This window comes from Apteryx rowi, unplaced genomic scaffold (assembly GCF_003343035.1).
Source record: "Apteryx rowi isolate R43461 unplaced genomic scaffold, aptRow1 scaffold_366, whole genome shotgun sequence".
Classification (NCBI taxonomy): Eukaryota; Metazoa; Chordata; class Aves; order Apterygiformes; family Apterygidae; genus Apteryx; species Apteryx rowi.
The window spans coordinates 371,451-443,539 of NW_020450152.1; the positions used below are offsets into that span (position 1 = coordinate 371,451).

The 72,089-nt window shown below is 44.2% G+C and overlaps 2 protein-coding genes across 9 annotated transcripts in view; one reads left to right on the plus strand and one right to left on the minus strand.

Annotated features, from left to right (window-relative positions):
• The first annotated feature begins 5,500 nt into the window (after positions 1-5,500).
• On the plus strand, positions 5,501-56,699 carry GMPR (guanosine monophosphate reductase). 2 transcript variants are annotated; one of them, XM_026073310.1, is made up of 10 exons: positions 5,501-5,696; positions 10,504-10,623; positions 11,317-11,400; positions 13,006-13,179; positions 19,239-19,320; positions 21,700-21,806; positions 28,784-28,826; positions 35,204-35,363; positions 44,809-44,977; positions 56,111-56,699. In XM_026073310.1, exons 1-10 carry the CDS (start codon positions 5,610-5,612, stop codon positions 56,132-56,134), a joined length of 1,050 nt encoding a protein of 349 aa, XP_025929095.1. In that variant the 5' UTR covers positions 5,501-5,609; the 3' UTR covers positions 56,135-56,699. The 2 variants fall into 2 exon arrangements, with proteins under 2 accessions (XP_025929095.1, XP_025929094.1); XM_026073309.1 differs by lacking the exon at positions 56,111-56,699 and adding an exon at positions 45,606-50,940.
• Positions 56,700-57,735: 1,036 nt separating this feature from the next.
• The window catches only part of ATXN1 (ataxin 1), a 224,024-nt gene continuing 209,670 nt past the window's right edge, over positions 57,736-72,089 (minus strand). For all 7 annotated transcript variants that reach the window (XM_026073303.1, XM_026073302.1, XM_026073306.1 and 4 more), the window contains 2 exons: positions 68,129-70,166; positions 57,736-58,946 (listed from right to left, as the gene is read on the minus strand). In XM_026073303.1, the coding sequence (XP_025929088.1) occupies positions 58,416-58,946; positions 68,129-70,006 (2,409 nt within the window). In that variant the 5' untranslated portion in view covers positions 70,007-70,166 and the 3' untranslated portion in view covers positions 57,736-58,415. The remainder of the gene's footprint in view (positions 58,947-68,128; positions 70,167-72,089) is intronic.

Sequence of the window (72,089 nt, forward strand, 5' to 3'; positions counted from 1 at the left end):
TCTACAGACCTTTTTTTACTGTTTTTCGTAACGGTAAAGCCCTATAGTAAACAAAGCTAGACCAGTGCACAGCCATAAGCTCTGCCATGCAACTGTCCATACTATTTAATTGGTATCACCCTCCCTTGGACAACCAGGCCAACTAGCACTCTGCCAAGTAAAGTGTAAGTACAGTTCAGGGAATGGCACCAGACTGTTTCCAACATGGAGTACAAATGAAACCCCTTGAAGCTCACACATGAAATCTAACCAGATGCCATGTGTAAGCTACACTGTGGCCCATATCTTTCAGGGACAGAAAATGGGCTTGGTCTATTTTATTTATCGGGATAGACAAAGCCTGTGTGTGTTTCATAAGCCAGGGATGGTCAGCATCTCATTAATTATTAATCACTATGATTATTTATAATTAGTGTTCTAAACCTACTGAGATCAAATGGGGTCAGATACTGTCACCTTATTTATAAAGAAGTTGTGCCTTGCACAAAGGGCTGTCCTGCTGAATTCAGTTTGGACCTGGGACTCAGCTCATGATTAGCAGTCTACCTTAAGACCTTTGAATTTAATGAAAATACCTAGGGCACATGAGTCTCTCCACTTTATAAGGAGTGATCTTCATGCATATGACTGAGATCTGCTTGGCACAGCTATGTCAGTCAGGGATGTCAGTCCCTTTCCTCCCTTTTCTGGTGACTATCAGGGCCAGCAAAAGCCCCAGTGTAGATGCTATAATATCAGTGATAGCTCAGAGAACCCCCTTTATTTCCACAAACAAAAGAAATCTTCTGCTTGCATTTGTGAGGCTGGCTAAGTTAGCTCTCTTGATCCATCTATTGGCAAATGCTTTTCATTGTAGACAAAGCCCAAATTCAAACAGAAGAAGAAAAGTGACTTAAACTTCTCATAAGAAAAACAAGATTATTTTCCCAAACGTATTGCCTCTCTTTAACAGTGAAAGAACTTCATCTTGCAAGTCCTCCAGCATGTGGTTCTTTCCAGATCGGAGATTCCGCTGGGAAGTTGTGACACACACAGTTTGTGGTAGCACTTGCCAGCTGAGCAGTGCTTTCACTACCGCTCACCACACTCCTTAAACACACACAACAATTCTGTTAGAAGCTGTCTGTACGGAACTATGTTAGACCACGCTATTTTACTGGGAACCACAGAATCAGTGTGTGCTTCAGTTGTGTCAGCTGTGCATCTGTTGTGACCATCAGGCTATGGGTTTCTGTTCATAAATAATGACATCCTCATTAAGCATTCCCCCAGAGGTGCTTCCAGTGCTCAGAACTGCTCATTCTTTAGGATTATCACTGTATGCCTTTTGCAGTTCCAAGGAGCTGGTGAAGAAGCTGTTCTTATTTAAATCAGAAGAAAACTGATCATGGATAAAGAAGGCATTTAATGCCATATATAATAAACCTTTGGATCCACCTGCCAAAGCATGTTATTGAGACAAAAGACTCAAAAGCTTGTAAGCTTAAAAAACAAATGGATATAAGTGAAAATGCCATCCAAAGTTGCCTATATAAATGAAGAACAGCCAGAGCTAGAATTGTTTGGATCAGAATATTGTAGCTAGTCAAAATGGGCCAGGTCAAAATGCAGATCCACAATCCTGAGCTACCGCATGAGTTCACAGTTCCGCCTGAAATCACAGAACTGTTGTGGTTGGAAGGGGCCTCTGAAGTACAACACCCTTGCTTAAAGCAGGGTCAGCTGGTGCAGGTTACGCAGGACCTCATTCAGTTGGGTTTTAAGCAACTCCAGGGACGGAAACTCTACAACTTCTCTGGGCAACCTGTTCCAGTGTTTGACTACCCTTACAGTGAAAATGTTTCAGTGGATTTTCCTATATTCCAGTTTGTGCCCATTGCCTCTTGTTCTGTCACTGGGCACCACTGAGAAGGATCTTCTCTACCTCCTCCCATTAGGTATTTSTACACATGGATAAGATTCCCCCGATCCTTTTCTTCTCCAGCCTGAACAGTCCCAGCTCTCTGAGCCTCTTCTGTTATGTCAGATGGTTCAAGCTCTTCATCATCTTCATGACCTTTTGGTGGACTTTGCTCCAGTAAGTCCATGTCTTTCTTGTACTGGAGAGCCCACCACTCCAGATGTGGTCTCACCAGTACTGAGTAAAGGGGAAGGATCATCTCCCTCAATCTGTTGGCAACACCCTTCCTTACACAGCTGTGGATGCTTTCGGCCTCCTTTGCTGCAAGGGCACACTGCTGGCTCATGGTCAACTTGTCTACCTGGACACCCTTGGCCTCTACTGCAAGCTGCTTTCCAGACAGTCCTTCCCCAGTCTGTGCAAGGGATTATTCCTCCTTAGGTGCAGGACTTTGCATTTCCCTTTGCTGAACTTCATGAGGTTCTACTCTGTCCCTTTGTCCAGTCTGTCAAGGTCCCTGTGAATGGCAGCACAGCCACCTGTTTATCAGCCACCCCTCYCTGTTTTGTATTGTCTGCAAATTGCTCTGTCTCATCATCCAGGTCATTAATATACATGTTAAACAGTGCTGGTCCAGTATTGACCCCTGAGGTGCACCACTAGTGACTAACCTCCCTCTGGACTTTGTGCCACTGATCACAACCCTTTTAGCCCAGCAGTTCAGCCAGTTTTCAATGCACCTCATTGTCCATCTGTCTAGTCTGTACTTCATCAGTTTGTCTATGAAGATATCACAGGAGACAGTGTTGAAAGCCTTGCTAAAGTCAAGATAAACAACATCTGTTGCTATCCCCTCATCCACTGAGATAGTGACTTCATTGTAAAAAGCTATCAGGTTGGTTGTGCCTGTCTTCCCCTTTGTAAATTCATGCTGATTATTTCCAATCACCTTCTTGTTCTTAATATATTTGGAAATGGTTTTCAGGATTATTTGCTCCATCACCTTCCCAGGGATTGAAGTGAGGCAAGTTTCCTACACCAAGTGTAGGAAACTTTCAGAAGACCTACCAGCTACAGTGGCTGATGCGTTCTCTTCCGGGTGCATTGTTCCAGCTGCTTTTAAGTGTATATATAAAACAACAAAATGGGGAAAAAAACCAGCTCTGAAGGAAAGTAACTGGAATAGTTTACAATATGCTAATCTCTGAAATCAGTGGTAGCTCATTTGCAGTTACAGTATGAATACCAGAACTGCACACAGCCTGGCTGAACAGCTTTTCCTTCCACAGCACAAAGAGCTAGTATGGGATCACTGCGTGTATACAGAAGAATAGCAAAAATGCATAAGGAAGTGATATGTATTTCTGCTTATGATACTAATGTGATTACTGATCATGTCACTTCTGGTGTCCATACTTTGGAAAGGACACTGAAAAAGACAGAGAGGGTTCAGCAAAAAGCAGGAGTGCTGAGCTCCCCATACAGAAAATATGTCTTCCAGTAAGAAACCAAAGGAATTCAAACTTTGTAAATTTTCAGAGAGAAGATTAAAAGCTGATCTGAGAACTGACTAGTTTGTTGGTATGTGTACATGGGGAAAATATTCGATACTAGCAAATACAATCTACAGAAAAAAAGCATGTATTCTACAGAAAAATGCAATGGCAAGTGGAAACTAAAATTAAAATATCTGAAAACAGAAACAGTATGAGGCATGGATTTTCTGGGGTTTACAAGTACCCCTGCTAGCCTTTGCCTCCTACTTGCCACAACAGCATTGACCTTCTGCATTCACAGGGCAGTGTGRTGGCTTCTTTCTCTCCTCTCAGCATCACGTGCCTGCCTTAAGGACACATAGTGCCAGGCAGAGACAGCTTTTTTTTTTTCCCCAATCTCAACCCTTTGCTATAGGAATGCTGTTTTCATAGGAGCCATTTGCATCAGAACTGTCTACTCCTGAACAAAATGGTAATTTGTTACTGAACAGTACATGACAGGAGATGTAGATCTCTCCAAAGGATGAATTTTAGTAGTTGAATTGTATTGTTGAAGCCAGTGGAGAAATCACCAGGTGAGATTTTATGGCCTTTGTTGTGTAGATGAGACAGATTATCAAGGATTCTGTCCTGCCTGAGTATTTCTGTCAGAAATACGCACAGTGCCCACAGCTCTCACTGAACAGCACACGCAGTTCTGGAGCCTCAGTGGCTCTGGAAAATCAAATTCAAGGCTTCTCAACCTGGACATTCAAAAATGCAAGCACTCAAATGTCTGCCTACTTTTTCAAACCTGGGCCCCATGCTCAGTCATGCTGAATTATTTGGGATGGTCAGGCCAAAAGGTGCAAAAGAGCTTTGCTGGAGGCAGGGGGTTGACTAGATGTGTGTAACTTGTAGATAAGGAAAAAAACAGTACCTCATGCTGCCACGTGTCTGTTTTTTTGTTGAGGAAGAGAAGCCAGTGATGATCTTTCCGTGCCACAATTTCCCGTCGCCAACAACGCTTAGCTCATCTGTCTTCCAAAGAAGTCCAAACCTAACTTCTCACTGACCTTGTAATTAGACTTTAAGGTTCAAAGATACCGTGCTAGTCATGTCAAATGCTATCTTGTATCTTTATATTGATCCCTGTGCCAGTGGAAGTATAATGTACCCAGCACGTGTAATTCTGGGGGGTTTTGCAACTGCATGTTTAACTGGGGCTAACCATTGAAAAATGGATCATACGAAGCCACAAATCAGGTTTCTCAACGTTACGGAGGGTGAAAAAGCTCCCTATTACTTCTCTACAGGCACAAAAATAGGAAATTGTTGTGCAGAGGAAGCTCCGGGTGGCTGCTGGTGTGACTGTTCTCCCGTGACCAACCAGGTGCCCGTTTCTCATGTTTCTACCACAGAACAGACACCAGCCCCGGCCGTTTGCTCAGCAGTCAGCTTCAGAGGCAGCTCAGCGTCCCCGGGGCCAGGCAACACTGCCGTTTGTCAAAAGATGACTGACGGGGACTAGGCCAACTTCGGGCTCAGTGCAGAGTGCTTAGGGGACAGCCCGGGGAAGCCTTAATTTCACCAAAACCCCAGGCAGACCAAAAGCTGGCCCCTTTATATGGTCGGAGACGCAAAGTTTTGGGGTGCACCGCAGCGGCCCGAAAACCGGTGGGCAGCGCCGCCAGCCTCCCCCCAGCCTCCCCCCGGCAGCACCGCCTCAGGGTGGGCGGCGCGCGGAGGCAGTCGCCGCAACGGTCGCCGCCGTGGGGCGCGGCCCCGCGGTGGGGCGCTGCGCGCAGCGGCGCGCTCCGGCACCCGGCGGGAACGGGCGCGGGCGCCTCGGTCACACGGCGGCGCTATTTCCTCTGCCCTTCCTTTGCCCTTAAGGCCGCTGTGTGGCGGCGCTGCCCGCCCCGCGCCCCGCACAGGGGCAGCGACGGTGCCGCGGGCTGTCTCCGCGCCCCCCCCCGGGCACACAGCGCCCAGGCGGGCGGCRAGACGCGGGCGGCGAGGGCGGCCAGCTGCTCGGCTAAAAGCGGCCCGCTCCTAATAAAGCGATGGGGCGCCGCGCTCCCCGCGCCCTATAAATACGCTCCGTGGGCGGTCGGCGGGCTTTGGCCGCCGCGGCTCTGCAGGCGGCGCCCGGCGCGGCGGAGGCAGCGCAGCGTAGCGGGGCCGCCGCCAGCACCGCCCGGGCCCCCCCCGCGCCCTGCTGCCCCGGCAAGATGCCCCGGGTAGACGCAGACCTCAAGCTGGACTTTAAAGATGTCCTGCTCAGACCCAAAAGAAGCAGCCTCAAAAGCAGATCAGAGGTGGGGGCTTTCGGCACAAGCATGCTTTTTCTTTGGTCTTAGCGCGTAACTTCCTTAACCTTCCCCTTTTTCTCCTTCTCTCCCTCCCTTTCTTTTTACTTCCCAGTCTAACCGAGCGATGTGTCCCCCCCTTTCCCCTCCCGGACGCGGTTAAAACGCCCTGCAGGTGGCGGGGGGGGGCGCCGGCCCCGGCGGCGGGCGCTGCCCTCCCCCGCTCCGCAGCCAAAAAGGGAAAGGGGGGGAGGGGTGGCTCCTAGCAGGTGCCTCTGCGTGTTCCTGCGGCGCCCCGGCGAGGGGCCGAAGGTGACCTCGGGCTCCATGCCGGGGCTGCCGGGCGGGGCGGCAGCGCTGAGCGAGCAGCGCTGCTCTTCTCTGCGGGGGAAGGGGGTTTCCCGGTACCTGCTGCCGGGCAGGCGGGCGGCTTTGCCCTCGGCCGCCTGCGTGGTGGGCAGTGCTGTTAGGGAGGAACCGCAATGCTCTTAAAAAAARAAAAAAAAAAACAACCCCCCCCCCCAAAAAAAAAAAAAAACAGCGAAGATGCTCAGGAACACCTACCATGACTGAGCTTGCCCTGACCCCACTCAGCTGGGGACCTGGGATGGCGCGTTTCTCCCTCAGTTGCGCTAGCCCCCTGCAGCCTGCCTCGTCCCCGGGCGGCCCAGGCCCCACGAGTCTCGCCTCCCCTCTGGCTGTTAGCAGGGATGTTCCTCTAGTTATTTCTGACCTGGGACCGGSAAAGGCCCCACAAAATCCTATGGGAGCTCCCCCTATGAAAAAGATGGCTGCCTCAGGAGTGATGGCGCCTTACCCATTTACTTCACCTAACCGCAAGGTTAGGGAAGGATTTATGTTGGTTAATGAAGGAATTGTGTTGCGGAATGGAAAAAGGATTAAGCTTTTTTCTGGGGGAAGTGGAGTAATACGAGAGAGAGACTGGGGTGAATCAGATGTGGTAGAAAAACAGGACTGGAAAGGGAGCGGAGGTGTGCATGTTTGTTAGGGGCATGCGGCCAGGGGGTTTGAGGCCAGCAGTCAATTAAAGCAAAACCCTTATGCTACTACAAAGATGTGCAATTGGTGAGGCCTTCTTGGTGGAATGGTTATCTCAGGTTAGTCCCTTTTTATTCGCAAAGAACGGTGTCTGGGCTGAATAGCTGGTCATCGTGGTCAATTACTGTCTCGTAAAGCCTGTAGGCACTTTCCAGACATTTACTTAGGGACCATGTAGGTCCCTCTTCAAAATTCACTGTGCTGGCCTGACAAACAGGTGGAGCTGTGCTCCACCAAGTAACACACACGGCTCCTTTTTTAAGTGCAGTGTTTTGTATATTTAGCTGTGGGCAGATTGTGGAAAGAAGGGCTGCTGGGAAGGGAAAATGATAGGAGGAACATGAGCTGATATGGCAGAGTTGTCACGGGTGCCTATGATGAACTATTAAAAGCTTTTCACATGAGAAAAAGTGCATGTCATGAGGGGGGTCAGTGAAAACTGATGAAGGTTAAGAAATTGGACACCATCACTGAGGCTATAGCAACAGGAATAAACAGTGTCTGTGAGAACCAGATCTGAAATGGACAGCCCCAGTCTGCTTCAAAACAAGAATATAAATAAATGGTTCTGGCAGAGGAACAGAGGCAGCTTACTACAGTGCCTGTTACCCAGCAGGCTGCTGCTTTGAAGTTTATATCAGCAAGTGTCTGTTTCTTTGGTGTGAAAGTCTCATTTTGCATGAAGATAGCTTTTTGTGCGGTAGCTTGAATTAAGTCAGCTTCTTAGAGAGGCAATTTGGGCTGTGTGCAACTCTTGTAGGTCTGCTATGTTGATACTTGGGTTTGATTCTTGGCACTGTGTTTACTTCCCATGATGACTTTCTCCTTTTGAGAAGATACCAGAAAATCAGACGTTTGAATTCAAGTATCAAAAATGGTTAAAGCATTGATTGGAGTGGAAGACTGTGGGGATACAGCATTGCCCACGTGTGGAGCCTTGGTACTTGCATAAGCTGCTATTCTTGCCTTTGCTGGACTTACCTCTGTAGGTCGTCCATTTTAAGTTCACCTGCCAAGTGTCCTGTTGGAAGTCGAGCCATTAACTTAAACTAGTAAATGTAAATAAGCCCAGGGAGCTTCAGGTTAGGTAATCAGTATGCTGCAGAACAGCCAATGTTCTAGTACTTTCACTTATGAAAGATCCAGGTAGGAGTTATAAAATATGTTTAATGATTTTTTTTTTTTTCTAGAAAAAACCTTTTACCATTGTTGAATAAAGCTGAACAATCCTAGAGTCTGAAGTTTCTACAAGTATAGAACAACAAGCTATGAATTAGCCTTTACCACTCAGAAAGAGATTTTGGAGTTGTGGATCTCTGAAAGCATCAGCTCTGCAGCATTCAAAAAGTCAAAGGGATAGTCAGAAGTGTTACTGAAGATACTAAGGGAGACTGGATAGCATCATAGTGCTGCACTGTATGTTCATCCTTAGTACATGGTTCTGATTATCCCATCACAAGAATAGCGTAAGAGATCAGAAGAGGTTCAGAGAAGGGCAGCAAAGGTAATCAGCCATATTGACTAGCTTTCACATGAGGACAAAACTAAGCAAATTAGGACTATTGAATATGGAAAAGAAGCAACTGTGGAGGATATGCTAGAAGTCTATGAAATGAGGGGCAGAATGAAAAAGATGAAACTGGGAAATTGCTGCTCATTGTCTCTCACAAGAAAGAGTAGGAAGCACTGACTCTAATTATCAGGCAAAGGTTATACTTTTTTATGCAACATGTAATTGAGCTTTGGAATTCATTGCTGTAAGATATTGAGGAGGCTGAAAGTATAAATGGGRTTCAAAAGGTACCGGACAAATTCTTTATGTCTGTGAGTGGCTATTTAGCACAATGGATTGGAGAATACTTCTGTCTTAGATACTTAAATGTCAGGTTCTTGGGACCTGGGAAGGCAGACTGGGGAAAAAAGAGTCTTCAAAACTTGCCCCTTTCTTACATTCCCTTCCCAAACATCTGGTGCTGGCTGTTCAGAGAACTAGGGCAGTGGATGAACATCTCTAGCTCAGTGTGGCATTTTGCCTATTCTTAGACAACAGAAGCCTTATTAGTGGAAGCCCTGCAGTTATCCCACACAAAATGCCTGCTGTTACAGTATTATCAGTTGTAAGGATAACTGTGTGAGATCCACCTATCTGGCTGGCTACAGGAAGTTGTATATGAGAAGTTTCAGTGAGTGGAAGTGAGGATCACTGAAAGAGTAAAGGCCTTGTGTTTCATGTGTAGCTTCTCATCTTGTTGCTGTCTTTTCTTAAACAAGCTCATCCTTCCTTTCTTCTTCTCTTTCAAGTTCATTTGAAAGGGACTTTTTCCTCTATATTAGTGTAAGGCAGTGGTTCTGGTACTACTGTCTGTGTAGAAATGGTCATGTGATGCCCTGTCTCTTTTCCTTGGTTCCAGTTAATAAATTGCATTAAAAGTGACTAAAATACATTAAATGCCTTCCTCATACTTTCTCATATTTTTTTTATTGTTAGCTGTAGCTGAAATTGCCGTAAGCATGTCATCAGTAATGCATGGAGAATTGGGGCCTCTCTGGTAATAAATGCTTGAGCGAAGGGCAAGTCTCCATTAAGATATATCTTAGATTGTCCACCAAAGTGACCTTTCCCCTTAAGAGATTGTACAAAATGAGAAGCTGCCTCATGATATATCACTGGGACACCAAGTCATTTCTCTCATACAAAGCAGTAATAAGAAAATAATCATATTAATCAATCATAATGTAGTCTAGAATATAATGAAGTTGAGACCTCAGACTATGTTGTAAATAAACGATCGAAATCCAATATTTTTAATGTTGCCTCCTTTCTGATGATGGATATGAGTTCGGTCAAAGGCTCTGAATGTTCCTGGGTTAAGGCTGAAGTGAGGAATAATGAAAATTATCAAAGAGCCTTCATGGTTACTTCAGAGACTAACGTAATGTCTTACTGTCGTGCATTACTTAGATTTTTGTTTTTTTCCTTCTGGGAGATGCTAAGTGGACCTATGGGAACTGATCTTAAATTTGATATTACCCTTTGCAAATATAAGGAACAAAATGCCTGGTGTTACAGTGATCATTTGAGGATGCTTAAGAAGAAATAACTCTGACGGTGAAGGCTGACACAATTGTAAGAAATTAATTTAGAAGCTAGCTGCCTCATGGATTATTAAGCCAGGTTATGATTGTTTGTATTGTATGGCAAAAATGCTAGCAAGTAGAATGTAATTGCACTGTTGTACAAACCCATAGCCAAAAGTCAGAGCTTGATTTTGAATTACTATATTGTCGTGTACATTAAAGACTGAGACAAAGCTCTGTATGACCTAGAGTCAGAGGGAGTTCCAGCTCTGACTTCTGTGAAGTTAGGATTTCACCTCGGGTTTCTCAGCCAGCTAGCCAAACACCTGAGATTACTTCTGTGTAAAATCATCCACAGTTCTCTTTGTCCTTTCTTTCTTTTCCCTGCCTGTCTCTTCCAACCCTCATTTGTTCTTCTGTTTTGATTCTCTCTTTCCTTGGCAAGAGCTCTCTTTAACACAGAAAACTCTATTTTATATTTTTGTTCTTATTTGGAAGGCAGCGGTTGTAACAAATAAATGAAATTAAGTGGGGCAGTAGTGGGATGGAAGGAGGAAGAAAGGGAGCTGGGAGGAAAATTAAGAAGCAATGCCCAAACCTGCCATCACTGAAGTCAGTGACAAAACTCTTGTTGGCTTGCAGTCAATGACTTAAAAGTACATGTGCATATTCTTTACAGGTTGACCTCACGCGCACATTTACTTTCCGCAACTCCAAGCAGACATACACAGGAATTCCCATTATAGTGGCGAACATGGACACTGTGGGAACATTTGAAATGGCTGTGGTTATGGCTAAAGTAAGTCTTGATTCTCACTTCTGCAACAGTTGGGAAGCCATTGGGTGACAGCAAACGGCCTGTGTTTGTTTTTAGCTAAGTTTATTGGAGGATGAGGGACAGGAGTTAGAACGTCCAGAACGGGAAGGTGTGGTTTCACTGCAAAACAGTAGTGCTTTTAAAGCAAGACATTTACCCAGAGACAGGGCTTCAGGTGTAATGTAGTTTCAGTGGAGATGTTTAATGGGATGTTTCTACCTTGGTAGTAGCTCAGCTTCAGGTTGGGGCTTCTAGAGCTGGCAGTTTTTGAGGAGTGTATTGTGCTCCATACCAGAGAAATTTTATTGACTGACAAGGACTTTGAATGTGTCGGTTACTGGATAAGGTTGCAGCAGTCAAGAGTCATTAATTAATTAGCCTCTGGCCTCAAGCCTTGCCTTAATCTCCTGCAGTGCATAAGCACATGTAAAATATGGGACCATAACTTGGTTGAACATATCAGAAGCCTGATCTTGAAAGATCTACTAAGTATCCTAAGCTATCTTTGAAAAGCTATTTGGAGTTGCTTGGTTGTTACTCTGATGCACTGTTTCTAATTCTTTCAAGCAAGATGAGCCTATACTTAAAATGAGAGTTTCTGATATCCTGTTATTCTGCAGCTGAGGGAAAGATGACTAACTTGGACATTAATATCAGTTTTCTTATTTTTGCTAGCATGCAATGTTCACTGCAATTCACAAGCATTATTCTCTGGAAGAATGGAAACTGTTTGCTGCCAATCACCCAGAATGCCTTGAGGTACATTTTCATACTGTAAATTATTATGATTTATTGCTTTGTTCTGAATTCATGTACACTGGGGTCTCTTGGGAATACTGTTGTCAAGTGAGGTTTGGGGGAATTAAGATATCTGCTGTTCTTAAATGCATCAAGGAAAGTGGTTTGTCCTGGTTTAAAAACAGTAGTTGTGTGAGTCCGTTGTGAAAGTGCATATATTAAGATGCACAAAGCAAAGTTTATGTACACCTAGAATGGAAAGGGAGAAGTATCATGAGCAAACAAGAAGAGAGTTATCTAGGAGTGGGTCTAACTGTTGTGCTCCTGTTGCTGTTGGAAGCTGTGGTAGTGCTCTTGAGGGAGGAGCCCAGGATCACAAATGCAAACACAGCCCAACTACAAGCTGGCCCTGCATGCTGTGGTTCTAAGCAGGGTCTTTACTGTCAGGTATGCAAGCAGTCCCAGCGCCTGGGGGCTGGAGTGGCCCAGGTGCTGGGCCTCAAATATAGGAGAGGCAGGGATGAGCCTTGAAGTTGTCAGRGCATGCACATGTCCTGAATTTCCCTCCTTGCACTAGAGGTCATGCTGTGCCACTAACTGTGCTTCACCCCTTGTTCATGGGGTCCTAGCCTGAACCATTACAAAGAGAGACCACTTAATAAATTTAAACATCTGCTTAGGTTCAGACTTTTTAACATACCCAGATTTCTTCTGTGTTCTTGTGGCAGACCTGTACTCCAGGAGAGAGAGTTTCAGTGTGAGAGTGTGCTTGGTTGTCTCTGCTTCCCGCTGAAGTTCAGTGCAGTTTTGAAGAGTTTTCCTGTATGAAAAAGAATACTACACAGCTGTATTGTATCTTTACCTGTGCTTCATTTTGGAATTATAATATAAAGACTGGTAGCTGGATTGTCTGAAGGCCAGCCTATCACTTAGGTTCATTAGGGTTCTTTATATGCTACTATAGGGTAGAAATTGGTCCCAGGAACATCCAGTGTCTGAACACTTTTGCATTTAGATAGCTCATTTTGTGGTTCATAATCATTGCATTAGGATCTCCTAGTGATTAAATACTGACTTGCTCTTTGACCTTGAATCTCTGCAGAGGTTTTGTGGGCCAACAGCTGTGGAAACTATTTTTCTGTTGGAGAGAACTCATACAAAGACAAAGGAGGAAGGAATCTGCTTGTTTTTGATGGTCAGTCTAGGGAGGGTCTGGTGAACTGAAAGGTCCAAATGCCAATCTGACAGCACCCAGATTTTGCCACTCTGCATTCCTGGAAATATACCAAGTTAGGGCTCCTGTAGTTTTTTTGTTAATCTGAGTGCTATTGAGCCTTCACCCACCCATCTCGGGTGATTATATTTGCCTATGAATCCACTTGTGAATGAAGAGCTCATAAAATGCTAATTTTGCTTTATTTGAGAGCCTGTAAACAGAACATAGGTAACAAATCAATGTTCCCAGAAAGGTATTTATTTCATATTACATAGTATGACTTTCACCAGCTTCCAGCACAGGTTTCCCTTGAAGCCCTCCCAAGACTATGCAGAAGCAGATTTATGAAGTGTGTATTCATCCCAGTTTTGACAAACAATACACCATTTTTTCTCCTTCTGTCTTTCTAGCACATAGCTGCAAGCTCAGGCAGTGGAAAAGCTGATCTGGACAAGCTAACTAGCATTCTAGAGGCCATTCCGCCTATCAGATACATCTGCCTGGATGTGGCAAATGGCTATTCAGAGCACTTTGTGGAGTTTGTGAAGTCTGTCCGTGCCCTGTTCCCAAGTCACACCATTATGGTAAGTGTGTGTTGAGTGTGCTGAAAGGAGAAGGGGATGCAAGTTCTGTCCAGGAACAGGGCCCAGSGTTTGGTTAGTAGGCATCAGCAGCTTTGTGGCATTTCCATCAATTTCTGAGCCCTCATGTGGAAAAAAAAATAAAATAAAAGTGTTCTCTAATGGCCTGACTCAAGCCTCCTGTCTTCGAGACAAATTTATGTGGACAGATGTCCTTCTGAGAATATAGAGGGCAGCTCTATTCATCTCCCTTTTCAGTTCAGCAGGATGTTGACTCTGAGCCAAATGATGACTGTTTAATAACATGTTGGCATTGTCAGTCTTCCACTGCTGATAATTTCTGTGGGAATGTTCAATGTGTGCTCTGACAGAGCAGTTTGACATTGGCATGGCAGGCTGGGTGAATCCAATTTTTCTCCTACTCACATCCTCCTTCCCACACCAGATGTGACCTCTAATCATAAAGTGTGTGGGTTTATTCTGATGGTTCCAAGCTGAGGTTTGCTGGGGGAATATGCCAACATTTCTGGCAAAATGAGGCCAATAGCTGTTTCCATCTCTTTGGTCACTATGAAGACTAAACCCTGAATGTAGACTAAATCCTTGCCTATCATAAGGTATCATGGGGTGTTGTGCAACTGTGAATGGAGTCATCAGATCAGGGAGCAGAACAGTGAGTGTGGGGGCTTTTCATGCTCCTTCTGTGATGATCCCATCCCTTCTCAGACTGCTAAGGCCATGCTTCATCCAGCCCTTCCGCACTAGAAGTAGGGTGCTTGCATCAGCAAGGGACTTCTTGCAACAGAGCCCTACTGCTCCTGCTTGCTTCCCAGGGCCCTGAGGAAACAGGGTCTGAACTTGTTTCCATGAGAGTAGCAGAAATTTTAGAACAAGTAGCAGACTCTTAATGAGGCTCCTGGCCTTTCTTCAGGCCAGTGCAGCAAAAAATCATGTGCTTAGGCAAAACTTTGCCACTCCTTCATGCCAGGCACAAAACTCCACACTCTTAAAATAAATGTAGAATAAAAATGGTCTTAAATGCATGATCTGGCTTGCTTCAACAGGGAGCTGCATGTTCAAGCAGCTCGGAGGAGCCTGTAATCCTTCCTGCCRTGTGGGTTAAAGCCACAGAGGAAAATAAGCAATTGTATTTTGTGGAGGAAAAAATGTGACTGAACGTTCTTGCCTGCTGAATGGTGGTGGTATTGTAAGATGGAAGTGGCTGGAGTGCCTGTGGTGTTCTGGGTTCCTGCAGAATAATAAATAGGCCTATTGCAACAGCTCCCAGCAGAGATAGGAGCCTTTTTCATATGCATGTATTTTCCATGACTTAGGGGAGAGCTTTTGGAAGTACAAAATGATAGGTATGGGCCTTTTGAGCTGCCTGCTTCATGTTCACTGCAGTGAGGGAAGGAGCTATCTGCCTGCTTTGGATCTGAAGCAATGTCCCTAGTGACCTGGTTACTCCAGTGTGTCTGGCTTGCAGGGTTTGGGGAGAGAGGGGGTTAAACCACAGAGTAAAAAACAACAACAACAACAAACTTTCATGAATGGAGAGAAAATGGTGTTATTTCCCACCAGCCACCTCCCCACAGACTGCTGACTTTGCTGGTGGAAGAGGGAACCCAGCCTTGAAGTTAGGCTAGAGGAATTGCCTAKAAGGCACAGGAAGTCCATGTCAAAGTGAGGTATTAGCCCAAGATCCTTAAGCCGGTCTCACCCAGCTCCCACATCTGTTAAACTACCTTCTTAGCTGTTGCAGTTTCTCTGTTTCTGTTACTAAGGTTGTTCTTACTTCAAGTCTTGTYCTGACAGCACCATCTACTTGAGTACAATGACCTATTCAGTTGCATTCTCTGATTGTAGCTCCCTTCTCTGAGCATGGCTGTGTTTTTCATCTCCCTCACAGGGATATATTTCCATTCCTAAAGGCATGCTACCAGATTTGGGGTGTTCAAAAACCTCTTATGTTCCTAAGCCTACAGTGTCAATGCAGTCCCTGTAAGCCTCTGATTCAGCTAGGCAGACACACCTCTCCCCCACCCTCAAATGAGTTTACTTCACATTCTGCACCAAAATGGCCTTTCGAAGCTATTCCTGGCAAAAATGCAGCTCATCTAGGCTCTTTTTATGATACTCTGTAAGACATGTCCTGCCGCTACCTATTCTGTGGCTGCTTTCATGTCTCTGTGCTACCCCTGCGCTATGCTCTCTCCAGTTGTGGTTTTCAAACAAAAGGGCTAGCAGTTAAATACAAGGTATAAAAATAAAGGAGCTTTCTCGTAGCTGAAAGTGATCTCCAGGACCATGCAGGCTGCCCTGTTTGCTTTCCTCAGCATGACCATTCATTCCACAGTCAGCTGCAGTGCAGTATGAAACAGTAACCCAACCCCAGGTTGGGGAATGTTTGTTCCCAGGGGCCATGTAACGGGTTCAGCTCTGACGCTGAAAGGTGATGTGCAAGGCAACCGTGATTAATGTAGTACTCTCCATGGCCAATACTCCAGTGCCGATGGAGGATGTGTCTTGTGTAATGGCCTTTCAAGAGCATGATTTTGCTTTTTAAAATACTTGCTTTTGTAATCACATTATCTTATATTTTTCTGGCTGGCTCTGATGTAAGACTTGTTCACTCCTGCCTCTCATGTTAGTGTATAAAGATCAATTTCTCCTCTGAACTCAGAGGAAGCAGAGGCACAAAGGAACAACATGGTTTGCCCTATATTACTAATTAGAATGAGGATGGAGAAAGAAACAGAAGCCAAGTCTCCTGAGTGTCCCACTAATGTGGCACTGCTTTCCTGAATCAAAGTAATGGTCCAGTGGAGTGTTCTGATATACCACAGCATCAAGTGTTGGGGTTGCACCTACTCGCACTGAAGTCAACAGCAAAACTTCAGCTGGTGCATTCATGGTGCAGGGTCAGGCCGTTTATGTTACAGTAAAATTTATTTATTTATTTATTTTATTTATTACATATTTATTAGTGTAATTATAAAGGTTAGGGCTCTTCCATTTCACTGGAAGTCTGTTTAGCAAGCTAACATATCTGTGCCAGCAAGCTTTGCCAAGTATTTATCCTGAATTTTCCTTTTTCTAGTGTTCTCTTACTGTTCATTATACAGAAGAAGCTCTAGGGAGGGGAGCAGGGATTGTGGCAGGGAGGAAGAGGCTGGGGCAGGAGCATGTTTGCAGATGGTGTGGCACATAGAAGATGTGGGCCAGAAAAGGAGGCAAGCAGATCACAAAGCAGGAACAGAGAAACGGCAACTGCCAGAAACCATTACTCCTCTTGGAGTCAGTAGTAACATTTGCAAAAGGCTCAGTGGAAGTAGAATTCAGTCAGATGAAGCCATGCAGAAACCTCTCAGTTTATCTCTGGAACCAGTGGCAGAGTCGGTCCAGTCATGGTGTGTCCACTTGGGTCCTGGAGGGGGGCCAGTTGGGGTCACAGGGTAGGAGACAGTGATGTTACTGCAGCTCTCTTGGGTCAGTCACAATACTGAGTGCAGCACCTACCTGGCACAGCTCAGTCCAACACAGGGCACTGTCTCTTCATCTTATGGTAAAGCACCCTTTGCTTTGGTGGGTGAGAAGTGTCCTTTGGCAGTGTTCCTTATAGTGTGGAGGCACAGACTGTGCTTTTCCCTCCAGGATACAGGAAGAAAGTTTGAGAACTGTTGTCACAGACATTTCTCCCCAGCTTGATCCATTGCCATTTGCCAGCAGCTTTCAATCAGTGCAGCAGTGTTCCTGTCTCAGTCAGTGTGAGTCGATATTTATAGCAGGCTTTTATGAGGCACAGTATCAAATGCCTGACTGAAATTCAGAGGCACTGTCCTAGTGTGTTCACTAATTTTGTATCTCTGTCAGAGGAGCTGTAGCCTTTATAATCCTGTTAGGTGAAATCTTGATCCCATTAAAGTCAGTAGTGAGACTCCCGTTGACTTCTTTGAGGCCAGGACTTTCCTCAGGATTGACCCACAGTTCGGTTATCCTGGGTAGTTCTGGAAGGAGCCAGGGTGACGCTCACTGAAACCTCACACTGAGCGATGGTACAGCTGAATGTCATCCTGAGCGTGCAAGGCCAGGCCCACAGCCAGGGTAATTTGCTGTAGCTCCTAATAACTGACTGCATTGAAAGCATGGGCTTTTCAGTTATTACTGATGCTGTTATTTTACTGCCAGGGGTAGCAAAGTTAGATTAGCAGTATGGTAATTACTAGAGTATATCTCTTTCAAGAAAGCCAGTTCTCCAGCAATTTAGCAATGCGTTGGTACTTTAAGATGGGCATGGTTTTCACTGATACAATACATCCAGCAATTATTATGTTCCCTGACTGCTTCTCCAAATAACACCACAAAGCATRTTGTCTGTAGTGGCTTCTTTGTACAATTTCCAATTACTTTACTTGCTGTATATCCTCAGTTAATTTAAGGGGGTTTCATCTCTGTAGTCTCAATCTTTCTATATTCACCTTTCAGATTTTTTTTAGTTGAAGTAATCTGGCTTCTCTGGCTGGAGGACCCTGCTTTCCCTGCTCTTCAGCTCTGATAGTGGGGTTCTCAAATACTATAGCTGTACGTTTCTCTGGCAGTGGTTTTTGTCCTCTCTGAGGTCTGCAAAAGGTATCTAAATGAAAGAAGCCTGTATTTGGCAGGTTGAAATCTGCTATATAGAGCTCCACATCTTTCCTGAAAAATTAAGGTTCTGCAAATTCAGAAAGATGGAAACCACTGATGTGTGTACAGCCATTCCAGGAAAAAATGTATGCTGGGGACATAAGTGCTTCTCCTTGCTAGGATGAGCACTTTGAATTAACATATGCAGTTACAACATTCTCTCGTGCTACTTTAACATTAAACATCTGGTTAGCATTTTTGAAGAGACAATTTGACAGCCTGCTATGCTCTGCTGATAAGAAGACACTGCTGTTTAACTTAAATAGATGTTTGATCCCAAATCTCATGGAGCCACTGACTTTAATGCCCATTTGTCTCCATTTGTAAATCTGTTGCATATACTCCAGAATTTCGCTAAGTCATAATGTACTGACTATCACACTGCACAGGTAGTCATCTGTCTTCAAGATGTAAACTGCTTCCTTAACGCTGTAAGCAGCATGCTGTCCGTCACCCTGTCTTGCAGTGCATAACACTTAGTATAGCAAATTGCCACTGAGCAGAAAGGAAGCAGTACTTAGCTGGAAATGCTGTACCTGTTATATATTCTTTATTTCCCAACAATTGTCTTTTATTGCTATTATTTTTGAAATCAATATCATGCAGTTTTGAGAAAAGTTAAGTGGTCCTGTGTTATGCACTGCAAACTGCTGCCCAAAAGTATCATTGTTTTGTTAAGTGCCTCAGGTGGTGGTTTGCCAGCTGTTTCAGGCTCAGGAAAGGGGAAAGTAAAATTCATTAAAAATAAATAAATAGTGAATTACAAGCCAAAAATCAGTAAGCCCAGCATTCCCTGGGTAGCTCCTGTTGACTTCAGCAGGAGTTTTGTTTCAATAAAAACTAAGCAAATGTTGAGTAAGGATTTTCGAATTTACCTCCTGCTCTTCTTTTATCAGTACTGCTACAAACACCTGCTATGTCCTAAAATATCATTATGTAAGAGGTTTTCAGAACATCTCTGTATTCTAAATTCAGATATCTCCACAAATGAATGGCCCATCTCAGTACCAGAACAAAGCTCAAAATGGGTGATGTAGGGCAACCAGACTCATGTTTTGTGCAGGTTTATTTTGCAGTTTTTGTCTGGAACATGCCACAGACATGAGACAAGCCACAGAGTTGAAATCCAAACCAGACTTGGATTTCATACATCTCTTCAAATCAGGGATTACTGGACCAATCATGAAATCAGTTGGTTTCAAAATGTACCTATATGGTCTGTTTAATCTCTGTGGCATGCACAGTGTACAATGTGGTGAACTATATTCTTCCTGGCTCGACTAGTAAAAGACCTGGATAAAACTGTACAATAACATCATTACTCTCTACTACACTAGTCCTAAATCTCCCATATATGTGATATTGTTCCTTCTGTCTAGGCAGGCAATGTGGTGACAGGAGAGATGGTAGAAGAACTTATTCTTTCTGGAGCAGATATTATTAAAGTGGGTATTGGACCAGGTAAGTCAAATCCAGGGTGACTTATGGTAAAGTTGTTGGAGGAGTTATCCAGATGGAACAGGTGTATAATGCTGCAGCTGTTTGCTTGTGCACAAGGATGCCTAGAATCATTCAGGTTAATAAAGTAACGGTGCCCTTGCCCATAGCATATTTGAGAAATACATGAGTAGTGGGTTGGTTGTACATATTGCAAAGCAGTACCCAGAAGTGAAGATGCATATATCATTGGAAGTACTGGGTTGCTGACATGATCAGTGATAATGTGTTGTGTTTAGGAACACTGTCTTTCCAGCCTGTTGAAAAAAGACTGAGTCATCCCAGCTAAAGCTTAACGGATGCTCTGTTCAGGGTATCCACTTCTACTTTGGTGGATAAGGAAAGATAGGTTTCTAAATAGCTTTATGATTTGTGTCCTGTTAAGATGAGATTGCCTGCCTTGTTGATGGCTTTAAGGATGAAAGGCCATGAAGGAAGTGTGAAGTACGGACAATATTGCCTCTACCCATTACTATTGCCTGGGAGCTCTAATACTTACACTAATGCTCTTATATGTTATCTATCACTGTAACATTCCCATGAATAAATGGGAGGACCCTATACTTCATACAGTCTTTTTCTTGCCTTCCATTCTGTAATACTGCTGTCTGGCTTATACTGATATAGTGTCTTTCTTTTTCTTCTGTCCCATCCCTGTCTGTCTGTTCATGTGCTCCTTCCTCTGGCCATTTTCTTTATAGACAGCAGCTGGGGTCAACATGTGTGGGCTAGATTTAAATTAGTTAGCACAAGTGCCACTGACAGTATAGCCATGATCAGCCAGTGCAGCACAGGCAGATTGTTTACTGCACATTTCTAAGTGGTTATGGTCCATGAATGGATAAACTGAGCACAGCAAATGATGTAACGAAGGTTGCGGTTATGTCCAGGAAGACAGTAAACAATAATAAATACTGCAAAATACTTGAAGAGCAAACAGCAGAGATGCTGTGGTGTGATTGTCACAGGAAAGTTCAGATATAAAAGAAGAAATATTATACTTTGTAGTCTCAAAGTGGAAGCAATTAGGAGTAAATGCTGTGTAGTCCTCCCTGGAAACCTGCCAGAACAGATCTTTACAGGTCAAAGAGCAAAAAAAGCAAAGGTAACAGATATTCCTCACAAAAGATCAAATTTTGAGGCTCTCTTTCAGATAATGATCCATTCTGTGGAAAATGTCAGTGATTTATTATAAAGCATTAGACATTTAAGTACTTACTTATTTGCTTTAAAATTAATTTTCTTCCTTCTTCACGGAAATATTTCTCAGTGTTTACACATTGACTGTTCTTTGAAAGATAACTGGAAACTTTTACTTTACAGATAGTTCAAGTATACCTGARTATCAGCTGGGTAAAGGGGTCCAGACTTCTCTACATTTAATCTAGAATCTGTTGTGAAGTTTTTGTTGTCATGCAAAATGTTTATGATCTGTATCCTAAATGATAAGACCCTGGATTGTCATAAAGCACTTTTCATTTTGACTCTTAATTTGAGGGGAAAATAGAGAAGGCATTTCAAAAGATCTAAAGCAGTGTTAAACTGGCATTGTAAGGTTTAATATACATATCAACACACACACACACTTTATATATATATATATATATATATATATGCACAGCATTTGTATATATAATAAAGTTTTAATAGATATAATTAATATACTTTCTTGTAATGTGACACTATATAGCTTTCTGTTGATTATTTGTCTTGCTTTTTGAATGCTATCTACTGATTTTCTTATATTCTCAATTACTGTGGTCAACCAAATAGTTCTGCTTTAAGTATTAGGCAAAAATTGGTTTCTCTTCCTTGTGAAAAATTTCCACAAAAAAGAAAAAAAGCACAGATTTTCCCAGAGAATTATTTTAAAAACGTCTGTAGACAAGAGATATCTGAATATTTCTTCCAATAAAGAAATATTTCTAGTTATTAAACGTTGCTGCTGAACCTCATTGAAGTTGTGACTCTGGTCCCGTTGTCCCCCTTCTCTTCAGGCATCTCAGCTGGACTTCCTCTCCTGTGATGCAGTAACTCCCTCACCAGGAAACATTACGGATGAGACCTAAACTGGGAGTTCTGGCCCTGGAGAAGAAGGGGGGGTATTAGTCACCTGAATTACAACTTCCATGAATTGGTATGACAGCATTTCAAAACCAAAGTTTCTGCGTGTTCCTTTTATCCATAAGAAGCTGACATTTGCAATAGAGACTTCTTGGCGGAGGGAGGGTAGTAATGCAGATGGAAACACAGTTTTTCCACAAGAAGAAAAAAACGATCTGGTTTTTTTTTTTCTGTCAGCCTAACTGGCTATGTTTTTTTTCCTTTCATTCTCTTGTTTAGGTTCTGTGTGCACCACTCGTATTAAAACAGGGGTGGGCTATCCACAGCTGAGTGCTGTTATTGAGTGTGCGGACTCGGCACATGGCTTGAAAGGACATATCATCTCTGTAAGTAATTATCATCTGCTCTCAGATTCACACTGTGCAAATTGTTGTGGAACAGGAGAATCAAACAGTCCAGTACCCTCTGCATGTTAAAGGTTATCCTTCTGTCATCTCCAGGTGACCCCTATACTAGCTCTTAGGTAGTCAGTGGAGATATAAACGTAAAGAATAATGCACTCCTCCTGTGTCAATAGAGGGATATAAATATTTAAAAAGACTTGGGCACCTCACTCCTATTTGTGCCTTTGGAAAGCTCCTTCTTAGCCCTTGAATGGACCAGAGTAAATTGCTGTGTGAACAGAATAGGAAGCATGATAGTGTTTTCATGCCAAGGCAGATGGTACTTCCTATGAGAGATTTCTGAAAAATGAGTGAAAGTTAAACATGACTTCCCTCAGTGAGTGGAACTGAGGGACAGGACAGGCAGTAGAGGGGAGTACAATGTAAAATGATACGTGCCCCTCTATGTACTGGTAGCTGGATGGATTCAGATGGTATCCTAACAGAGCTCTCTTTGTGGAATTAGGAATGTTTGAGAAGTGGCTCTGTTGAGCACAACTGGCACACAAGCGGCTGCTGTTCTCACACAGCTCTGGGAAAATAATGAGCCTATGGAAAGAGGAGGGTATATGTTTATTTCTGCTAATGTCAGCTTCCAGTCCACCAGGAAGACCAAGATTCTCTCTCATACAGGAAGTAAATCTGTAAGCATGACCTCAAACCAAGCTAGACCACAACCTACAGCACCCACAGGTCCTGTATGCTTATGCATGCCCAGCTGACCCGTGTACCACCACAGAGGTTTGTGCAGTCAGTCTGCAGGCTGGTTGTAAGGCAGCCAGTAATTGGGAAGGCACAGGGGCCGTCCAATGTACCATGCTCACAGCTGCCCTCACAGCCAGCAGGTCTCTCACTGTGGCCCTAGGAGAGCTCACACATGGAATTTTAGATCTGCTGCCAAGTGACATCACTGGAAGGCTCTGATTTGTTCAACCCAGTTGTGACTTGGTATCCTTGTGAGGAAGTGTATACGTTGTAGAGGAAGGRGGGAAGAAGAGGAGGAAAAAAAATGACTGGGGGAAGGCAAAGGGACATGAAATGTTCTGATGGGAAAGGGTCTGATTTTATTTCTTGGAACTGTGGGTATAATGGAGCAGGGAAATATGTATTACAGTCAGATCTCTCTTGCTCTTTGTTGTTCATACATATGTATTCCCTTCTCTTCCTGGTTCCCCTATATGAAATTTGCAGGAAAAAAAAAAAAGCTGTCTGTGTTTTTATTACTTGGGGAGTATTATGAATGTTTATGCCTGTAGCAGACAGTAGAACATGTGTGCAGTACAGCATGAAAGACCTACTTGTTACTTTGAAGGCTTGATAACTATAGGTGCCATCCTAGCAGTGACTCTGAGACCCATCCTGGTTTTGCAATAATCATTTTTCTGCTAGCAACACTCAGAAGAATGTTATTACCTTAATTTCTCAAGAAAACAAGTAGCTGTCTGCCTGTCTGCCAGTGGCCCTAGATATGAGAGGGGGAAATAAGGCTAGTAGGTATTATGATCCTACAGTGAGCCTGTGCAGCTGTGGGGCTCCATCTGATATTTGAGATCATTTCCTTGAAGTGCCAGGAGCTGAGATATAGTGTTCTGCAGCTTTGCTTGGCAGCTAAGAGGCAGTGGTCAGATTGCTAGTCAGCATATGCGTACCAGACATACTGGCTGGCCCGTGTTAGCACGTCAATGAGTAACCTTCAGGTTAATCACAATACTTATTTTCTCTTGCCCAGCCAGCATACCAAGAGGGATAGCTAGGCAGGCCACATGAAGGTGGGTATCACAGTGGCCAGCCTAAGGGAGACCTACAAGTCTACTGCAGTTCTAAAATGCCTAGAATCGTAGGAAAGCAGGTTTCATTAAGTCTGCTGCTCACAGACCTGATTTTTAGTGCAGATGGGTCAGAAATTGGAATTAGATCAGTATTTCCCCCTGCCTTGGGGATCAGACCCAGAGTTTTTGAAGGGCATCAGATCCAATGCTGCTTATGCCTCTTGAAGAGTAAGCAAAAAGACCTCCCATCTCTTTTCCATGACTTGAGTCTCTCACCCTGAAATTGCTGGAGAGATTACAGTTTCTGAGAAAGTAATGCTAAAGAGGAGTTGCTTTCCATGTTCATTCCAAGGAGAGTTGCCTTTGCACAGAAATTATTGAAGTAGAGCTATTTGGGAGGGTAGGAAGGATCTATTCACAAGCAGTTTWCTACTTTGATTTCAAGGACATTACAGTACAACTGAGGTCAGAAGAGCGCTTGGATCAAAGTTATGACCAGTGAAACTGTGGGATTCCTTATTTACAAATCCTTTCATTGATCTCAAGCTCAAAAATGCTCTTTTAAATGACTTTAAAATGCGGCTTTTGTTGTGGCTGCTCACTCTGAACACTTTCATTATGCACCTCCCAACTCTTGAACTGTTACCATTAGGAAAGTTGAATTTAGCAGGTAGTTTTTTTGGTAATGTGCTTTTGAGCTCCATCCCAATTGCACCTATGCATTTATCTGTGCAGTATATTACTGAATGTTTTGCAACTTCTGCTCACAGAAAATTGCTTTCCTTACTGTGGTTCCTTCTGTCCCTTACCCACAAAAAAGTAAGGGATAGCTTTTTCTGATTTGGGGGAAAAAAACTAGAGTGAGTCAAGGAAGTGCCTTTTCATCTTAGTGGTGGGTTAGTTTGCTGCAAGTGTAACCTTTTTGTTGGAAAGAAGTTCCAAAGCCCTGTAGCACGGATCTTGATCCTAGACGCGCATCCCTAAGATAGCATGTATTTAGACTGTTGAAAAATGAGATGATTCTGTGCTCTTCCTTCTCTTATGCTTTGGGGATGGATCAGTTGCTGACCTGCCTAGGTTGTCAGTCTCAGTGAGCTCACACCTAACGAACCTCTAGCCATTCCAGGAGGAGTATAAAAGTGCAATTTAATACCTATCTGCTCAGCATCGGGGCCAAGAGAATTATGTTCAGCTGTAAGTGGGGTCTCTTACAACACTGCAGTTCAACTCTCTCAAGAAAGAGACTAGAGAAAGGCTGAGGATCTTTTGCCTGAATTCTGCAGCAGATGGGCATTGGTGTGTTGATTGGGAAAAAAAACATGACCTTTTGGTCATTGCCAGAGCTGTGGCTAGAGTAGTACGAGAGAGAGATACCCTTCTGAGGGGAGACATCAAATGGGAGCAAACATAAGTATATAATTGGGGCTAGGGGCAATAAATAAACATAGCATCCCTCCAAATGTCTTGCTACTGCCATTCTTATGTAGGTCAGAAAAGGGCATGCTGTGCCTGAGCCAAAGGAGGTGTCTCCAAGCAGGCTATTACCACAGTCATCTACATTGATTAGGTGGAAGAAAACATGTCCAGCAGGTTTTGTTATATCGATATTGAAGTGGCAGGAAGGATGTGAAAGGATTCAAAGCCTATGAGCTATCTTCATAATTTATGAGCAAAATCTGTTGATTATAGCTGATGATGTGATACAGGTGCTTTGGAGTACTTTTTTGCATCTGCTGTCTCGTTTGGTGCTTTCATCAAGTTGCTCCTCGTTTCTGCTTTGYTGTCACAACTTACATATGAAGGGAAACAAGTCCCACTCCTCAAATGAGACAGCGACAGTGCTGAGCATGGTACAGGCACTGCRAGGAACACAACAGACTTGAAGGCTGTTCTCCAGTAGCTCTGCTAGGATGGCAGCACGCACTGGGAGTTTAAACATGTTTGCATTACTGAAGTGATTACGTATGATTTTTGGAGCTGATATGTTGACTAAAAAGGTGACAATTTTTAGGCAGACGTGATAGGCGAAGTGAGTGCCTAGTGTCTCTCTAGAGTGATTTACACAGTGAAGGGGGAGGTAGAATTGCCCCTGTTACTTTTCTCATGCTAAACTATCTTTAAGACTCAAAGCTTACCTCAGAAATGAATATTTCATAACTCACTGAAAGAAGAGAGGAAACTTTGTCTTAGGTACAGCACCATTTTTGTCCTCTGCTATATTGTACTGGAGCCAATAGTCTCATTTTTCATTCTCCCCACTCCATTAGCCTTGAGAAAGTGCAACAGTGAGTTACAGTGAAGAGGCTGTTTAGCAGGAGAGCTCCTACAGAAATGCCTTACTTGAGATAAAGTTTCTGTTTCTTGTAGGTCAGGCAGCTCCTCTCCTGGGTAGAGAGGCAGTCACGTATCCTAGTAAGCCAGCAATGTGGGGAATGGAAGGCAGTCTTGCATGTATCCTCTCACATTTGGCTAACATCTGATAGAGATCCCTGTTTCTCCTTTGCCCTGCCCGAGTGAGGGGCATTCCGTGCAAAGGATGACTAAGGGTTTCTTCACCCAGCTACTGCCATACCATCACTGCCTCCACACAGCACACTTTCCACACAGTGTATGTACTTCATAATAGAAGCACCATATGTATTGTTTCTGCTACTGTATATGTCACATACTTTATATAACTTCTGCATAACAAACAGCTATCTGTTTGCTGCTACTGTTGGAAAGGCTGGTTATACTGTTTATTAGAAAGGTTGCTTGAAACTTACAAATTAGAATTTATAAATTTATAGTAAGTTGCATATAATCTTGACAAATATTCACAGTTCAAACTGGTTTTCCATCCTGTATTTCTTTTCCTCAGGCTAAATTTTGCTGTTGTAAAATGGTTCATCTGTTCTGAGAACAAGACTGGGAAAAATCACATTGTTTTATCCATGTTAAAATAATTCTGTTGATTGGAAAGCTGTTTTCCTCTCTCCTTCACCTTAGCACCCAGTTGTCTGAGTTGTGCCCTCTGCAGGCCCCATGGAAACCCTTTTCAATAGGGCTACTCTAGAAGAATCCCAGTTCTCCCGTGTTCACAGGGGATTTGTGCAGGTAAATGTTCCCACGGCTCGGAGGCAGAGCCTGAGCCTGCAGCGAGCCCCGTGGCTGTAGCCCAGTGGTTCATTTTGAGTCCAGACTCAGGCCCCTGTTGGGAGCAGCTGGCCTGCAAGGGGAAGCTTCCCAGATTGAATGCAGAAGCAGTCTTATTTTCTAAAGAGACTGCTTGATTTCTCACATGTAATGAAGTGTTTTAATGCATATAGGTCTATTATTTACCATCTTCTGCCATAACTGCTTAGTGTGCCCCCTTTTTGTTTCTGTTTCTGTGAAACGGTGTCATTAAATTTACCCACTTTAACAAAGTAAGTGGAGACATCTACAAATAAAGCACTGTGAATCATCATCGTTGGTTCCTTTTATCTTAAATGGTAACTCATAAGCTTTTCAGAAAGTCTCTTAATCTGTTCAGTATTTTGTAATTTGGTGACATTCTAAGTGATTTTTTTTAAAGCTGATGACTAATGATTGCACAGTAATGCCTGATCCTTATCATACTTCTGGAGGTATAAAGCCTCCATCACCCCCACTACTGGGATAATTATAAAAGTCAGATACTGAGATGCTCAACAAGAATAGACTGTAGCCCATCTACCAGAGAACATCCATAGCCAGCCTGTCCTCAGTCAGGCCATAAGAATTGGGCAAATTCCAGGCACAATGCTTTGAAGATTATTAGACCCCTTTTTATAACTCTGCTCTTCCTCTTCCCGACACATGTACGCACACTCACACCCTCCTCCAGGCTCTGACAGGCTTGTCAGAGAGTTGCACAAGCAGAGCCCTTCACTGGTGAGAGAGATTCAGCTGTCAGCCCTGCACTCCTTTCTGGAACTGACGGTAGGGAGTGTCTAGCTCAACAAAAGGCTTAATGTGCTTGAGGTTATTAGCAAATGGAATAAAAGCCTTTAAACTTCTACTAGATGCAGTTTCCAGTGGATACCCTTTGAGTAGCCACTCACTTTGGATCCACCTGCTCAGTTTGTGTCTGAATCCTTTGTGTGCACAGTGAGGTTCTCACATGCAGCCCTGCTGCCAGCTACCTGCCCAGGTCTGCTCTAAAATGGATGATGGTGGGGGGGGTCTAGCTATGCTCAGCCACTGGTCACATGCAGGCATGCATTTCTGCCCACATGGAGGTGAAGCAAAATGAAGTAACCATACTGTCTGGGGAGCAGCTTCAAAAGCAGGAAACCTATTAGCACTCTGCCAAGGACCCTGTTCCTCAAAGGAGCAGGGAGCTCTCTCATCGCAGTGACCAGGTAGGAAAGTGGTCAGTATCTTTTATCTGATGCTTAGACCTTTACAAGACCTGAAGAACCATAGCACTCTCATACATGCCTTCCCTTTTTCACAACCCTATCACACCTACATAACTTCCCTTCTGCCCAGCCAGCAACTCCTCATCTGCCACTGCTTTGCTCTGCGCCGAAACTGAAACACACAGGTCTAAAATGCTAAAGAACTGAAGTGATGTTTCTCTACCAAACCCGTAGCAAACAGTGAGGAGTATGATAAGAGATTCATTTTCACTTACCAAAGATTAGATTAACCAACTCAAAGATTATGAGATCAAAATCCAACATATCTGATGGTGTATTTCCCCACCCCTCCTACTGTGACCTTTTAATGTAGTGTAAACTGCTGAGAAAGTTATTTTAAATGTCTTTGGTGGTTTATGGTAGGGGTTTGTGGTACCTCTACATCACACAGCCTTTCATTAAAATGGCAGGGAGTGATTCAGATTATCAGAGGAGTTTTTGCTTTCCAATTTCTGGGATTTAGGAAATTGTAGTAGGGAATTTGTATTGCTGCTGTTACCTGTGGTATTATCAACAGACTATATGGTAGAGTAAATAAGCCTAAAAAAGAAAAGCAATAGAAATAATATTATGGATTCCCTAAAAACTCTGCCAAGATGTTGAATACTAAACATCACAGTCAGCTCTTGCCATGCTGTTCTTGAGGAGGGGCTGTTCTGCTGCAGGTTGCAGAGTGCTCGCTGGCTGAGTTCACTGCTGCTCACTGTCTTCTCTTTCCTTTATGCAGGATGGAGGATGCAGCTGCCCAGGAGATGTCGCCAAAGCATTTGGTAAGGACAACATGTAGGTCCATGGTTATTCCCAACATAAGTCCAGCACAGTCAGCAGTGATGCAGGAGTCAATTTGACCCTGAATGTGTAATCAGCAATAGGTTACATTTGCCCCCGTGGCTGACTCCACTGAAATTAATACACCTAATATAAATTTGCTCTTTGTCTGATTTACACAGTCCAAATTCTACAGAGCAAGATCTTACCCTGGTCGAAGTCCTATTTAGAAACTATCTGTCAGGTGTGCATGAGACAGGCTTTCTGATATAGCCACTGGGACAGTCATACAAAGAAAACTGATAAGGATTTCTTCTGAGTAGGGTTCAAGAATGACTGCAATATTGCCAGATCTGGCTGACCTGGGCCCTGAATGGACAGAGATGGTGGAATGTGTGCTGGACACAGTAACAAAGCGAAAAGGCAGGCCAGATCCCAGGAGATGTTCTTGGGATCAGCTATCCACTTGAAGAGCTGCCATTTTATTTATACTGTATCCCCTAGAGCTGAACAGATGACTAAAACATCCAAGTTAATAATTAACAGATTTGCTGTCATGCCAATAGCTTTAGTAAGTTGCACCAGCTTTTACTGATAGAGCAGTTAATCTCTGAGTATTTTCTGCTGGGCATGAAAGTTACATCAGTTGGGGAGGAGGGAGGTTACGGTTGTCACTTAGCCATAACCTTCTTGCTGCTCTATGTGTGAATCAGACTGAATGCACTCAGCAATGGTCTGGCAGGACATTTAAAGACACACTCCTTTCCCCCCAAACACCAGTCGATTTGGAGATGTCTCAGTGTGGAAGTGCCTGGAATACAGTTCAGCACAGCCTCACATTGGTATTTCAGGGTGATATGGTACAAGAGATGGCACATTATGATAAAGCACATTTGCTCAGCAGGAAGCTTTGCAAGGCTGGAAAGCAGGGACAGGCCCAAACTAAGATTACGGCCAACAAAAACTTTCCTCCTGGAAAGGTTGAAACCAAAATCTGTCTTCTGAGTTTGCAGACAGCTCCTGTTTTTAGACGGGTCAGATGACAACAGAGACTTAATGAGAGAATTTTAAGCACAGCCCTGGGGTGATTGCTACCAGCAAGGAATCTGCTCTCTCCCCAGATTTCACAGGACCCTTGGGTTACCCAGTGGGTGAGGTAGGGAGAGATATTTTCAGATGGGTGATTCTTACATAGCTGAACACCAGCACCCGCCCTCTCTAACAACAAGATTATGTTAAAAAAAAAACCACCCAGCCTCTCCTCACCCCATCCCACCCTGACATCATGCTGCCTGCGGTGAAGCCTTTGTTCTGCCTGGCTTTCTCTGGCTCCCTGGCTCCTCCCTGTTGTTGCCAGAGTCGTTGTCAGGCTGTTGCAAGTGGGATTATGGTCTTGCTGCATTCCAGGCTGCTGCAGCAGCAACCTGGCCCATGGAAAAGGTCTTATTTCAACAAGAGCATTTCCAGAATTTAAAACAACAGGAAACAACTTCAAAGTCTTTAAATTGTTTTCCTTTGCAATGTTTATAGCAAGTCTGAAGGGTCCTTTTAATCTTTTTGGGCCACACTGAGGGGAAACTTGTTCAAAACCTGTGGAAGGGCAGATTCAGGCTTTCAGCTCACTAGCCAGGCGGTGCTGGGATTTGCAGTGGAACCTGTTTAAGGCTACCACGGATTGCCCTGGCAGAGGAGTGTTGGGAAAAAGCTAAGATTATATAGGCAGTAGTCCTACACTGGCAGTAGACCAGAGAGAATAGTCTAACCTATGTGTCACTGGTATAGGGCTGGAACTAACAGAGATTATTCTGAGACAATAAACTTACCATATGTGGTTATGTATCATTGAGATAGCCAGTCTTTGGAAACATGACTAGATAGAACCAGGTGTGCCATCCAAGATGGAAGGCAAAATAAACTCCTAGATAACATTACTATTATCAGTGTTTATTGAATGCTATTGAGGTGATTGGCTATGTGAGCTACGCAAAAGACAGCCTCCATGCCCAGCATTTACAAGCCAAAGCCCTGATCCTAACACTGAATTGTGCTGAGAGCTTCTTGGGGGAGAGGAGTCACATAAATATATTGGCTATCATGGACTGAGGGCTAAAGGACACAGACATACCATTTTACCTGGAGATGGAGGCCTGGGCAAGGCATGGAGAAGAGACCTGAAGAAGGCTTTCAGTTAACATATGATGACACCATCTCTTTTTGGTAGACCCTTGTTAAAAGTCTGCATGAAAGGCATGCTAAGTGGTTTATTATAAAGCAGTGATAAGGTAGTCATATAGATCATAAAAAAATGAGGATGTTCCAGATGTGAAAGCTGACAATGAAAAATGGCTAAAGATGTGACAGGAGGAGAAAAGCTGGCAGCAGCAAGAGGGGCTGCAGGGTAAAATGGATTGAGTGCACATGAAGAGCTGTGAAGAACCTTGAAGAAGGTGCTGAGAAGTGTTACACGTGAAAGGTGAGGCTCAGCCATTGACTGGTGTTGGCAGTCAGAGGTAGATGGGGCATTCTCACAGAGGGGAAACAAGGTAGAAGACTAGTAAAGAAAAGCAGACATCACAATAGAGAAACACTGAAGTTGGGGGGCAAAAATGCTGCAAGTTACAGATATTTTGGGAGAGACTGCTGGAATGCAGGAATTGCTGGCTGGGAACATCTGGATTTGGGAAACTGAAGATGACACTGCCATTGTGTGTTGGAGATGATAATGGAAAAGCTATACATGGATCAGGAAGAAAAGAGGTGTTCTGATGCAAGAGTGAAAGAGAGTGCATGAAGAACTTTATGTAGACCTCTTAGATGGTTCACGTAACTGCACCCTTGAAAAGGCTGATAACATGAATACATTTCTCAGAATGCCCCAGAGAGGCACTACCGTCTCCATTTTTAAAGATGAGAAGTCAGAGCACTGAGATACTAAGTTCCGTTGCCTGAGGTCACATATATTTATGTGACACAGCCAGGAACAGAATGTGCCTTTGAATCCTGCGCCAGCATCTTAAACACAGTACTGCTGCTCCTTACAGCAGTGGTGAGAAGAGATATAAGAGCAGGGAAGGAAAAGGAAGGAAAAGTCAGATGGAAAAGTCAGCTGGGGACATACACTGGTTCCAAAACATACCTGACAGATCATAGTGGCTTCTTTCCTGTTTTCCATTACTGTGTACATACACCAAATGATGCGAAGGCTCACTGGCTCAGGCAGAGCCCAGGTGAATGTTGCTTCCATGAGCCAGTTGGGGTCCAGGCACAATTACACTGCATCTGCCTGGAGGGCTCCAAAAGCTAACTCCAGCCAGCTGTGTGTGGAGCCAGTCTGGTTATCTGTAGCTTGTATTATCAGGCACACAAAAGACACTTGAGGGACTCCAAGCAGAACCAGCAAACGTATATAAGTGCTGCAAGATTGGGCTGGCACACATGTTCTGTAATGACTGTAATGACCTGAAAGATGAGAGATGTCAATGGGCAAAACTAGGACAGGTTCAGTGCAGGGCCCCAGGAGGAGCATCCTCCCCAGCATCAGAGCACTGGGGAGCACAGTGTAGCAATGTCTAAATGGCTTTTTGTTGAAACAGGCAAAGTCTAGCAGACTGGAGGTGAGCTACTGAGACACCTGTATGCAGTGTACCCCAACACATCCTGTGTTATCTGGTGGGGGTTGTTACCAGRTGTTCTTGATCCCCTGCTACCTTAAATAATGGCATGCTACCTGTACATGAAAATGAAGACTACAGCTAGGAGTTGCAGGTGTCACCAGCACTTCTGGTCAGTACAGAAAAGCATACATAAGTAAGGAAAGAACATGTTAAAAACTGCAGCCTCCTTGTTGGAGATTAACTGGTACAAAAGTGGTGGAACAGATTTGAAACTTTCAGACATCATTGCATTGCTGAAGCAGGGTGGAAAGTTCTGAAGAGCATTGGAAAAACATATTTAATATGGGCTTGTCATTCCTGGAGCTGCAGGGCAGTAAGAGTGTGTCATTCCAATGTTTAGAAGTTCTGCCCTGTGTGAAGCACAGCTCTGGGCTGCATTTGCTGTAACCTGGCTCCTCTCTCCTAGAAAAACTTGAATTATGTTGCAGTTTGCAAATGTTACTCAAGTTGGAAGAGTTTCAATCCTGTAATTCAAACATATTTGCTTTTCTTCCAAAATATACAATCAAAAGAAAAATAATAGATACCTAAGTGTGCATGAACCACAATTCTGTGATTCTGAAGTGTAGATTTTGTATGCATCTAAGAAGAGATTGTGACAATTTGGCACTAATAATTTGGAGGCTGGGGGACCTACCACCAGAGACAGAATTAGGACTGGGGAGCATGGGGATGGTTTGGCAAGGCAAAGAGTCCAGAGTGTCCTTTGGCAGGCCTTTAACTTGTTTCAGGGCCCRCCTTGAAACATTGACCCCCAGACCTCTCCCTCCTTCCCCATGTTGTTTTCATCCACTTATGAGGCAGCCATCAACTAGATTTCCCAGTGTACTTAGTTTCTGCAAAACTGGAGCAAGATCATGCCAGGGAGCAACAGGAGCTCCCCACAAGTAACTGAGAATATCCTAAAGGATGAGCATTCCCTTCATTTTTGTATGTTAATAGTAGTATCAGATGTGACTCAACTTGAGGCTTTAAATCTCCTGGCCATCTGGAATGAGAACTCAGGAAAAATCTGCCAGGTAGCTGGCAAGATAGGACACCTGAATGGGTGCCTGCCTGTAAATATTGCATGTGATGTTCTCAGCAGTTTAGCACAAATGTCAGTTTTAATATCCCTTTATCATGGACATATTTTTCCTTTCAAACACCAAACAGGCAAAAGAAGGTGAAGACAGAGCAGAGCAGCTGGGTTCTCTGTTCCCAGGCATTGCTGCTGAGTCTGCTCTTTGGGGAAGGGCCGGTGGGGGGGAGCTGGCTTTTAGAAATCGATGCACACTCCACAGTTGACGTGTATTCTGAGATCAAAGTATTCCCAAATTCAAGTTTGTCTCCAGAGCTTTTAAACAAATAGCAGAAACTGCGCAGAGTTAGTAGTGATTTCACTTACTGTTCAGATCTCAAGGTCCAGTGCTTTTGTTTGGTTAGTGACAGAGATGAGTGAATCCTAAATGTCAGACTTACCTAGACTGGGATCTCCCCAGAGCTCAGACATGTTCAGAACAGGTTAGTTCAGGCTCATCTGCTTTCTATGAAGTGAGGTTTATAGCCCTGTTCTTTGCCAGTTCTGGGAAGAAGCTGAGCAGAGGGGCCTGTTCTGACACAGGCACATAGAAGAAGCCATCAATTTGGACAGGAAAATACTTTGTTTCAGGGATGAAACCGCAAGCTCAGAAAAGAGTAAAAGCCAAACCTATTTCATATATATGCATATATGTACATATGTATATGTATGTGTGTATGTTTTCACATTTCATAAGACCTCTGCACTTGATTTTTCCGAGAAAGGCTGGATATGCCAAAATGTCACAGTAAGAGCAGCCAGTGCAATAATTCCAGCCTAGCTGGAAATACTAGAAATAACTGTAGAAACCAAGAATGATTCCCAAAATGTTCTCCCGGATCTTATTCCCAGTGGGACTGAGCTCATGAGTTGCAAACCCAGGGGAGATGGACAGACTGGACAGACTGGACAGACATACAGCATATTTGGGTGTTCAATATTGTTATTTAGTACCTGGATCACTGTGGTATTTAGGAGCTGTAGCGATCAGTCAGACTGCCTCTCTGCTGCATGCTCTGTACCACATCCATCCAGAGCATTTTGTGAGGGATTACCCTGTGTTACACTGAACACCTGTGTGGCTGATGGGATTGAAAAATCCATCATGTAATTTAAAAATCTGCTTGTTTTTTGTCAGTATTGGGGAGAGTACATTCATGGGTACACCTCCTTTCAGAGTACATTCCTACTCACATCTTGTAGCCTAGAAAACTTTTGAAGGAGAAGTTGTCCTCTTGTTTGTACAGCATCAAGCTCAACAGGTCCTACCCCTGTGATTAGGGCTTCTAAGTGCTGCTGTCACCATAGGAGTTAATAAAGGAGCTGTGCTCAGGTACTTCTGTGAGCTAAAGGGTTAAAACTGAATTCAAAACTTTTACAGAGTGTAAGGTAGAGTAGAATAATGATTTACATCTTCAACATAACAGAAAAGGATTCTTTGCATTTAAAGTATCAGAGAAATACAATTTGGCATGTCTCAGTTCTTCAGTAAAGCATTTCTTCCAAGTTTGCTGCATCCATTGCAGGAGAGGACTCTCTGTACTGAAGTATTTAGGGCTGGCTATTGTTTTTGAAGGCCACTGTGTTCTTGCTTTGTCTTTCACCCTCTTCTCCCCCTCCTTATCTGTCACTCTGATGATCACAGGAGCTGGTGCTGATTTCGTCATGCTTGGAGGAATGTTTGCAGGCCACGACCAGTGCGCTGGAGAGATTATGGAAAAAAATGGCAAGAAGGTGAAACTCTTCTACGGTATGAGCTCTGATACAGCCATGAAGAAGTATGCAGGAGGGGTTGCTGAATACAGGTATGAATTCACACAGGAGCAATTGCAGCAAGCCATCCAGTGACTTCTGGAGCTGAATTTTGCAAATAGCATCTGTTGCAAACAGGCTTATGCCTCTATTCTCGTTTAGGAAGTGTTAACAAGCAGTTATGGCAGCAGATCTGAGAGAAGGGTGCCGTCAAAGGGGAGGCCAGCAGAAGGAGCTGGGATGGATAGCCAAGAGCAGCCCTGTTTACTCAGTTGCAGCCTGTGCAGGATGCTGTCCTTCCTGCATTAGGTACAGGGTCTGGGAAATCGTTAGTCACTGTTCTGACTTTTGGGTCTCTCAGGCTGTGTCTGAATTACCTGCTGGAACAAGGCACACCAAGCTGCAGTTTCTGGCCCTCTGCTCATCCAGATTGAGTATCCTGTTGGTGTATGGGCTACCAGTTGGCCCACATACTCCCTTCTGTTTGCGAAGAGTGGGTGCATGGTGGATCAGCAAAGCACAGCTGGAGTTTGCCCCAGTGTGGAGTTCAGTTACTGTTGTAACACTAATGAGGGCCAAGGACCTCAAAAGCGCTCTCAGTCCCAGGCAGTAGCCCTGGGACCCAGGCTTGGATTTGGTGGGCAGTCTTTTGGGGCAGCAGAATCCTACTATACAGATTTCCCACCCCTTTCTAGGTAGCAGAGCAGCAGAGTAGCCATTACCCCTTCTCCCAAAATCATGCAGCATGTGGGAACTTGGGTTTTCAGCTAAACTCCTCAGAGACAACCCTTGGGAAGGCAAGGAAGACAAGCTTAGCAAAGGAATCTCTTGTACATTGCTATTTTACTCCTGAAAACACTGGAGAATTTCAGCTTTTTGAAAAAGCAGCCAACTGTGGAAAAGTTCCCTCAATTTCTTCTCTCTTACAAGTGGCTGGTATGATCACTGCCCTTAAACTATGTGGTTATTCCATACTTTGTTAGAGGATGTTTTCCATCCTACATCATGCACTGGCTTAGTGAGGTATCCCTTTTGATTCTGCTGTTCCACTGGGTCAGATTCAGGCTCTGGTCCCATCTGATAAACTGCTGTCTGTAAGGATCTTGGAGCCAGTCGCACTACCTATTGTTCCAGACGTTCAGGACATTCATTTTTTTTTTCCAAGGTGTCCAGCTGCTACTAGGGGCAAGAGTTGCAGCACCCCTGAAGGTGAAAGTGTAGAATGTAAGGCAGGTCCCTTGAAACAAAATGGGATTTACAAAACAAAATAGGGTTCACATTTTGACACAGAGATATGCTGATAGAACCATGGCCAAGAAGCAGACTCTTCCTGACTTTGTGCTAGGTAGAAAGCATCTTCGATCCCACCTCCTGCCCCCCCTCCCCGACACTAACTGTTCTGATGGCTTTTGTCTGATACTTCTGAAGCATGACAATGTGCCTTAAAAATGTACCTAGTATTCACAAAATGGTAAGACACAGCCTATTTCAGAGCATTTACACTTGTCTGCTTTGGCCTAAATGTCCCAAGCTAGTTATTATACGCTATTAAATTTCAACAGTAATGGAGACTAAGGAATGTTAGTGGTAGGCATTTTGCAGGAGGGACCTGGAAACATGAAGTCATTAGCATTCCTCCTCTGGCAGAAAACCCAGTCTCATTGAAACAGAAGTCTGTATGAAGATTGGAAAGCAGAGAGCTTGTGGACTCTGCACTTCTCTGATAGTGTGTACCTACTATACAGAGTCTGGTTCACTACCACTTTGTGAGGAAGACTGAGGAGGAGAAAGATATCAGTAGGCCATAGGATGAAGGATGATAGTAAAGTGCTTTTCAAGGGCAAAAACACTTGTGCTGAGTTTTGGCATTTGTTTTTGCAAAAAAAGATATTTCTTAACAAGTAAAAAGATAATACAGTAAATACTGTAGCTTGAGGAGAATATGTATATCCTGGCAGATTCTCAAGCCAGGATTTTTCTGCCTCTAATAGGATGAGAAGGGAAAAGGGATACCTTTACATTCTGCATGGGGCAGACTTAGATGTCTTTCCAGAGTGCAGCGTACCCTTTCTACTTGACCTGAGCCCACACATCTCTTTCATGGGCTCTGACCAGAAGCTGATGAGCAGTGTGCAAGGGAGTTTTTAATCTCATGTTGGCTGTGTTTGTATCATTTTAAAAGCACTCCTATCTTCAGGATATCTAGCTACATTGAGGCCATCCAGTGGATTGCTTAGGGGACCAACTCTTGTGGCTGGGTCTCCACCTGGTTGCTCTGCAAGACTGTTTTGGCACAGCAGGTTGCAGGCTCAGTGTCCTTTCTTTTCTAAGCACAACTGTTTCTTTGCAGAAGAAAGGGCTGCAGAAAAGCCCATCTGTGTCTTGAACAAGCTGAAATGATGTACCAGAAAGGCTTCCTGCATGTCTCTGAGCTTTGATTCACTCTGGGCTCATCTGCCAGTCCCCAGAAACCGTCAACTTTTTTTTGGTTCCTCCTCTCTCCCCAGCAAATCTGCTTGGCATCAAAGCCTCTGAACAAATGGTCTGAGTGGATGGCACTAGTAATTATCTTATAATTTAAAAGTGGCAGCTGCCAGTTACACGGAGGTGATGGCAGCCTTTTATCTGAGCTAGGAAAACCTGCTGTCCTTTGCTACCCTGCGTTTGTATCAGCAACTGGAGTGTGGGAAAGGCCTGATGCTGTTAGGGCGCGTTGTTGATGGCTGTTCCCTAGGAGAACACAGTGCAGCCCAGGCAAGCTGCATGGATCTCAGTGCAGCACAGTCATTTAGTGCCCAGCCACTACAGAGTGGGTGAAAGTTGCAGGAAAAGTTTGAGAAACCTTCCTGTAGCAGTGGGCCAAAGGACTGAGGCAGCTGGTAAATTCTGCTCCACATAGGTGTGCATGTAATCTGGAAGCAAGATTTATCCCTAACAGGAGAATTAACTGGTCCCTCATAAAAGTGACACAAAATGCAAGTACTGTCTATGTCTTGTAGGAATAAAGGAATAATACAGAAAAGTGCTGTATTTGGTTCAGTCTAGACCCTCTAAAGCTCTTATGGACCCTGCTACTCAAATTCTGCTGTATTTTGTTTTGCATGCTGATTTTAAGGAGTCCTGTGGGGATCAAGTTCTTAAATCTACCCAGCAACAAGGGAGCAGTAGCGCAATCTGAAATTTTAAGTCTCTTCTGAGATGTTGCTTGTTTATGCCACTGACAGGTAATATAGCAGGAGTCCCCCAGTCTGCTGGTAGCTCCAACCATCTAATCTGTAAGACTTGGCTGTTAATTGTGAAGGGGCTGATTCTCGTGTGTGTGTTGTAGCCCCTACTCAGGGTTCGCTAACCACACAAGCCTTGGTCTTGGTCTTGCTTGGTCTGCCTCAGCATGATGGGTGTGTAGTTTAAAAATAGCAATTGTTAAGTTATCCAGTGCTGTAAGTATGATGGGCACTGAAGGAGCAGTTAGGAATAGGGCCAGGCTTTCCTTTTGATTACTGTGGTAGGAAAACTTAGAAGAAGTTTATTCACCTACTAGTTTAGCTCATGATGAACTGGCTCCAAAAAGGTTCTAACGCAGCATTTTAAATGCTGGATACCCCAAACTTGTCAAGTCAGTGGGGCTTCTTTATGCACATGTAAAAAGCTCAGCTGTAAATCTGTATCAGTGATCCTAATAAGCTGTTTTATCTTTAGAAGAACCTGAGCACCCACAATGTTTTATTCAAGCTGTGGGGAGCTCAGTGTGCTCAGCTCTCTGCAGAATCAGGCTACATGTCACTTAACTTCATCTTCTCAAAGTTAAACATTTTGTCTGGAGGACCTGAGCCTCCAGCAAACAGTTAAATTAAAATTGACAAGCACTGAGAGACAGGTAAGGTGAGATGACTGTTGCAGGAAATAAAGTCATGAGAGTAATTGTTTTTGTAATGAATGTGTCAAGTTGATCCCATTTAATTTTGTATGAAATCTCTGTACCCTGTTTCATTACTTCTGTGTCATTTATACATTTTTACCTCCTTCAATGAAGAACATGGGTCAGAGCTGGGAATTTCTGAAAGGCAATTATTAAGATTCTTTCAGGGGAGAAAAGAAATACGGCAAGCAGGAACAGAGACCACAGTATTATTCAGTTAAAGCCAATTTATTGGGCTTTTCTTTAACCCTTTTGAGATTTCACAGGTTTTGTGTGAACACTGCAGCCCCACTGTGGTCACTCAGCAATTCACAGCTGCTACTAAGCTGAGTTTTGGTATTTTACACTAACAATGGGGTGGAATTTGGGCCACAGAGACAAAACAGCATCAGCAGCTGGCTGCTTCTCCCTGCCTTTTCTTGGTGTCCTGAATGATAGCCTTAAAGACCTGCCTCCAATTCCTGCCATTTCCTAAATGCTCCACTCATAAGGTTGCCTAATGCAGTGGCAGCCTGACCCCCTCTAGCTTCACTCACGATTTGCTGGGCCTGCTGGAGCACTGTCACACATGCTTCACTCCATCCACCCTGCCAGGATTCGCACCCCCTGTGCTTGTCCCTCCATGCCAGCAACAGGCTTGAGCTGGTCAGGAAGTACGGGATGCACTGCAAACTGCATCTGCTGGAAAATGGCTAAAGGAAATCTTTCTCCCTTTCTATTCACCTCTCAGTGGCTAGCAAGAGACCTTGAGTCTCTGCTGAGAGCATGCGAGCACATCTTTCCCAGCTGTTGGGAGTCGTAAGTGCTCCTTCTTCACTTTTCTTTTCTGAGAAAGGGTTAGTGTTGGGCCATAACTCCAGGAGAGATGTCAGAGCTGTAAATCCCTTGGTGGTTCCCGCTGACTGGGTTACACAGCTCTCTGCCAAGTGTGCCAGCTTTTGTGACACCTTTGAAATCCATGCAGAACCTGCATACAGGCATTCATTGTGGGCAAAACACTCTTGACCTGGCAGATTTTTACTTGATTTAATTTATTGCCAGTTAACACAAACATCTAATCACTGATTCAGGTATTGAGAAAAAAAAGAAAACATAAAAAATTAAAAAAACACCTAGGTAAACAACTACTCTCCTCTCCTCCCTTTCCGAGTCTCAACTCCCCTTGCTTTCACTGTGGGTTACACTCAGTCTGTCCCAATGTCTCACTCCTTCAGTGATACAATGGGCAGCACAGGAGCTTGTGGTCACGTGTGTGATGGTTTCTGTCTGCTGCTCCTCTGTCCTTTTTACCATTCCTGCTCCAGCACAGGTTGCCCAAGGGCTGCAATCTGTGCCCCAGTGTGGGTTGTCCACAGGCCGCAGTCCCTTCAGGGGTGTCCGTGCTCTGGTGTGGATCACCCATGGGCCTCAGTCCCTTTGGGATGTCCCCACGCCAGCTTGGAGTGCATCCTTTCAAGAGCACGATTCCAGCTGCATGTCTCCTTAAACATCTCCATGCATGTCTCCTTACATGTCACCTTCCCTAGCAGCTGCTGCTATTTCTCAAATATTTTTGAGCGGAGGCACCAGGGACTTCTCCAACTGGCTGCAGTTTTGGTGTGTGATGGGGTGCTCACCGCTGACTCCAGAGCCTGCAACCATCTGTGACTGGGAAAGGGCAGGTTCTGGTCTCCTCCCACACAGGCCACCCCTGCAGCCCCCTGCTACCCAAAGCCTACCAGTTCTGCCCAACACAGCACCCATGTGTTTAATAATTGGGTGCTCATGTGTAAAATTAATTGGATGCTCATGCGTGCACTAACAGGACACTCATACACATACTAATTGGGCACTCAAGTATAAATTAATTGGTCTGTCATGCATAAAACAAATTGGGTGCTCATGCATGAACTAATTGGCACTCATCTGTGTACTAATTGGGTGCTCGTGCGTAAATTAATTGGGTGCTCATGCAGAAACAAGTTGGGTGCTCATGCACACGCTAACTGGGCACTAATGCGTGTACTAATTGGGCGCACGGGCATAAATTATTTGGACATGCATGCATGAACTAAGCATGCACTCATGTGTAATTTATGGGCACTCATGCATAAATTAACTGGGTCTTCATGTGTGAATTTCTTTGGTGCTCATGCATGAACTAATTGGGCACTCGTATGAATGCAGTAAGTCCTGCAATTTATGGCCAATACATTCCGCTCCTCATCTCTGCAAAACATGTATTTAAGAACTGTTTGAATGTTAGTCCAGTATAAACTCTACTTTCAACATCACCACAATCTTAATATACATCAGTTAGTTAGTTAGAAATTCTGCTCTTCTCCCTTTGGTCCAGACAGTAGGGATTAATATTGTAACAGTACACTCCCTAAAATTTAATTCCTTGTTCTTGGGAATAACATTACAAGGCTTAATATCACAGTTTGATTATATAGCCATCACAAACTCCACCCCAGACCCTGTGGACCAGACTATAGCGGTGAACATGTACATACACTTACTACAGTTGCACCTTCCTCTCCCTTGGAAACCAGGTGACAAGAACTAGCATGAGCACAGTCTGAGCTGTTATCCATTACAAACTACATTCCTTGCCCCTGTGGACTAGATTATCGGAGTTAAAATTATCACAGTGTGAATATATACTCATCACAAACTCCACCCCTTATCCCTGTGGACAAGACTAATATTATAACAATACGAACACATACTTATTACAAATTTCACACCTTGTTCCTGCAGAACACAACCAAGAAAGTCACAACAGTTTGAATATATACCCATTACAAACTCAACCCCTTGCCCCTGCGGATTAGACTATCATCAGGGTTATCTCTGTAATAATTTGAATCTTACTACAGATTTCAGACCTTGTCCCTGCAAAACACATAACCAAGAACATAAAAGCGGTTTAAGTTACTCACTATAATTTAGCATACAGACAAATGATTAAGATAGTACAAGCAAAGATTAACACCACTGTTGCGGGTACCAGTAGGTCCAGTAGTGATAGGGCTTCATGCAGACAGTGTTCACTTCAGGCCCAGCATGTAGGGTGGGAGCACTGAGAATTTTTAGCCCTTCTTGACACTTTTGCCAAGGTCAGCCATAAGCCTGGACTCTCACCATTATCCTTGGTGCTCATCTCATGCCTCTTTTCTGGCATGTCGTGTTCACCCCCCCCCCCATACGATACATATAGGTCACTCCTGGATCAACAGGATGTCCCACCAGCTTACCACATGACACCAGAGGGGCATTGGTAACTAATTTCTTAGCCATCAGAGCTTTTGGGTCATAGAATTAATAAGCATCACTTTTTTTTTTTGGGGGGGGGGGGGAATGTCTGTGCTCCCAAGTCAAAAAGCTCATTCACATAAGTTCCAGTTTCCCACCACAGCACGGGGGTGTGTGTGTGTGTGTGTGTGTGTGTGTGTGTGTGTGTGTGTGTGTGTCTCCCAGGGGCCGCAGCTCTAAGTGCCCTGCATTTCTGTAATTTTGCTCTGAGAAAAAGACCATGGAGTGTTCACGTTCTGGGGAGTGGTGCTACTGTCTCTGAAGGTCTGTTTAAGCACTGTAACTGGGGCTTCCTGGAAAAACTGTTTTTAATCMGCTCTCTGCTATCTAAACCCTGCAGTTTATAGCCAGCATGGCAATCATGCATGAATTAATTGAGTGCTTCTGCATGAACTAATTGGTCACGCATATATGAAAGCAGTAAACTCTGCAATTTTTGCCCTATACAGCATTGCCTTTGCCTTGCAGGGCTTTGCAGATGGCAGGATCTGGTTTAGTTTGAGGCTGTAAATAAAATTTGCACTGGTTTCCTCGAATCCTAGATTTGCTGTGTCTCTTACAGTCTCATGGAAGGCTCCTCGGACGCTGAGCTGACCCTCCCAACTTTGACTAGAGGAGGTGGCCACGGCCAAAAACCAAGGCATCATAAGATGGTAGCATGGCTACTTTTGTGTCCTTTTGTGGGCAGGGTCTTCTCTTGCTGCACTGCTGCTGGCACTAGGGCTAAAAATAAAAGCCTGTGACCTCTCAGCAGCACAGGCCCTGCATCACAGCCCAGAGCCCCAGTGCAGCCTGCTAGACAGCGGTGGTACATACATTTTCCAYTGGCCATTTCACTACAGTATTTATTTGAGAGTTTCAAGAAAAAGTCAATTACTTATTAGAGGTAGGGAGATTAATCATGGTTCCTCATTCAGATGGCATATTAACACTTCTCCTTTATTGTCTCCCTAGGGCTTTTGACCTCACAGTTAAACTAACAATGAAATACAGCTAGGCTCACACTGAAGTACCTCCACATAGCTGCTATTGCTGTTGTTAATGATTTGCAAGTGGGGCCTGCAAACAGGCATGCTTTCACTCTTGCACTATCCTCTAGACAACTTGTTTGAGGAAGCAGTAAATAAAGCTACATTTACAACAGTGACAGATCCCAGCCATGATTCCTGACTGTTCAGGGTGGGGGAACAGTAATCTCCTCTCCCTTTCCTGTTTCAAGCCATAACAGGTACTGAAGTGTAATCTAAAAATCATTTAAAGCTGCAGTCCTTAGCTGCAAATCAACATGTTGTGTGAAAGGCACAAACCCAAGCATTTTCTGAGACAGATTTTAGACAAAAGTCAAGTTTTCCAACTGCTCTCATCTAGACCCCATTCCCAAGGCCCACCTGCTCTCTTCTCCAACAGAGAAACCATGCCATGCAGAACAAGCTTGCTCTGAAGAACAGCAAGATCAGCAGGTGTTTGGGAGGAACGGTGGGAGGAATTGTTGAGCGTGAGACTGGAGAAGGATCTTCATCTTTCCATTTTAGAGAAGGGAAGGTGGTGAAAATTACTTGCCTGGATTCTTCCATCATATAACTCTTCAGACATCTGCTTTTGGGGATAGTGCTGGTGTGTGCCTGTACTTGACAGGCTTCACAGTACTGTTATTTTTTCTAGCCTTTTCTTCCTGGCTCTGAAATGTGCTAGCTCACCTTTTAGCTTCAGAGGACAGCTCTGCAGTGGGTTTCCATAATGGGTTTCCCACTCTGTTTAGATGGCCCCTGGAGAACTGGGCAGTAGGAGATAGCCAGAGTGTTTCAGTCTGCATGTGGTCAGTGATGTGGGACAGAGCCTAGGGGCTATGAAGCTCTTGTAAAGCTGTGCTGACTGGTGCCTGTTTTACAAGTTTCCTGAGGCTGGCCATCTTTATATCCTAAAGCTTGAACTTGTCAAGGTCATATTTGCCTTTCCTTGAACTGGAAGCTTTGCTTGCATATAGGCAGACGGTGGAGGGAAGGAGGAAGGGGCAGAGCTATAAATACACTTGTGGTAATGGGGCATCTGCAAGATGCATCCACTTCTAGTTCACAGCACTAGTGACTGGAGCTGAGGTATTTCAGTTCTTGAAAGCACCAAGTAGCAACAGGCAAACAAGCGGTAAAGCTGGGGGGGGGGGGGGGGGAATGCTTGTGAACTGCAGCATGAGGTGCATTGAGCTCCATATTGCACCCAGTAAGCACACTGTTGTATTGTATTTTGCATCTACACATAAATATAGTAACCAATCTCTTCTCCAGGGCTTCGGAGGGCAGGACTCTGGAGGTACCATACAGAGGGGACGTGGAACTTACCATCCTTGACATCCTCGGGGGTCTGCGCTCCACCTGCACCTATGTGGGAGCTGCCAAACTCAAGGAACTGAGCAGGAGAACGACGTTTATCCGGGTCACCCAGCAGCACAGCCAGGTCTTCTTTTAGCCCGGGACTAGAGAGAGAGAGGGTGGGGAGGGAAAGGAGCAGGAGAGGGCTGCTGTTTTGTTTTGCTTTCTCCTGTGCATTATGTTAGTGGCAAACTCCCCCCTCTCTCTCCCACCAGAGCATGGCATGTTCATAGCCATGATGGCTGGGATTTGGCAGGGGAAGGTAATGCTACTAACACAGTGCCATTGGTTCAAAATGCAATAGCCTCATCTTTTATTGCTGTGCCTATTTTATTTTTTAATCAACTTTTATTCACTTTTTCCCTTTTGATGAATAGCTGCTGAAGCCTCAATAAGAAATTGGCTTGTACAGACATGGCTGCTTGCACCTACACATATACACAGTTTGACCCATCAGCTACCACTGCTCCCAGTAGTGTGCCCTCCAGAAATTGCAGGCTGGGAGAGAAAAAGATGCAAAGAATTGAGTGAAGGAATCAAAAAAAATCAAAGCCACTTTCTTTCACCTGTGCTGTGGCAAAAGATGGATGTTTGTGGCAGGGCTGCGGCAGGGCTGCCAGCCCGCAGCATGTCAGAGAGGTTGGAGGGCTGGATGAGGCTATTGGGGACTTTTTACTGTGATGATAAAAATGCCTGATCCCTGTCACTCTCAGTTCACAGGCCTTGTAAAGCCATTTTTACTTAAATCTCCATATTCAGTGGACTTGCCTCTTCAGAGAAGTTGGCACTGCAGTGTAGCAAACCCATGCTGCCCCYGCCCCCATCTGTGGAGATCATTCAGGAGAGACTGTTTCAGAGCCTGCCTGCTTTATGGTGCATGCAGTTATTGAATTATCTGGGTTTCTGCTTTTACGTGCTTTGTGTGAACAGATTAACATGTATGTTAATGTAACAGACATAAAAATTCTGCCACAGCAAACCCACCAAAGGGAGGCTTCTCTGCAGCCCTCCCTTGCAAGTTCCCTTCCAAGTTGTCTGCCTGTTCGTACCCATTTAGCAAAGATATAAAAATGCCATGCTATGCATTGTCTGTGGCCAGGTGAATGAGGCCAAAGGGATCAAATCCACTTCTTAGTTACTTGGTACTACTCTTTTGCAGTCATTGACATCATGAAGAACAAAAGAGAGCTTTTGGCAGAATAGCTAGAGGCCTGATTGCAAGACACTGCTAGGCTGAGATTGAGTTAAAACATTTGCTCTAAAGGCAGTAATGAATGTTTAAGACTCTGGGTAACATTTTAATAAAGTGTAATGGCCCACTAATTAATTGATAAATCACAATGAAATTTCTTTGGAAATACACATTGCATCCACATGAATACCACAGTAGCTCATTATGATAAATGATGTAGTGAACACCAATGAATTAATAATGCTTGGCCACTTACTTTGAAGTGCTGCTGAGATCACAGTACAGCTGCTGTTACTTCAGYAACTTCGGAGTCTTACTTTCCCCTCCTGTAGGTATCTGTAGAAAGATGTAGGCTTCCTATGAGCAAGTAAAGCAGTGATCTGTAGGAAGAGAAATGACAAAGAGAACTACTAGAATTAAGCTTGTATGCTGGACTGCTCAAAAAGACGCGCAGGAGGACTGGTACAATTGACCATGCTAAGGAGCAAATCTAGGCCACACACTGATCCCTGCTGATTTTTAAACATGCTATGCACATTAGAAAAAGCACAGAAGATCTTCTGAATGGCCCACTGGTTTAGATGTCTTCCATTAAACATTTAGGACATAAATCTCTATTGGAGTCTGACCTTTTCCTCTGCTTTGGAGGTGAATAAGGGCCTTCAACGTAGTATAGGTTATGCTTGTGCTGACAATGTGGTCCATTTGTCCTGCCCAAATATCATAAGGATACTGAATGTAGAACAGAAGCAGGCCCTGTGAATAAAGGATCCAATCTCTATCCCCTCCAGCCTGAAAGCGTAACAGTTAAAAAGATGCCTAGTTTCTTTACTACAAACCCTACTATGGGTGAAATTTTGCTCTTATCTGCACCAAACCCAGCGTACAGTCAGTGTTACTACTGTGCATCAGTATGGCTATAGGAGGAGATCATAGTTCCTTTATTTATGTAATGTGAAGGGTAGAAGTATAAGGGAAATGAACACCTCTGTGAGGAGCAGGATTAGACTATCATGTTGCAGGCCTGACCACAGGTGTGTCTCCACACTCGTGCCTTCATACGTGAGAAGTGCAGCTGTTGCTGGTCTCACAACTACCGTCGCTATTGCTTTTCTACTTTTTTTAGCTACATTTCTAAATGAAATTTAAAAAAATATATACATATAAATATATATATATATATTTGTAAACATTTTTTTAAAAGAGCATATGCATATTGAGCAGAGCACCTCCATGACATCTCTTTGGAACAGTTTCTTTTCCAAAGGGCAGATGCTGGGGATGAGGGGGGGGCTGCCTCCCCACAGCTGTGGCAAGCGAGGACTCTCCTTCCCTGGACAGGCTGCACACATACCACAGCTAGCCTGGCCTGGGGCCATTCCTACACCTGCATTCCCTTTGTTTTTGCACATACTTATGCCTGAACTGGGGCCCACCAGTGACTAATAGGAAAAGATGGGGACAGGCTAATCTTACGAAGTCTCCTGGGTCTTCTAGGCTGTGAATTACATTGACGCTAAGACTAGTTAGAGATAAAGCTTTGGCTTAGGGCGTTTGGTTTTCTAAATAGCATCTCTTAACATCATTTTCGTAAATAGCAGGTTTTCTTTGTATTTTCTTTCCTCTGTCCACCTCCAAAGTGAGCAGGAGGGATAAATCAGCTGCAGAGATGCTGAACTGATGGCATGATTGTATCTCACCCAAAGTTATATGTGGGCTTTGTGCAGGGGGAACCCTCAACCAAGTCAGCGCTCACTATTTGCACTCTACATGTCCAGCTCTCAGACAAGCTGGAAAGTTAACATAAGATTAGCCTGAGCCCTTATTTAACAGCCAGTCCTGTGCCATAGGAGGTGCCCTCATCTTCTTGTAGCCCCAGGTCCTGTGCCTCCTTGAGTCAGCTGCAATCTCTCAAGGAATTGGGGCAGAGAGGGAGCTGAGGTCATGCTATGACGCTATGCCTGGCAGGATGGTCCAAGCAGCGACCAGAACCACTGACCAGCTCCACGTGCCATTTGTGGATCTACCTCACCTGCACATTTTACCAGGTTCTCTGTTACCTGGTGTCCTTTCACAGGAAGTAGCATTTGTAAGCGCTTAGTGTCGGGTGAATCTATATAACCTGGTCTTATTTACACCCCCAGCACCACCCCCATCCTGGCTCCCCTCCACGAGGAACACTGAGTGAGATAAGCAGTGCTGTAAGCTGAGTTCATGGCCACTTTCCCCAGCCAGGCAGTTGTTAAGTTGAGCACCTGTGATGTTAGAGTTTGGCCCACTGGCTCCACAGAGATTTAATTTAACATACCAAAAACCTACAAACAGGGATGCTGAATGGGCAATGTAACATCATTAAAACAATCCCTACTGAGCACATCCACCTTCTTGAAACATAAGAACACCTAAAAAAACCCCACCCTCTCCCAGGCATGTTCTGGAGTCACTTTGCTGCAACACACTTTTCATGGAGTGGGCTGACTCAGTTACTTACCTACACAGTCTGGGTTACCTGAGCTGCCCTTGGGGAGGAAGGCCTTGGCACAGCTGCAGTCTGAGCAACAGCATGGCCGGTTGTGGGGAGCACGCATGTAGACCCCCGCAGGCGCAAGGCCAGCCTGTGTGGCAGGGGTGTTGAGCCAGCATCCTGTCAGATGTAAGTCTCCTTTTTCTGAAAGAGAAAGTGCATGCACTCAGCGGGCACACGCCTTTCCCTCTCTGCCCTCCCCCCACCTCGGGCACAGCCTGCTCACTGCCATCAGCCAAGGGGGGTTTTGGCTATGCTCTTCTGTGCATCGTTCTTACCTTAYGGCACAAGGATGTAGGATGTGGGCTACCCTGTAAATATAAAGAGTTGTAAAGGCTAGTGCAACTTTTGGAGAAACTTTTACTATACAAAGTGTGCCTGTGCCTTCTTTTCAGCCAGTCAAGGTTGGGGAAAGGAGGAGCTGGGGGTGAGCAAGAAACAGAGCAGCAATTAGCCAAGCCCCTCCACGGTGGGATGGGGCTAATGCTTCTTAGCCATGGACACTTTGAGTTTGAAGCTTTCTCTAAACCCAGCATGCCTTAGTTTATATGTCTTTAACCCCACTGTATTGAACAGAGTCGCTGCTACAGCTTTTCAGCAGTGTAAATACAGTGTATATCCACCATGATGCCCACCATTCTCCCCCCTGCCACCCCGGGATTGTTGCTTTTTAGTTGCTACTATCAGTTTTATACCAAAAGTCCTTTGTTGGAGACCAGGAATTTTGCAACCAGCTCCAGCAAAAGCAAGCCAGGTGTGGCCTTGCTTGAGTGGAAGAAAAAGAAAATGCCATCACCCAAGAACAGCAGTTTGCATTGTGCACCAGCCGGCGAGCCAGTGGGCAGGAGAGGGCAGTGGCCTTCCCTGCAGGTTAGGAGCTCTCTGGGGGCAGATGGGCTGAATGGTTTTGGGATGAGATGTTTAGCACAGCTCTGCTCCCCTAAACACAGCACTGGTCCCCCCTCCAGCCTTTGCTTCACTTGTGGGCATTCAGATGTTTAGGTGAGCCCTCCCCAGCATTTACTTGACACACTGTTTACTGGATGAAATTTCCATGCATAAATAAATAACCTAGAGTCCAAAATGCCCCGGTGTTGCCTCTGATAATTGTGAAGTGCTTCTGTCAAATCAGCCAAAAAGAGTTAATGAACGTTAGATGTTTTCCTACCCCTCTATACACTGCTGAGTTTTGATATTATGAATATTGGCTTCCCTCATCTGTAGCAAACCTGTGTATGCAATGCCTCCAGCACAAATGGTACAATCATTTATAGTGTTCAAAAATTGTAATGGAAAGTTTTGTTACGCAATAAATTGCTTCACTCTGATGGTATGGAAAGGGTTTCATGCCATGCTTGGGTACATGCATGTTTCTGCATTGTTGTGAATAAAAGCAAATGCTATAAAACGTGTCGCTAAGCGGGGGGAATTAAATTGGACAAATTACTTGTCATAGGAAAACTATCTCACGTTTAGTGTTAATGCATAAAGACAAAGCACACGTTTGCAATTGGCACTGTTATTTTATTAGTACGAGTATACTGAAACAATAAACTTGTACTGGTATACAGACAATTTCTTTAAAACAATTTTGTTCAAATTTTGAATCAAACATTGTTTTATTATAATAATGAAATAATTTCTACCTAGAAAACCTGCAAGCACCATCAAAGAAAGGGACCATAAAATTCAATAAACAGACGCGAGTGTATCCTACAAATAGACACACCACCATTAGAAAATAGAATATGAATTCTTCCATTTTTTTTAATATTTGTTTTAAAAAAGCTAGTGCAAGTACAATATTTTACACTGGAATTACAGAGAGTATGCACGCATATGGAAAAAAGTTCTCCTGTCACAATAAAAGCTCTTAACTATGTCTGTATGCACTTAAAATTTTCTCCTCTTTTCAATAAGGTGCAAAACGTTATTCCCTCCCTATTTCTCCTTTGTACTGGCCATGTCAGCTCAATTTCTCCCCAACACAAAGCTGCAATATCCCTTTTACTGGGCCTACACTAGGAACTACACTGGAAGTGTGATTTGCAACAACCCTCATTAGTAATACCAAACAATAAAAAAAGACCTTAAAAATTACTGATGTAGAGTGACTAAACCTATCTCGCCAAGGCCTTTCTTCAAGTGCCTTTATATGAAAGCCAGTCCAAGGCTGCTGGCTGTCAGGAATGGTGACATAGCTAGTACAAAATGATTTTCAGTAGCTCACCCAAACTGAAAAAGGTTGGGAAATCCCCCTCCCCCCCTTTTTAACACTGCGAAAAGAACAGTGTTCAACTAGTTAATATATTATTCCAAAAAAAAAAAAAAAGAGCAAATACATACATTAGTGAGTTTCAACATTAGCTGACTGTCGTGAAAAGTTGTATCTATGCCTTAACAGATTAGTAACTTTGCTAAGAGGCCAGTGCGATGGCCGGACAGAAGACATAAATTTAGCTACCTGCAGCCACTCTTGGCCCATGCGTGTCCTCAGCTACACAGATCCAACACCTACTGACTTGGACAGGAGTCCTGCAGAGCGCATTTAGAGGGAGTGTAATTGGGTCCTTGATTTTGAAAGCAAACACCAGGGAGGGATCACATCTTCAGCTGGTGTTAAGTGGCAGAGCAGCACTGACCAGGAGGCCAATGGTCCCACACCGACTCCAAGCCCACTGAGGATCTGGGCCCTGAAGTTTTTGCTCATCAGCAATCCAGTAGTACAGCAACAACAGCTTCAACGAGTGACTAATGATTACTGCAAACACCACTTCCAATGCATACCTACTGCATGGTCGAGGGAAAGGGCACAGGAGCTTTGACCGCTCAAAATAGAAGCAAAAAAAAAAAAACAACCTTGGATGAAGCCTCCATAAATCCTCAGTGGAAGACTTGAGTCCTTTCAGATAACAACAAGAAAAACTACAGAAATCTTAGAGACTGTTATTGTATAACTACTACCTGTTGGCTGAATGCACTTCATTGTAATACAATTGGGGCCATTTTTCTGAGTGCCCAGGGGTCACTTGGACATGGTGATTATTTTCACCCTGCATGATGGTAAGAGCTGAAGCTTGGGTTACTGGTTCAGAGAGGGACAGGAGGAGTCTGAAACTTCACCTGTTTTTCCCTGCTGCTGGCTCCCAGCTGTCCAGCTCCATCTTTGGACAAGAAAAGGACCCTTTCCTCTGAAATTCAGGATCCTCTCCTTTTGGCTTCTGAATAACACCAGTCTCTCCATCGGTCAAGACCATCACTGGAAACATGCTTTGTATAGCTGCTCCCCAGCAGCTCTGAAAGATGTGGGGAGAGGGGGCGCTAAAAGGGGGAAAAGGCCATGTTGCCTTAGGTATTACTCTGTTTTTAGCAGTAGGTTAGGATCCCTTGTTATAAACACTTCTTGTTCAGGATTATATTCTTTGGGTTTCTTTTGGAACAGGAAGTGCTGAAAAAATGTGGAACAGCATCCCAGGGAGAGGAAAAACCGGAGCGAAAGGCTCCAGGTAGGGACTAAGCAGGATGCCCTCAGCCGGCAGTGGCTCTCGACCGAACGCCTGCTGCGCCTGCGCCTGYGCCGGCAGGGCCTGGCCGCCGCGGYTTGGCCGAGGCCGTGCCCATCCTGCCTGGGGAGGGCATCGCCACGGCCTGCCCCGAAACCGGCCTTGCCCGCTGCCCCTATTGCAAACAGACAGGTGGGAGCCGGGGCTCCCTCGGGGCAGGCAGGGGAGACCTAACGCCAAAGCACAGCAGCAGAGTCGAACTCTAGTTTCGMACAGTAGCCACCCTTTGAAGTGCCTGCTGGCTGCACTTGAGAATTGCTGCTCCAAGGTATATTTTCAGCACAGGAATAAACAGGAATAAAAGTGTGAAGCATGACTCCATTCCCCAGAAATGGGATCCATGTAATACGAACAGAAAATTAAGCACAGTTGTTCTTTAAGAGCCTTTTAAGTAATAATTCTTCCTGGCCAAAGCCAATACAAATCAGATCATCTAGACATGACAATTTCTATATACAAAAAACATGTAACTTTCAACCTTTCTCTGCTTTTGTATTTAAAAACTTTTTTTTTTACAAACAAGGTATGAAACTCACTATTCAAACAGAGCCATCTCTTTTTCAAACACTGAATGAATCATTCCAACATTCATTTTTCTTTTGTGCAATTTTTTTAAAACATTACCTGTACTCCTCAATGTGAGTGCTTCAAAAAAAGTTTCTATTTTTAATAAGCTTCTCAAATTAGGTTTACATCAAAAAATATTCCCACAAGGTATAGTGCTACAAGAAAAGATCCTATCAGTAAAGGTAACACATCTGAAGCGAGGTCGTCTATGTAAAAGAAACTGAACTCTGGAGTAGAGGTGTGCAACTTGTTTGGAATTTCCCTATCAACACAAAACACAACACTGTCCACAGGACAGGAAATCAAGTGGACATATATCCATATGCTTAAAAAAATTCACACATTTATTCATGTGCAAACATACACTTCTATCTGGGTGTGTGTGCATGTATGCATATCTGTATCAACAAATTCTCATTTTTCTATTTCCAGATTTTGGGGGGGTGAGGGGTGTGTGGATAAACCACAGAAAATAAAATTACTGACTGCACTCTGCGAATAGGTCAACTCCCCTTGCTTCTCACATCAGCACTTGGTCAGAGCCCAGAGTGGACTCTGCTGTTATCTGTGGTGAYGGGCAGGGAAGAAATTATTTCTAGGAGTGCACGTCCCATTTTGCAATTTTTTGAGTTCACGAGATAGCAGAAGTGTTTCAACAGGCCAAATCCCCCTTCTTCGCCCCCCGCCCCCTCAGGGCAGTCCACCCTGGTGAATCTGGACTCAGCCCAAGAATTTGCAGCTGCCTGATGAAGGTCAGCATCTGGCCCTAACTCATCCAGGCTTCAATTTCACAAAGATTTATACAGGTACTTCACAGCAAGCTCCTGAGCAGCCCGGCTGCCTCCAGCCGGCCAGCTCAGTCCTTCCCTGAGCACGTGTATAAGTGTTTGCAGAACTGGGCCCCGGAGGACACACAGCTGTGCCAGGAACCCCTCTTTGAAATAACACTATTAGTGTTTTAAAATATTGAGGATTTGTTCTCCTTGATACAGGCCTTTTTTTTTTTTTTTTTTTAGCAGTTACAAGTATTAACACAATTTCACTGTTTCCTTTTTAATATTGGCAACACACTTAAGTAAAATAAATCTCTGCACAGAGCGAATTTTCAAGATAACCAACAGCTACAGTTCACGCTGAGCCTGCTGCTTTTTGTATTGCAATCTACGTGGTATCTACAAAGTTAAATCATGAGATGCAGGAAATCCAAACTTGCCCATAACATTGTACATCCCTACTCCAGAGCAGTAAAAGTGCTGCTTCTGGTCACATCAGTGTACCACACATATGCCAGCCCCATCCCTGAGTAAAAGGTGTGAAAGGTTTCTAAATGTTCCTTGATTTAGGGAAATGAAAGTAGTGATGTCACTTCCCCAGGCTGAGAAAATGACAGAACGACAGGTCTAATAAAGCAACGATGGGACTAAGGAATTAAAGGAATAAGAAGAATGCCCCCCTCCTCATGAGGTCTGTGTCTTAAAGGGGAAAAAAAAATCCCAACAGCAATGTACAAAATCCTAAAATAGGTCAACATCAGCTCCAATTTGGGTTTCAACTATAGGACTTGAGGTAAGTGACATCAAACTCAAATTCCCCATGATGTGGCCCAGACAAACTGAAACAATGCCTAAGTTAAACACTCTAAGGAACAGTCATTTTATATAGATAGATAGATAGACAGACAGACAGATAGATATTTTTAGAAATTCCTATAAAGAGGTTCTTGTTTTATTTTCTTTGCCCTGACTAATTTCTTGGTGATTGTATGCATTTCATTGTAAACTAAACAGGCCTGGTAAAAAAAAAGAAAAAAAAAGACAAAAAGAAAAAGAAAACTATTGTCAGTTAATATTGCAAAGTGGATGCTGTACAGCGGCATGCAGCTAAATCTCTCACGCCGGCTTTGCCTCAGTGCCGCTGTGCCTGCGACTACTATTTCAGCGCGTGCCCGGCGGCCGAGCTTGCAGGGGATGCAGCTCCCGTGGTGGTGATGGCTTGCGGCCAGGGAAAGCTGGTGTCCAGCTGGGAAGCGTTCCCCTGCACACAAATACCCCGATAAAGTAACAGTYGCAGGCACAGAGCAAATAAAACACGCTGCTCGTGATGCGGCAAAGGCTGCCGTTGTTTGTGCAAGAGATCGCCGCCCGCCCACGGGAACGAGCTGCCCTAGACCAGGGTCTCACGTTTGCAAAATCCCCCCATTAAAAAAGAACAAACTGCCAAACTCCTCTCTTGGTGATGGTGCATGTGTGTGTGKGGGGGGACTTTGATTAAGCTTTTTTTCTTCCTTGATCTTTTTTCCTTTTACATTGTGGAGGCCAGGGACATCCATTTCAAATAAATAGGGCCAAACCAGGCCCTTAATTCACACGCCACACTTGTTGAGTATGAAAGGGTTGGCGTCTCCCAGGTCAAGGTATGCCTGGCCCACAATATCTTTTATTGGGGGGGGGGATACAACAAGGGAGGGGTATTAATAGAAAAACAAAAGACAGAGAGAAACTGTTCAAGGAAAACAAAAAGGGGAAATCAGAAGTGGGTATGAGATCTACCTAACACCACATGGGTGAGTCTAAGTTGGCACATAAAGTATTGCACATCCTACAAAAGCCAAAGCATGAAAAGGGATAATTGTTTGGAAAGAACCAGTTATTTCAGAATTCCTCAGTCTGAAATACAAGCACAGAACTAATACATTCCTATTGCTCCAAACTTATTTTTTTATTATTATTATTTTTTATTTTTTTAGTGTTAGTTGAATAGATCCAGTCAGTTTAATAGCCCCTGCTTCCTTATTAGCCACAAATGTGCATGTGTATGGTTTTATTTGAGATTTTTCTGAGTACGTGTGAATTACGAAAATAGTGGTACAAATGTGGACTAAAATCTGTAATTCTTTCTATTCCTTTACCATCAAAGCTTAAAAACAAAACAGAAGACAAAACAAAACAATAAATTGCAAGTGCCCTGAGCAGAGTATATGGAAGATTAAGCAACTTCTCTGAGCAGAAATATTAACAAATAAGCACTAAATAAGCAGTGTGACTGTGAGAAGAAACCCACTCAGCTATTCGGTAGCCTGCTGAGAGGTTAATAAAATTCAAGGAAATTCAAGAAAAGTTTCAAGCTATTTTAAACTTATTTAAACTTTTTGGTGCACCCCAGAATATGGTATAAAAACAATTAGTTCTGGTGTGAGCTAAATTTCAAGTAACAAATAACAGAGTCAAAGCTGGGGTTTGGGGTTAACGTTTCTTTTCTTAAATAAAAGCACTGTATTTTAGGGGAGAGGGAAAACAAGTTTTTAAATATTTTTTTTCATTTTAGGTACTGTATTTCTAATTAAGAACTTTTATTTCCTTTTCTCCCTGCTAGTACAGCTTCTTCAAAACTACCTGAAGGATGCGAACTCGCCAGTCAAAAAAGCCAAGATGAGCGCTTGATCATGGAGGGCCCAAGCTAAGTCCCACTGAAATCAATGAGATCTTTCTATTGGCAGCACTAGGCTTTAGCTCAGACCTGCAGTACTTTTACTACTTGTGCCTCCCCCTGACTTTGACTGGAGGCATGGTGCACAGCACCTCAAAGGATCTGGCCCTACCTTCCAGATTTCAGGGAAATAAAAGACTGAACGGCATGAATCCTCCCCTCCTGTTTTGTACCAAACTCTGAAATCTAGTCTTTCAAATGGAAAACAATGCAATTAAAATAACAAATAATAATAATAATAAAATAACAATAGGTTTGTTTTAAAAACAAACAAACACCTTGTATAGAAATGTTTCTTGTGGAAAACTCTCTCAGTAAGTCTGAAGAAAAAATTCTCAGAGCTGTCCTGGTAGGACCTGGTTCTGTGTGGCAGATATGGTAGAAAGACCAAAAATGAACTTTGAAAGGAACATAACCCTATCAAATGGCCTAGAGCATAGGCAGGTTAGTGAGTAATTGCTACATTTGTTTATGCTCTTTCAGTCCCCGTCCCCCCGCCCCAGCCCCCAACCCCCAACATTATTAGGTAAAAACTGCAGGAATACCACACAAATGATAAACTCAAGATGTGCAAATTGCAAGATTCTTTAAAGTCCATCTTTTTCAAAAACACTGGACAATGATTTTTTTTCTCTTTCCTTTTTCCTTTCTCTTATTCTTTTATTTTCTGTCAGCTCGCATATGCCTTTAACTCTTTCTCAAGCATTAAAGTTTAAAAAGTGCCTCCTATTAAGTAGTCCTTTGTGGACAATGACTGTCACATACTAGTTCAATAATTCACATTCATCCCTTTGAAACCACATTAAAACTTTCAGCATCTTGCCTGGGAGAAAACTCTACATAGTTGCGTGTAGTTACAGTGTTGAAGAGATTCATTTGTTTGTTGTTTGTTGTTGTTGTTTTCCGAGCAGATTAAAGTGAGATACAGTACGCACTGAGTGTTAGACCAGGATGCTCAGCAATAAAGTGTGAACAGCATTTTAAGTGCTTAAAGACATTCTAGGTTCGTCTTCAACATCAGATTCCTTGTGTCACACCGAAATTTGAAAAAAGTGGCACCAGTTGTCCATAGTCATGAACTCAAAACAGTACTAGAGTTAAAGACAAAGATTTGCAACCTAACTGCAAACAATTTATGCCTGTGATCTCAAAGGGGCAGTATGCGTCTACCTTGTGGAAGCAAATGTCAATGGCATAACCCGATCCATTTGTCTAACACTGCACAGAAACAGGAGTGAGCCTGAGCCAGGCAAATCCACAGAACTTGAGGCCTCCTTGCACGCATGTACCCACGCACCCACGCACCCACACACACGCACGCACCCACAACGCCAGTAGGGAAAACTCGCAGGGTGAATGATGCAAGAGTACAACCTTCCCGTGTATTAACTCCTGGCAATGGAACTGCACTAGCAAGCAGAAAGGAAATGTTGGTGTGGCAGTTGCTTTATGAATAAAAATCAGTGCAGTCAGACCCCATGGGGGGAAAATATATATATACACATATACACACACACAAATATATATATATATATATACACACACACACACACACACACACACATATATATATATATATATACTGTAGAGCCTTGAGTAAGAGTTGGTTTATTGTGAAAATGTCAGAGACTGTCTGATCCTTTTTGATAACATCTGTGGGTTGTGTTCTTAGCATTCACCTGGGGTGAGAGACTCTCTTCACATGCCTGCCACAGAGTCGCAATCCCACCTTGGGACTGACACACACACAACACATGCGTGATGGACACCTCTGCTACAGTTCCCTTCTCCTCACCTCCCTGAAAAACTACAACAGGAACCAAAACCAAACCAAACAAACAAAAAAACCCCAACAACAAAAATAGAAGAAAACAAAATCACAGCTGGACCCTGTTCTACACGAGGTGTTAGAAAACAGGAGCCATGACAACACATTCATTTCCACTAAGGGTGCGTGAAGCAGATACTGCCCCTTCTGTAGCTCTCAAGAAACCTAGTCACTGACAAACACTTGTGGAAAAACATATGCACCAGTCTCCTGCATAATACCAGCTGCAACTATAACAACAAGGTTATAACATAAACCTAAAATAAGATGATAACATGTAAATACTGGGTTATTTAGTCTACAGTACAGTAATCTGGATAAAAATGACAAGGGATAGCCTAATTTCCTTTCCCCAAACAACTTTTACTTTCCTACATTGGATCGACCTTCAATGCAAATCTTAACCTCCTGAGGAATAAAAGAAGGCTTGGGAAGAGTCAAAGGTGGTTCCTCTTCTGATTTCTCTAGTTTTCGTGTTTCAGGGGCTGACCACCTCCTCTTCCGCGTTGTCGGGGGCTTGCTGGGTTCTGTTTTGGTGAGCAAAGGTGCTGCAGGCAATCCTGTTTTGTCCGGAAACTTCAGTTCACCATTCTCAGCTAACATCTGTGCACTTCCCTGATTAATCCCATTTTCCTGCTCCGCATACCTGTGTCTGCTTCCAGCTAGACTGTCATTCTTTGAATGCTTCAGCAAGATACTAGCTGAATCCATGGGCTGGCCCTTTTTAATAGAGCCGTTCTTCAGGTTCTTGAGCGTAAGTGATATGCAGACGTCCCCCACCGAGAGTTTCGAACATGGCAAATCAAAGAGCTGGCTGGTTCTCTCCGGGCAGCAGGATGACCAGCCTTGTCCAAATACAAAAAAAGGGTATTCTACCAAGACCTCCACGCTGACCTGCAGGAAGAGAGGGGAATAACAGAAAGAGAGAGAGAATGAGAGAGAGAGCATGAGATCATCTCTTCGCCTTCGCACCCGTGCTCAGCACACAGCAGTCATGCCTGGAGAGGGGAATAAAGCAGTAAACCGTAAAAGCGCCATGTGGATTCTGTAGTATCAGTACACTGAGCATCTGGCTTCACGTTTGTCCTTGTCAAATGGGTGTTAACAGTTTCTCTGAGCTCAGCACTTCTAGCACAAAACCTCAACAGGAATTGATCTTTACCTTTATCCAGCTGCTCAGTGATATGTAACGGGCAACAGAACTTTGGCATCTGAAAAACTCTGCTCACCGCCATGCTCTTGTGGTACCGAGCCCCTGCCACCTAAATCTGAAGCTCAGATACTTTCCAACCTAAGGACAGCTCCAGGGAAAACCCACAAGGCTGGAAGAGGTGTGGCATCTCCTCCCAATTCTGACACTCGATTTCCTAACTGACCACAGGAAGGTATCTCCCCTTCCTGAGCTCCATCTATGTGAGTGTATACTTATCTGTATGAAATGGTTGAAGACATGTTGATTTATGGTGTGAGCCCATGAGTATGTATGGAGGTGTGTCTGTAACAGCAGCAGGCATGAACCCACCTTCCCCAAACAGTCCTGTTACCAGTCCAGCTTCTTCCCTTCTCACACATACTCTTCCAAAAGCCTCTTCTCATCCACTGCCTTCAAAAAGTGCCTTTTCTGCTTATGCCACTCAAACACCCAAAGCACAGCTTTGTGACTTCCACTATTCAGCTTGCTCTGCCAATCTTGCCTAAGCTCTGCAGTCGAGTTCATCTCCACTTGCTAGGGAGAGGACCACCTCTTCTTCATCTGCAATTTCTGCCCTCTATCTCCTTTTCCTATGGGCAGTTCAAACTTCACCCCAATTTAAGAACCCATACGGTTATGAAGGTATCTAATCAGCTTACAGGAGGTTGCTATAGCCAGAACAGACCAGCATGGGCTGCTTACTCTTCCTTGACATTGCAAATGTTGGGCCTTGAGGTCCTAACATTATAAAGCACCTAAACACCTGTTTATCTTTACATATGTCAGCAGCCTGCTGTTCACTGTGCAGTGTCTGCCTGCAGGTTCCAACAGTAGACGTGGGCTTGCGCGATTCACAGCCTACAGGACTGAACCCTTCTAGCACACCGCAATGACAGCAGGAAATTCTAATTATTTTTTAAAATTTGGTGTATGTTATTAACGTGCTGTGTGTAACACCAATGAGATCTGCAACTCTAAGTGGATGGTCTATGCTCAAGCCAGACATCCACTGTCCTGCTCCCAAGGTCCCCATGGCCTCTGGAGTTCTTCTCAGACATGGGCAGGATCCTGCTCTGGTTATTTAACCCTTATTTGTTAGAGGCTAAAGGCAGGAGAACACCAAAGTGATACAAAACATGTCCATCTCATTTCTAAGCCATTCAGCATGCACAGAACATACCAGCTGTCTAAAGGGCTTCCCTCTCTAGGAAACAGGGATTTGTTTGAAAGAATTATCACAGCAGGTTTGCAAAACCATCTCTCACCTTTGGGAGTGAATAAGGCTGTCATATCAAATGCGGCTTTGTATTGTTAAAAATATATTTTAATATTAATGAACACAAGTGGTTTAAGATACACATCATGCTCCTGTGTTCAAACAGCTTTGTTCGGAAAAGGGTGAGCATGACTCTTGGGATGAAGCTGTACGGCCTATCTTGCAGAAGCAGTCGGACTCAGTGATCACACAGGCTCTTTCTGGAAGCACCTTCCTTTCTGGCATGGATATTAATTCCTGACAATGTCTGGTTTTGCACTGCTAAGGCGCCCTGAGAACTCTTTGTTTGGCACTGGGCAGAGCGGCAGCACTTCAGTGTTTGCATGCTTTCCCCGGTTGGGCTGCACACCCTCGGATGCACTCGCTCTGCAAATGGGGCCCAAGGTAGCTCCCTTTGGACCCCACTGTTTCCACATCAATTTTGCGCAGAAAGATTAAATCAAGGGTGACCCATAACACAGAGACGGAGGCTTCAGAACTAGGAAGCTCACAGATTTTGACTGTACTTTCGACTGTTCCAACCCATACCACGCACTAGCAGACAATTGCAGTTTATGAAAATGTTGATTCTACTGAAAGAAATTTAACATGTCTATAAATATCTGCCACACGCTTATATGATCAAGCCAATGAATAATACTCCAGGCATTCTCTTGATACTCCACCTACCCAACATAGTAAGCCACTCTATAAGGAATTTCAAAAGGAGCAGTTTAGAGGCACATGATACTCTTCCCCTTCCACAAATCAGTTTCTGTCATATTAAACCTACTCTGATCAGAACTGCCTGCCAGCAGTCAATTACATACACCACAGTACTGGAAAGGCACCTGACTCTTAGGCCTGGTTTATGCCCTGAACTAAATAAAGTGGGGCTAGGCAACCCGAACAGCCTCATTACTTCATGTCATTGGGCAGAAACACTCCAGAGCCAAGATCTGTGAAAACATGTGCTTGGAGTTTGGGCTCCTACTCCATCAGCGCACACATCTGTAAGGGCTCTGACTGGGAGAAGTGGTGAATATCCTCTGTCTCCTATGGACTTCAGTGGAAACTGCTCTCTACATAGAGCCGTAGGCCCCTCTCAACATGGATCATCTAGCAGACACAGATTTCTCCTTTGATACTGCTACTTCTCTCCTCTTTCTCTCTTCCTTTCTGTCTGCCCTTTTTTTTTTTAATGTACTTTCCCATCACTGTCAAAAGCTATTTGTATCTATGTGAATCATACATGTTTGTGTGCATAATCCTCACTGTCACACAAGTACCTCTTGATGTGAATATGCTTCCACATGTTATACTTCTTTTTATGTGACATATAAAACACTTCCTTGAACTGTCAATCACTGAAACAAACCCCAGAATTGTTGGTGGTGATCATGAATAACGCCAAATAATAAAGATGGTAAAATGCTACAATTTCCATGATCTAGTCACAGTGTTCATATACATCTATCAATTCAAAATGGGTTCCCTCACTGATTATCAAGCACTGCTTTAGCTAGCTGCTTCTGGATTCAGCTAAACTGGGATTTTAAAGTAACCATTCTCTATAAGCAATAGTAGTCAAAGACCTCTCAACTGTGGAAGTTCGGTAAAAACACCTCTGCATCATTTTTTTTCTGTAGGACCACTGCATTAAAATATGAAAAATTAATTTTAAAAGCTCCCTCCCTGCAACATCTTGTTATTACTGTATGAGAGAAGGAAAAGGATTCGGAACTTGTTTCTGTGCTTTCCCAACTATTAAGACAATAAAGGAAGAAACCGAAACGCTGGTCCCTCTGTAAGCACACCAGGGCTTTACTGCAAAGATCCTTTTCTATTTCTAAGAACAACTAGTGAAAACACCCAAAATGTTTCAAAGCAGCCACTGAATATCTGCAGTTGTCTGCATCAATTTATCATTTTATTTCTCAGCCAAATTCAGTACTTAATGAATGCAATCCAGGTTGCTCTGGAAATGCACACTGGAGCTGGCATACCTGTGACACTTGTGGGACAATGGGAGGCATGGGATATACCATCACACAGACTGCAGTGCCTCTGCAGAACAACACAGAAACTTTAGTCTTGGGGCTCACTGCTCTAATCCACCTAACAGGCACTAAAGCAAAAGCTGCCTAATAAAACTAGTTAGTACAAACTATATTTTAATAAATGTAAACGTACATTTTCCAGGTAAGTCTTTTCTCTCTGATATTATTAAAATGTGATGAAACTAGGAGTGGAAGGTTCAGACCAAACAAAAGGAAGTGGTGCTGGAAACAACATGCAATTAAGTGGTGGAGCCCTCTGCTGCAGAGCACCTTGTTGTGGGTGCTGAAAGATTTCCCAGGTTCAAAAAACAACCAGACTACTTCATGCGATAAAAATCCATCAAAAGGCTTTAAGCAAAAGGATGAGATCTCTGGCTTAGGAAGTTCAGGAGCCACAAACTCTTACATCCTGCAAGAGTGGTTTTGACAACTATCAGTAAGTACATGCTTGTCCTCCTCTTTGCCCTCCCCTGAGGGAGGGCATTCATGGTTGGCCACTGTCAGATACTGGGTCAGGTGAAACTTTTCTCCTGTTCAATATGGCTCTTACTAAAACACATTCTCACATATTTTAACTACTTTTAAAAGGGAGCCCTTTTCAGAATACAGATGAGAAAGATGGTGAGAACATCAAATAACACTGCTTTATACCATTTATCTCTTTTCATGCAAGTCTATCAGAGCCCAATCCTGGGAAGTGCTGGGCACCTTCATCTTCCATTAAAGTCAACAGCAGGAAAGAGGACAAGTAAAAGGATTCAGTAACTTACTCAGGGGCATAATTCACCAAGATCAAGAGAGTCAGCGCAGGACAGTCTGCACCGTAAAAGATGACAGCTGGGGCCCTCCACTGATGAAGAAACGTCTCAGTGGTGAGGGCYGCCAAACAGCACAGGAAAAGGGCAGGGGTTAGGCAACCATATTTCATATATATTTCCACTTCTCCCCTCTTCAGAGAGAGTAATATATCCAGGACAGGAGTCCCTGGGAAAAGCATGACATGCAGCCCTGACAGAAGAGGGTTTGAGCAACTCTAGGGAACCGCCAGGCCTGCAAAGAGACATCTTTGCCTTCTGATGGTTTCATGTGCGAAGGTCTGAGATCCCAGTGTTTTGGGAAGGTAAAAGACCCTGCCTCCTTTGCTAAGGGATAAATTCCTCTTGACACTGGACAAGTAGGAAGGACACTTCGGAGACTTGTGAAGCTTTCTGTCCACTGTGGGGAAAATCTTGCTGAGGAAGAGTATTCACCTCTGAATGCTTCCCTGTTCTGTATGGAGATAATAACTTCTACATGGAAGAGATACAATTCACGTGATTGCTTTCTTTTGTGGCTCCTTCCCTTTCTCTCCCAGAGAGAAGACCTGCAGTGCCTGGGTCCCACCTGACTTCCCCTACCCAGTGATTTTTGGACTCCTAATGCCACTGTTCCTACCACCCCCAAACACCATCTGCCTTCACAAGAGCGGATTTGCTTGGAGGGATTTATGGGGCTGCAGGCAGTATCTCCTGCCACAGGGACTACCTGGCAGGATGCATGGTCTGGGCTGGGGTACAGGAGAGTGGCTGTAAGGCCTTCAGCATCCCACCATGACTGCATCCAGCCCCACTTCAGCATGCTGTCACTCTAACAAATAAACCCTGTGCTTGAAGGTTAGTAGCTACAGCTCTCTGCAGCTATGTGATCCCACAGCAGGGAAATTCCATTTCTCAAGGGAAGCCATTTCAGTTGGACCACTGGCTGGCTCGTTTATCACATGAGCCCTTATCTGCTGCATTCCCCGAATTCAGTAATACACATTTGAGCAGAGAATACAGCTTCCCTGTCATTCACCAGAACAAAGCATTGCTGCCCCTGTGCCTGGAGAACAAAGCTGCAGGATCACATGAGTGGAAGGCAGGCAGAGATCTCCATCTGCGGCAGCGAACAGAGTCAAACTCTCCCTTTTTACGTCTGTAACAGTGCCAAAGATAATGAAAAGTAGAGAGCTGAGCAAGAGAGAAAGTGACTGGTTTGTGTGCATGCAGAGATATAAATGGAAAGCTAAACTGGATGAAGCTCTAAAAAAACTATTCACTAAACTGGCAGGAGTACTAACTAGATGGTCTAACAGGATTTTTTCATCTCTAATGCCTATGATTCTGTTTAAAAAAAGGGAGAGGTTATAAACTGGATGTTCATCTTTTCTTTTTAAGCTGTATTCCAGGTTTCTTAGGCAGACCTAAATATTACAGAACATTTTCCACAGCAATAATCAGAAACTGAACTTTAGGGGTGAAAGTGAGCATTTCAGAAAACTTATTTTGCATCTCCTGTGTGTATTGACCTTAACGGGTGAATTCCTACCTTCCACTTGTTCCTGGCAGCAAAAGAAAGGACAAGTAATAATGATGTGTGTGTTAATACAGGAATAACATTTTAAATTACAAAGAGATCCAGATCCATAGGTCTTTTTTTCAGGCAACTTGAATCCAGAGGAATAAAAGTCACACAGAACAAAGYAAGGACTTTGGGTTCTGGTCCATTTGGAACTTACTTCACTTCTCACTAATCCACAGTAGGGATGCAGTCAAATGGAAACCAAGCATCCCTCATGGGCTAAGGCCAGTTCTTTCACTGAAAAGGCAAGTAGCTTTAGGTGGGTTAATTTTCTTCTAGGTTTCAGTACCTGGAACAGGGTTGGATGTGCAAGGTGATGGGAAGCAGAGGGAAGCCAGGAGGAAGAGCTCTTTCTGCCTTAACATGGTGCTGGGGAGGGGGAGCTGTGTGCTTGCAGTTAGGTGACACGGCAGCAGCTATATAGTGCCTCCCTATTTACATTACAGTTGTATACACCCAGCTAAAAATAAACTCCTACCTCTTTCCTTTAATTGGTGTGAGAATTAGCTAATGTTTGTACAGAGTCTGAAAATATGAATTCATCAATATTATAATGAGTTCCCAGAGATCATTGGGAGGAGTATATAAAGTGAATGGAAACTAATGGTAACAATGCTATTTTTGTATGGCACTTATCCTTTATAATCTGTATTCTGACAATACTGTTAGAAAAGCTCTCTCCTCCCAGAAGTATATATGCGAGTGAAACTTAATTATAACAAAATATTTTGCAAAGCCAAACTACGCATGCACCTATATTTCCACTGTACTCTGGAGTCAGTACATATTTAAGTAAGCAGCATCACAGTGTCACTATTCTGAACAGCAAGACTGAATGGTGTTCTTTCAATGAGAAGCCTAAGCCCTCTTCACAGGCAATTTTCTAACAAGTAATGACTATTGCATGCCTGCTAATAAGGTTAAATGCTTCCATATATCCATGTTAGGCTGAGGGTAAGGTCACTGGAGACTTCAGACACACAGAAATGCTCTCTCTCTCTCTAACCAGGCAAGGGAAAATCAGCACAGCAGTCACTGCTATGCAGGGACACAGCTGATCTGGGAAGAGACCCAAGTCCTGGAATCTGCAGGAAACCTAAATTAAACCCTCATTCTAATCATATCTCTGCGTGACTCTCGCTCCATTCTGGAAGCATCCCCTGTGGGAAACACAGCTGGGGAGTATTTTAGCTGCGATGATGTCAGCCTGCTTCTGATAGGTTTCTTGATAAGGTGACACTTTGCCGGATGAGACTGGTGTAGCTTTTGCTGTAGCTTTTTTTTTTTTTACAGCTTCAAACCCAGCATGCTCTCTACCAGACGATGGCACTCTCCCCTCTGCAAAGGAGCTCTTCCCAGCGTGCAGTACTACAACACATCGGCTGTGTTGACAGATCTGTGAACAAGACATGACACAAAAGCTACCTACTAATTTGTACCTCTTCTGCTGGTGCAGAGACCAGTGGACTGGCTGCAGAGAGAGAAATGAAAGCAAGATGAAAATTGCAGATGGGAGATTACTACTTTTGAGATCTCATTATGCAAGGCACTGGGGCAAATTATAGTAACTGGTTCTGATCCAAGGATAGTTCCTCTAATCAAGAAGCCCAAGATGCACAGCTCTCAGTGAGAGCACCAAAATACAGCTGAACAGTAGAAAAAAAAATTGCATCCTTATAGCATTACTGAAAACACCAGAGGCCCAACGTCCATCACCTGTGTAGAGGCATACACATATATGAACACAACCGCAAAGGGAATCTGCATACCTGACAGGAGAAAGGGCATGTGTCACATGTAGCAATTTACCATATGTTTGCAATTTGGGAAGGATGGGTTACAGACTGCTGTGAGTGAAAGACATTTTTTCAGTTTAATTTGCTTCTTAGTACCGCTGCTCTTTGTTTTCTTCTCCAAACCAGTCAGTCTAAGGCGCTTTACTACATCTGTCCATTTCTAGTTCCTCTCTTTCTCTGGTTCTTCAGAGCTGAAGTTTGCAGCTCTCCTGTTTCAAACTGAACCAAAGCCATTTGCAACAAGATTTTTTAGAACAAGTACCTTTATGAACCAAGCTGCTATCTAGTGTATCTAATCTATTTCCAGCCTCAACACAGCAGAATCTAAATTGCTGAGATAAGGGACAGTATCAAGATAATGCTTTTAAGTACATTCTTGGCCGAAAAAACCTTTGGAAAGTTACAGGGTTTTTTTCCTACATTGCAAACCAGTGAGAAACAAAGTTCAGAAGCACATGATGCCTAGCCATCTTGATATTTTTTCTTTTTAAATTTCCCCTAAACACACAGTGTGTGAGCTATGCAGTGTTTAAACCTAACTGAAACCTGAATAAAACTCTGTGTAGTGTGTCCCATTAGAATGCAAAATATATCCTCCCCTACTGCCTAAACCAAGTTATTTTATTTGAATAAAGAACACTAAGATCATTTAATTCTTCCTATGGGTTCTCTACCTGTAAGGCACACTGGGATTCATACGAAAATGCAAAATCCTAATCAGGCACTGAAGACCTTTGGGTAGGCCAATGGCTGGCAGACTTGAAGATCTGGCTCTTAGTCCTGGCTCTGGCAATGACATGCTAAGCGACCTTCCACAAATCTCCTTACTGTCCAGTGTCTCAGCTTCCACCTTCGTCTCAGACTGTTTTTGCATGATGCCAGGACTCTTTTTTCCACTGTGTGTTTCTACAGTGCTGAACAGAGACAGGCTGGGGCCTCAAGGTGCTATCACAGTGCAGGCAAGAAATAGTGATATTGCCTCAAGTCTGCAATACAATTGAGGTTTGCCGAGTGAACCATTCCAAGTGAGGATGTAAACCATTCCCCTGACTGCAGTGTAGGGACTGCGGAGGGCACTGAACACAACCTTGCAGCAGTTCAACCTGGGCAAAAGAAAAGAGGGCAGTCTGGTCCCCAAGGAAGACCTACTATCACAGCCAGGAGGCTACATTTATCATAGGTGTGGCTCTGATGGCTCCACTGGCACTGCAGGGTGGATGATTTTTGGACCAAACGTGTCAGTCTCATGGACGAGTGTGAACAATGAAAAACTAGCACCCCCCTAAACCCAAAGCAATTGAGACCTGCTGGCAAACTGCCCTGAGGTAAGCTGTACCAAGGAAGCCAAGACGTGCACCCTAGTCCCTCCACCCACAACTCCCACATTTTATTACCTGTGCTCGATGCTCTCCAACTGCAAACTGTATCACAGCAATGCCTGGGTTATGGCTGTCTTCAATCCTCTCCACAGTGCTGGAGTCTATTTTCAGGTCATTGCTAATTTCCGCACTTTGTATAAAGTCTTCTGTTTTTAAGTCCTCTACTTTCTTCAGCTCTCCGTTGGCCAACTGAATGATCGACCCTTTCATAAAGTAAGGAGGCAGCGTGGGAGGAGCCGTGGCGGGAGAAGCAATGGATTGCACCACGGGGAGGTGGATTTGGGCCTGCACCATGGTTGCCTGGTAGGCAGGCTGGGTTGTGAGGGACTCAGCACTGAAATTCTCACTCTTGGGAATGGCGGTAGTGACAAATGTATGAGGCACTGCTGCAAACTGGGGAGATGAAGTGACTATTGCAGGTGCTACTCCTGATGGTTCGACATCTGCATTGCCGACTGGTATAAGCAGGGGTTGTGTGCCAGGGATCACCAGATGCTGTGGCAGATTTCCAGGGTACCCAATTGCTTGCTGCTGACTGCTCAAGTAGCCGATTACTGGTGGCTGGGTCCCGGCGTAGAAGGCCGTAGCAGGCAGCCCAACAGGGAGTTGCTCGGAGGCGCTGTGGGTTGTCTGAATGACAGTGTGAGGGGACAGTGTGGCAACTGCTTTCACCCCCTCGTGGCCCATAGTCTGTTGCGGAGATAAAGCATAGGACCGGTGGGCTGGCTTTCCTAAATGCAAGCTTCCCTTGTCATTGAGGGTTGAGGGAGAGGTCTCTCGGTTGGTAGCCTGCTGCACCTCCATATCTGCAGTAGGTGTGTTGCTGTTGGGTACCACCATGACAGAGGCTCGGACACCTGAGGAATCCCGTGCGCTGTACTCGGCAGGGCTCGAGTGGACCACTACGTGCCTGGTCTCATAATGATGGGGAGCTGGTTTATTGCCTGCTTTGACTAGACCCAGGTCGGCAGAAGGCGAAATACCATACCGCCGGCTCTTCTCTATCTCTCCGTTCAGTACCTCCTTGGCCTGCATGGCCTGCAGCCGGCTGCTCTCAGGCTTCTTGGTGGGATCCCGTGTGACGAAGTGGCCCCCAGAGTCGGTGTACTGTACCACCACTTGGGAGGAAGGGCCAAGGGTGAGCGTGTGTGGTATCACTGTCTGATGGGGATGCAGAGGGACTGGGATGGTTGGAGGAGAGACATTTCTGACAGTGCTCTGGGGAGAGCTGGAAATGTGGACGTACTGGTTTTGCTGGGTRGGTGGAGGAGACGCTGCAGCAATCAGTCCAGGTGTCCTAACCAGGTGCGGCTCAACTTTGTGCCCCTGCTGGCTTAGGCCGCTCATGCTGGCCAGCAAAGTGGAATAAGCCTCCAGCTGGGAGCGCTGTGATGGAGTGGTTGCAACAGCTGTGGCCGCTGCCACGGCACCAGTTGCAGAATTGGCTGTTGGGGAAATCAACTGTGAGGGGATGAATCCGGCATATGGTCCACTGTACTGGGGCCCAACGAACTGGAAAGTGTGCTGCAGGTGTGTGTACTGCACGGGGGATACAGGAGTCCCTGACTGGGAGAGCGCGGGCGAGTACACTGTGGGAAGGGTTGTGGAGGATGGAATGGACCTGGGTGCGCTTGGTGGGGAATAGTCCATTCCTGCAGACAGTGACTTGTGTAAACCCTGCTGTAAACCCATCTCCACCGAAGTCCCTCCGGGCCTGTGCCTTCCCCCCAGGCCGCTTTGGCTGCTGGGTGTGCTGGGGAGCCATGCTAAGTTATCTGCACGGTGGTTTTCATTTGGCAGGACTGGTTTCACCTCCGAAGGCAGGCTGGTAGCAGGAATTTCTCGCTTTTTAGGTGGCAGGCATTCATTACTCCGCTCTTGGTTGGATTTCATCTTTCGCCGTCCCCCCTCCACTGTGCTTGCTTCACTGTCTGGCTGGTTTTGATTTCAGTCGGATAAATGGAAAGTCACATTTGATTTCTGAAAGGGATCCAGTGACTTCATGAGGAATCATCTCCCCGTGAGCACAATCCTCCGACAGCTTCTCTGGATTCTGCAACAAGAGGATGGGGGAAATCACACTGTCAGCGCTGGAAAACGAAACCGAGCAAGCAAACACCTCAAAACAACCACCGAGAAAAAGAAAAACCTCCGCAAAAACAAAACATGTCTTGCATTGCTGCTCTCATGTCAAGGAGCAGTTTGCAGCTAAAATCCCGGATGCGCCTGCTAATGCATCAGGAGAATAAGTAAAACTTCAGGCAAATCAGAAACTCTCTGACCAAAACGTTTCATGTTTAACAGTGGTCACTTATTTCCTAGTGTCCTGCAGGCTTGCTTTCCTCCCTCCTCTGTGAAAACCTGTCATGTTTCTCAGGTGTCCAGTTCATTCTGCGACTCTCTCCCTCTCCTTCCCCTGCAACAACGATGCTATCTTCACCGCGCCGTGTCCTAAAGCACGGGATCATGGCATGACCTCACACATGATGTGGCAGGGATCCCTGAAGAACCCCCCCGCCAAAATATTTACGTTAGCAACAAGCAGCTATTAGTAGTACAGAGGGAAGGTGGGTTACTTCTGAACTCCTAAACCTCTGCGTCTCCCGCCAAGCGATTTCATTTCACGCTGGACAGGGCTGCAAACACAGCAGTTACCTTTTGCTCTCCCCTCATGCCACAGCTTGTTACAGGCACACGTGCCCTTCATCTACTAGTCTGGCAATAAGCCTTGGCTAAACAAGCTATTTACAGCAGCAGCACAAAGCCAGAGATGGCCCCGAGCCAGATTTTTAATGTGTTTTTTTAGTGTTTTGAACTCCCCCTGCTATTGATAGCTCACACCTAAGCGAGCAGGCAAGACCTGACACTGGAAAAGGCCCCGTCCCTGCAATCCGGGGCGCTCGGCCGGGGCCCACTGTATCTGCGAGTTGACGCTGGCCCTCAAAACTCTCAGCTACAACTGCTTGGGGGAGGGCGACTGGATCTCCCTGATCCAACACAGGAACCCTGACGATCACAAAAGCTCACGATTTTATAACATGCTAGACACGATTTTATAACATGCTAGAGCAAAACAGGCTCCCTCCCTGCTCTGCATCACTCAGTGAGGTTACTGCAGCCATCCTCGATACTGGGAACAGAGTCTTCCTCATTCTTTCATTATCTGCTAAGGAAAATACCCTAACTAGATCACATCACACTTAAAAAAAAAAAAAAAGGAAACAGACTGACAGCCTTTCCCCACCTGCCTGAAACCAAGAACTCCTGCTTTGCCTTCTTTCATACTTAAACTTTACAGAAAGTGAGACTCTCCCCACCCCCTGTCCAGTCACCACCTTTTATCTGCATTTCTGATTTTTTTTGAAAGATATGCAAGAACGGGTGCTTAGAAATTTCACTTCTCACACTATAGGCATTCTAACAAGAAAAGCATTTATTATATGAAAGAAAAATGAAGAGAGAAAGAATCAGTGTGGATGTGAAAGAAGCTGGAAATAGGATATAACTGACTTTAAAGTGAATGCTGAGCAGCAGTAATGATAGTTATCTTATGGCAAATAACATTCCTTTGGGGGATCTCTTTCCCTACTGCTTTGGTTCTAATGAACAATAAGCCTCACGTTTATATGTGCACATAGCACTTTGAAGACACAGCCGACTAAGACTAAACCTAGCTTTAAGAGCATTCTTTACATTTATGGTCCTCCAAGCTGTTATAATCCCACAGGAAAAGTCTAAAGCTTCTAATGGTCTGATACAATCTGCTTTAAGTTAATTATTCCATTGTTTAAAAATTGATAAACAGTAATCAAACACCAATAACCACTGAGACCCTCAAAAACCAATGTTTGTTGTTTCTTCCTTCAACAGCTCCACAGCTGTAACGAATTAGCACAGGCCTGACTGAAGCTGAGAAACCAGCACGCAAATTATTTGTAGGTTTGGGAAAGGTTGTTAGAAAGACCTGCATTCATTT